This window comes from Paramormyrops kingsleyae, chromosome 24 (assembly GCF_048594095.1).
Source record: "Paramormyrops kingsleyae isolate MSU_618 chromosome 24, PKINGS_0.4, whole genome shotgun sequence".
NCBI lineage: Eukaryota > Metazoa > Chordata > Actinopteri > Osteoglossiformes > Mormyridae > Paramormyrops > Paramormyrops kingsleyae.
Window position 1 is genome coordinate 25,961,092 of NC_132820.1, and position 72,089 is coordinate 26,033,180.

Genomic DNA, 72,089 nt, shown 5'->3' on the forward strand with positions numbered 1-72,089 from the left:
AAGTCCTCGTTGCAAAGTCTGTTTAAAAACTGTTGCAACCAAAGGAACCTGCACGACAAATTTATTCCAGCACCTAAAGCCGAGGCACGCAGCGAAGTGCAGCTCCCAGCGAAATGAAAATACCCGCAGCACCAGCACAACATTCAAAATTAAGCAAGCAACCATCCCTGACACGTTTTCGAACTGTATGCCATATGATAAGAATGGGGCACGGTGGAAGGCGATAACAAACGCTGTCGCGATGTATGTTGCAAAAGACATGGTGCCCATACATACTGTGGAAAAGCCGGGATTCATTAACATGCTAAAAGTTTTTACAAGTTTCTAAAAGTGTTTACAATGGCGTGGTCTGCCATCTCACTTACAAGCATCTTTTTTGGCTTGTCAGATTGCACTTTAACTCTAAAATAATAAATAAATAAAATTAAAACTTTATTTGTCATCTGTAGTTTGATTTTGAGTAGGGGAGGGGAAAATCGAAAATCGGATTTATTGTGGAAATGAAAGGAGATTTTATCTTTAGGCCATATCGCCCAGCTCTATGTGCAGGATAGGTTGATTGATGAGTCTAAATTGGCCCTGTAGTGTTTGCGGTGTCATTCACTAGTGTCGATCATCTGTGCTGGATGTGTTTTTAAGGTTGTGCTGTGGGGTGCACCTGAGCGAACTCTGGGCAACTTGTTCTTTTGTTGGCTGTATTGGGGTGCAGCATATAGGTGTATGCCTTTTGAACAATCCCATGATTTATGTATTTTGATTGCTTAATAAAGTTAAAATATTTTTTATGTTTAACGTGTTATTTGGGGAACTTTCCTTAAGCTCTGACAAAATAAGGGTGGCCGAGTCTAATTGTGGCCTGCTAAAATTAGCTGAATATAACTTGGGCGCAGAAGATAAAAAATATATATATTTTTTAAAATTATGACCGCTTGATCGTAGGGTAACAAAATCTTCAGTTGTTTTTTACAGTACTCGGGGGCATTTTAACATTTTCGACCAATCAGCAAATATTATTTTGACATCATAGCTGGGAAACCAATGAAAAGTGAGACTCAACGTTCTAGATCTTTGGTTACGTAAACATCGGGTTGACGCTCCCTATAAAAGAGCTGGGAACAGTTTCACTGCGTTCAGTTGGTGCTTCCAGCAGACATTATTATAATGTTCTGCTCTTATTCCGTAAATTAAAATCCAAAGAAGAAAAAGAAAGAAAAAGAAAAACATCCAACGGAAAAAGAACACGCAAAGGGAAAAAAAACAATCAAGGAAAAAAAAACATCATCCAAAGGAAAAAAAGGACCTGATATGGGTCTTCAGTAGAACTGAAGGGCAAACAAGGTACGGGGAAATACAAATTTCGTTTGGCCAGAAGCCAAGGTAACTGTTTTACCCGTTATTTTTTTAAAGCGGTTTTCAAAATGCTGCTTTATAATCGTTAGAGATAGTCAGTGTGACAATTAAGTGACCCAGTCAGCACAAGTATGTCGGTGCGTGCTACGTCGCTGATACGTTAATTCTTGAAAGGTCGACATCTACTGTATAGTAGCATTTCAGGCTTTTGCACATTGGCACTGCTTAGCGGCGTTGAACAGCTCCGTGCAGGCGATGCGATCGCGACATTTTCCGTCTCAACAGCGATGAAAACGCTACATCTACTGTAAGTGAAACTCCGCGATGATTCCCCGACCCTCTTATTATCCTACGCGAAAATATCCCGACCCTCTTACTATCCTACGCGATGATTCCCCGACCCTCTTATTATCCTACGCGAAAATATCCCGACCCTCTTACTATCCTACGCGATGATTCCCCGACCCTCTTATTATCCTACGATTGCCAATAATTATTTCTACGTTTGCTTTAGTGTTGAACACGTATTAATACTAATATATTTTATTTATAATATATAAAAAATACAAAGGTGTTCGTTAAGAGTTTTTATTTAAAAAAACAAACAAAATATAAAATGCACACGTTAAAAAAAATACAGAAAAATAAAAATACTGAAAGAAAAGAACTATCGAACAGGCCTTGTCAGCCTGTCACGAGCCACTCTGATGGTTGTTTCAGCTTCAGCCTCATTTGGACTAGACACCATTTATTATACAGTAAAACTGGTCCAAGTCGCCGGCTTGTAACTCGTCTAAGTCGACGCTCAAGCAAAAGTAAATCGGAGCGGCTGTGCGAGGTAATTAAGGGAGCTTCTCCCAGGGTGGCGATCAGGCAGACAGGTCAAGGAACAGCAGGCGATAATCGTGGTCGTGGTCCGTAAGCGAGGGTCGACAGCCGAGAGATCCGTCCGACGAGTGAACACAGGACAGGAGAACAAGCGGGGAGGAGGACAGGAGGAATCGGGCTCAGCAGGACCGGTAGGTCAGGATCGGGAGCTGGACTGAGGGAAGGCACAAAAGGTAAGGATCTTAGACAAGGTAAACTGGCAAGGCACTGGAGAGCAGGGAGACGGAGGACAGAGAAATGCTTGGTAAGGCTTCTTTTCATCAGCGCAATATTTCGCAGTTTGAAGTTTGCAGTTTGAAAATCGAGACTGGCCACTGATCCGTATAGGGCCGCCAGCACCACGTTTAAATCTAACCATGATGCATTGCATCAGGAGCAGAATGCATTGCTTTAAGCCAGCGCTGTAAACCCAAGACACAGTGTGGATGAACACTTTCAAACTGGGCTCTAAAACCATCAAAACTAAAGCGGCATATTGAAACAAAGCACCCAAACTTATCGGAAAGTCTTCACCCTGTAGGATTACAAATTTATAAAATGTTTAATCTAGCTTCCAATGTAATAGTATATAAACTAAAAGAGATAGGTACATTGGGTTTTGCATTTTGAGGTAAAGATGGTGACATTCTAAGAAGATCTAGTCTGGTAGCCCAGGTGTCTGAGACATTAACACCAAGTGATGTTGATTACAGCAGCTGCAGTGTTGTGTCAGGGAAGGAAAAGCTGGACTCATGTGTCACACTGTAAAGTTGTTCCCCCACCGGCAGGGATAGGATAGAACACACGGACCAGTGAGGAGCCCAGGGAAGAACCGATTGCAACAGGCATTGGGGCCCAAACCCTGCGGTGAAGATTCCCACATAGGCCTTCCCCATGTACTAGGCCATCCTTACCTCACTGTTCTTTAGGTGTCACGGGATTTAAGAGATAGGGAAAGAAGGAACAACCGTAGACACAGATCGAACAGAGGATACAACCCTAGTGTTTGCAAGTTTTGTACAACAGATACTGCTCTGTCGTCTTGTTTTCTTCTACCGGCAGGGATAGGATAGGACACACGGACCAGTGAGGAGCCCAGGGAAGAACCGATTGCAACAGGCATTGGGGCCCAAACCCTGCGGTGAAGACTCCCACATAGGCCTTCCCCATGTACTAGGCCATCCTTACCTCACTGTTCTTTAGGTGTCACGGGATTTAAGAGATACTGTAGGGAAAGAAGGAACAACAGTAGACACAGATCGAACAGAGGATACAACCCTAGTGTTTGCAAGTTTTGTACAACAGATCACTAGGACCTAAGGATATAGAGAGACTATCCCAGAGCTTACCCTCAGCACACACAAATTTTTCTGAATTTAGAAGAGCTTTGATCAGCAAAATGCATCAGGAAGGTGTACCATGGGTCAAAGCGCTGCTGGCGGTACTGTGTAGTATGAGAGCATCACCTAACAGATCAGTAGGACTGAGCCCTCATGAGATTATTACTGGACGCCCAATGCCAGGTGTGATTGATCTTAGAAATGCTGAGCTACACCTTGCTTCAGATGCCCTGATCGCTTACTGTGAAAACCTCAAAAAGGCAGTACAAATTGCCAGAGAGAGAGTTGAGTCGTGTGGGCAGACTCCACCAGAAGGTGGACACACAATCATCCCTGGTCAGTGGGTCATGATAAAATCGTTTAGAAACAAGCCATTAGAGCCTAAGTGGCACAGACCACATCAAGTGATGTTGATTACAGCAGCTGCAGTGTTGTGTCAGGGAAGGAAAAGCTGGACTCATGTGTCACACTGTAAAGTTGTTCCCCCACCGGCAGGGATAGGATAGGACACACGGACCAGTGAGGAGCCCAGGGAAGAACCGATTGCAACAGGCATTGGGGCCCAAACCCTGCGGTGAAGACTCCCACATAGGCCTTCCCCATGTACTAGGCCATCCTTACCTCACTGTTCTTTAGGTGTCACGGGATTTAAGAGATACTGTAGGGAAAGAAGGAACAACAGTAGACACAGATCGAACAGAGGATACAACCCTAGTGTTTGCAAGTTTTGTACAACAGATCACTAGGACCTAAGGATATAGAGAGACTATCCCAGAGCTTACCCTCAGCACACACAAATTTTTCTGAATTTAGAAGAGCTTTGATCAGCAAAATGCATCAGGAAGGTGTACCATGGGTCAAAGCGCTGCTGGCGGTACTGTGTAGTATGAGAGCATCACCTAACAGATCAGTAGGACTGAGCCCTCATGAGATTATTACTGGACGCCCAATGCCAGGTGTGATTGATCTTAGAAATGCTGAGCTACACCTTGCTTCAGATGCCCTGATCGCTTACTGTGAAAACCTCAAAAAGGCAGTACAAATTGCCAGAGAGAGAGTTGAGTCGTGTGGGCAGACTCCACCAGAAGGTGGACACACAATCATCCCTGGTCAGTGGGTCATGATAAAATCGTTTAGAAACAAGCCATTAGAGCCTAAGTGGCACAGACCACATCAAGTGATGTTGATTACAGCAGCTGCAGTGTTGTGTCAGGGAAGGAAAAGCTGGACTCATGTGTCACACTGTAAAGTTGTTCCCCCACCGGCAGGGATAGGATAGGACACACGGACCAGTGAGGAGCCCAGGGAAGAACCGATTGCAACAGGCATCGGGGCCCAAACCCTGCGGTGAAGATTCCCACATAGGCCTTCCCCATGTACTAGGCCATCCTTACCTCACTGTTCTTTAGGTGTCACGGGATTTAAGAGATAGGGAAAGAAGGAACAACAGTAGACACAGATTGAACAGAGGATACAACCCTAGTGTTTGCAAGTTTTGTACAACAGATACTGCTCTGTCGTCTTGTTTTCTTTCCCCAGCAGTGGGGAGCTCGTGCCCTGACCACTCCCTCACTTTTAATGCCCCACAGTTTTTAATTGCACGCACTTCAGTTCATACACACACATTCATACACACACACATGTACACACCTTACACATACACATATTGAGCGGTGGTCTGAGGGGGGGCCCCGATTGATCCCCTCCCTATGGGCCAGCGCAGTGTGCCGGGTGTTGCGGGTGGTCCCGGAAGGGTCCGGAGAGTACCCGACACACCCACCGGGACCCTGACCCACATGGCACAACCGTAATGATAGTAAGTTGTAAATTTGTATTGTGCTGGTTGGTGTTGCGGTTTATTGTTATTGTTCTTATCACAGTTGCAGCTGCAGTTATCAGTTTTGTTGTTGCTGTTACTGTTGTTGCCGCTCGTTTGTTTTATTTTAGTTTCATTATTATTATTAATTTTTGTTTTTCTTTATTTGTTTTTCTGTTTTTTTTTTGTAATGGAAATTAAAAATAAAGCAGTCCTCCGCAGAGGGGGGGTGGTGGAGGGAATATATAAAAAAAACTTAAAAATACATCCCAAGCATACCGTCTGTCAGCAGTAGGGTGACATGCCTTGCCTGCTCACCCAGTTTAAATGCACCTGACCATCTATTCCTTTTCTATTCCTCTGACCATACTGACCATCTAGTCTTTTTTTTTTTTTTGGGAATAGGGTGGGGCATGCAGGGTTCCGCCATCTGCCCGCGGTGCCGAGCTCGTGTCCTGACCTGACTCGTGTTTAATTGCACACACTTCAGTTACACACACACACACACATTCATACACACCCACCTGTGTTTTAAAATGATGTGAGGGGGCTATAGGGCTCTCGAAGAAACAAACAGGCACACTTAGGTTCACTCAAAAACCATTGGCATGGATGAGCAGTTAAACGTTTCTGTCTTTCAGAGAGAAGTACAATTGCCATGACTCAACCACCAGATTTGTCAAAGGTTTTGGACCTTGTACACTACTCTTCATACCATGATGCACTTAGTTACTAGTGTTTTTTTTTCCTTTCGAAATGTATTGGAGTGTAATTGTCTTAATGTGCATGGAATACTGGAATTGTACAATGAATTAAAGATGAAGGCAATATAATAAAAATGCTAACCTTGTATTTTTTCTTCTGTTTTAGTAATTGCTGTCTGATGGCTGTGAGGGATGGGTGGGGCGAGGAAGACTCAGGGACTGGAAGTGGGATTAAAACTGAGGATAACATGCTCATTCTTTTTTGTATTGTTTACAAATTTTCCTTCCCTCAGAAAAGAGGAGTTTCCTGCTATATCTATAGAGATTCTGATGCTGCTATTTTTGTTAATAAGTTTGTTGTTCTTTACAAGTTGTATTGTGTTTTTGTTAAGTGTATATTTAAATTTACACAATTCTGTATTCAATAAATGCTAAGTTGAGAAATTTTGTGTATCGTTTGTCATTATTAGTGGGATATTTTAACATGCATATAAAGGGGAAAACGTCCAATTATCGGCCAAAAAAAATCGGCAGCATATATCGGCCATCGCCTGACCCTGACTCCTAAATATCGGCATCAGCTATTGAAAAACCCATATCGGTCGACCTCCATGAGTCATAGTACATTCAGTCCAATTCATCCATCGAGTTAAGTCACACCCCCACACCCACTTGAGGGGGCACTCTGGCAGATGCGAGGATGGGAATGTTCTTTCCCCTATAACACCCCCTCCAGAAGTACATCTCACTCCAGTTCACATTTGCTCCTCTTCACAATGATGAAGCAGGATTTGTTGGCTGGACAAGTGAAGTTGTCCTGCTGCCGGGTCTCGGTGCTATTTTTCCACCTAAGGTTGAAGGTGGAAATGTGTTCCAACTCGGTCCCTGGGACTGCAGCATAGCCGAACATCGCCAGCAGCATCGGCCACACCCACCACCAGAACCATCCTATACACATAAAGAAGAATTTGCATGCACATTAGTTTTCCCATAACTAACATTTATTAACTGGGAGATGTCGGCAATTTTGGCGCCAGGCTCCATAACATCCACGGTGTTATCTTGTCCCATAGCTATAACTTCTGCAGGTTTAGGTGGTTCGTCTTATTGTTGAACCCACATAGAGAGGTTAGTTGGTACAATGGGCGGAGCTTAAAGCTCTCTCCCATCTGTGACGTCATAAGCGGGAGGTGGGCGTATCCTTTGTTCTGATTGGTCGGGGGGGGAGGGTTTTTTTTGGCCAAATGGTATACATGCTTATGCCACGTGTTGCCGATAGGGGGTCGTAGTGTTTGGGGGTTGTTAGACTTTAATAGAATAAAAATACATTACATGTATTTTATTCATTGGGGGGTTGTTAAACTTTAATAGAATAAAAATACATTACATGTATTTTATTCATGTGTTATTTTTAATATCGTTTTTAAGGAAACGTAAAACATATAGCAGGATGAACGTAAGCTAGGGCAAGACTTTAGTGATACATTTAAAAGAAAGAAAAGCAGGCGGAATTTAAACAAGTAGAGACACGGCCGAAACACTGACAAGATAAAACACCGTGTTTTTAAACAAATGACACGCCCCAAACTTTTAACTTTTAAACAAGCCCAAAAGAGCAAATGCAAAACAAGTACAAGCATTTTAAACCCATTACATTTAACCAACGTATTTAAAGAAGAACAAGAAAACCTTTTAGCGATATTTACCAGTGTTAGGTTGAAGAAAACATTTAACCAGCAAACATCTTAGCCCCGCAGCTTGCCCCGTGTGCGGCCGGCCAGTTCAAACTTCCGCGTCAAATGGCCGATCGCTGGGGGAAGGGGAGGGGCGTAAACACACGCTCAAAATGGCCGGCGGCGGCGGAAATTGTAAACGCAAGCCCATGGCCCTTAATTGTGTGAACACGCCACCATACTGACAGAATGCGCATTAACTCTGTTTGATAATCTGACTTATTTGTAAACAGTATAAAATGATCTATTTCTAATTAAAATAAAAGTCGGCCTCTAGCACCACAAGTCCCGACTGTTTAGCAACATTTAGCTAATTTCATCAACGGACGGCTAATCACAAGGCATAAACATCTTAAAAGATGTATTTACATGTATTTTGCTATCAGGGCTTTAGAGTTTAACTTCAGTTCGGTGAAAGTATAGGCCCGCAATGTGTATGCAGACCCAAAGCACGCTAACTTAGGCATACACGCAACTTATCGCGAAAAACAGATAGAAATAGACTTGTAAAATTTAAAGAAAAGATATTAACTGTTTTTGTCAACGTTTAAAGGTATAAAAACTTTTAGACAATAAGTTTTGGGGCTGAATTCATGTGTTTTAACAAAATGTGGCACCGACGACATTGTCGTACTGAAAATAAACACAGTCTACTAATGTTTTAAACTAGAAATAATTCTCTTTAACATAAATGTACTGTTTTAATACACTGTTTGATATAATGTATGTGAACAGCCTAGGCGCTAAGTTTTAGGGAATGAATCTATGCGTTTTTAACATAAATTTAGAAGCATGGGTGTGGTACGGCCTCAGCACACACCGTTAGGTGGGGCTGTCTACTTTTTTTTGTTAAAATGGGTTCACACCAGGGGCAATGAAGCACCTGTTGAAGCCTAGGTCGGAATAGACCGGCTCACAAGACAATTATCCATTTGCTGGCCGCCGTTCCCAGGCTATATATATATATATATATATATATATATATATATATACACATTGGCCATAATGTCATAAACCAGCGCCGATGTTTTTCCCGAACCCGCACATCAAACAAAGAATATTGATTGGTAAACCAGATGACAAGTATACCCCCACCAAGCTGGGGGTTTATTAAGGGGGGCCGAGTGGTTAAGGCGTTGGACTTAAGCTCCAAGTGTCGTACTGAAAATAAACACAGTCTACTAATGTTTAAAACTAGAAATAATTCTCTTTAACATAAATGTACTGTTTTAACACACTGTTTGATATAATGTATGTGAATAGACTAGACAATAAGTTTTAGGGCTTAACTCGTGTTTTAGCAAATGTGACGCCGTAGAGTCAAGCGCTGTCTGGCCTGTTTGCAAATGTCCCAGCATGCACGAGAAACATTGTGTAAAAAACTTTTGCTTCAAGATTCGATGTGGAAGTTAGCCGACAAAATTTTGCAGATTTCATAAAAGAAGACACGGTAAGAATCGCGTTCTATCCGGCGATGTGCCCCTCTGCCTAACCCAACATGGACGCCTCACAAGCGAGACAGCGGAAGCAGCATATACTATGGGTAACCGATCCCCCGCATCTCTAATCTATCAGGGAAAAATGATAAGTTTTTGAACAAACTGCTGACGTTTTTCTAACGCCGATGACATGGGCACAGTGCGAGCTGGAGAGACAGGGCAAGCATTGGACTCGGGGGTAACATTATTATTATGGCAGAGTGTACAGGACTCGCCCCACTGCCTCGGGACGTGGGTGGTCGCCCGGACAAACAAACACTTGTATTTAATTGTTGTATAAGCTAGTGAACGGCATGTATCAGCATACATCAAAAGCATTTTTAAAACTTTGGTAGAATTCTTATTTTAAAATAAGTATAAAATGTGTTATAAAGCATTTGACCAATGATAATTAATAAAGAATTCAAACATATTATCCCACACGCGCGCGGCCTTTAGCAACAGAAGTGTGTTTTGCTTATAGCCCAGGTCACCAATGGCCAATAATTTAGAATATTGTTTTTATTTAAAAGAAGGTGGACATTATAAATGGATAAGGATAACAAAACTTTTGGCAGCGTAATTTTAACCGTGCTTTGGGGCTCGTCAATCTTTTCTAGCTAGAGATGAAAGAGGGTAAAAACAATTTTGTTATTTTAAACAAATGCGATATTTTCTAATGGTAAAAACACTGTCATCATGTTTTAGGGTGAAATTATATGGGCTAGTTTTCTTTTACAACACATTACAGGATACTGATTCACCCAGGCATGCAGAAGTGTGAAGTTTCAGCATGAGCCAAGGATGGGTTGAGGGGGGAGGTACGGGAGCGGTCAAGAATTTAGGATATATTTTTGTTATTTTACCCTTCCTTTGTTAATGGGTTATTTTAAAATAAGTATTAAAACACGCCATGAAACATTTTATTCAAAGTACTTTAAGGGTAGCTTTGCTTTACAGAAGTTTAGTCAAGAGGCGACATGCCACTCTCTCTTTGAAAATGCACAGGGCATAGACACTGATGATCCAAACAAGGAATAAAACAGTTTAGCAGTAACTGTTATTTTGCTATTTAAAGAAGGTGGGCATGGTTATTTAATCTCATCTAATAGCACCTAGTAAGCGACATTTAGAATCAAGCATCAAATACGCATGAAAAACTTTGGTAGAATGATGTCTAGTTGTCCTGATGGAAACGCCCAGCTGGGAGGGGTAACTCACCTCATGCTTTATTAAGTGAGCGAGTGGTGAGCACAAAATACAGATACATCTGAAAGCTTGAAACAGATACAGACATCTTCGCCGATCAACTTTCAACGCAAAGATGGAAATGCTAAACTGGAGGTATGATACACTGTCATTTTAACATTATTTAATATTTGTTATAGGGGCCAATACGGTGAAAACATATTATTGTTATTTTGACCAAAAGTTTTTTTATGTTATCAAGTGAATTAAGGATGCCGAGCAAGGATGTTGAAGAAAACGGCCGACGTGTCGGTAAGTTTTCAGACATAGCAATGTGCAATGGCTTTCACTGTTTAAAATGGGTAAAGACAACATGTGATTATATACACACAGGTTCAGATGAGGGACCCCCGGTCGAAGAATTGACCACAAATATTGAGAAGATTATTAGGGAAGGGCCTATGGAGGACACAGCGGGGGGTGACGACGTGAAGACGGCAATGGCGGGGGGCCCCGTGGCGCGACGAACGATCCATTTTATCATAGGGGCCGTGGCATGGATTATGGATACGGTAATAGATAGTGATTGTGCAGCGTGTGCAGCATACTGCCCCAACTTACGCTGGCACAGGTGTTACAACGGGCCAGAGCCCGTTATATGCTTTATAATTTTGAAAGGGTCGCCAAAAAGCTGTGCACGCCGCGGGTTGCAGATATATTAAGAAACTGTATCATGGCGTTTACACCAACGCCGCCAGCCGCAACAATTGTTCAAGAGGCTATTGATACGGTTGTAAATAAACTGAAATATGTTAGCGATATACGCGCAACGCTGGACTCGGACGTGAGGTGGTCATGTTTCATCTCATTGGGTATCGTCACCTGGACGAGACACACCCACAGACCTTTTCCCCACCCCACGTCTGAATTTACTTTTGGGGCGATACAGCACAACAAGTCTTCTCCTCAACTTAACCCCCAGCGATCCCCATCCATGACCCTCTATACTTTTGGACAGCGAATGGATACAACGCCACCAGAGCTTCCTCAATACACTCCGCGGCTGGCCGCATCATGGTGCCCGTATGGGGTTCTGTTCCAGTCACAACCACCGCTTGCGGACTCTGCCCTAATGGATACATCGCGGGTTACTGCATCGATGTTGGATGATTTCCGCGATCGTTTTGCGGCTCCATCATTATCTGGAGATTCTGGGGGTGGCGACATCACCGAAGCTGCCATGAAGATAATCAAAGGGTCACTTGCCTTTATTCTGGATCGGCTAATCGAAGATGACTTGAAGGAGAACTGTATCGGCTGTTCTGTGAAACACCCTAGCCTGCTTCAGCACACCTGTCGCTATGAACCTGTACCGTTTTATTTCTTTAACAATTTTGAAAAGCTGTTCAAAAAGCTGTATAGGCCACGGCTTAAACATATTATCACAAAGGCGGTGGCCATGTTTCACCCTCATACCGCTCCTGTAAAAATACATGCATCAATCGATGTGTTAGTTTCTGAACTTAAAGGCCAAATTAATGTACGGGCCAAATTGCGCGAGCTGAAACGCATCGCTGAAGACGGTGATTGTGAGTATGCTGTAGATGAGGCATTTAATGATTTCTGCAATTTGTACACATGCGAGCAGCCAATGGCTGGTGTGTAAACGTCTGTCAAAATGTGATTGGCTGCTCATTTTTATATGCTTTCTAAATAAAATGAGTTGAGTCATGAAAACATTGTGTTGTTATTGCTAACAAGCACTTGACCGTGTTTATTTTACGCCATCAAAACCCTGGGTCATTTGGTGGCGTAGATAGATTATACAGGGTGGTACACATGTCGCCTGCTTAAGGGTGACATAATGGGGTAATATCCTGGATGAGAGTGAAGACTACATGGCTAGAAGAAGAATTGTCCAACGTGTCCCTGCATGGCCCCATGTCATCTACAATCCGCAATTTAGCCAATAATTGTAACTTTGCAGGTTTCATGGATGGAGATAGAGTGAAAAGTAAAAAAGAAACTCATTTCACACATTAATTTCATTATTATTATTTTATTTACTTACTTACTTACTTGCTACAAAATAAAATAAAAACAGGACCATAACTCTTAAAAATAACTTTTGAAATGACATTCACGCATGCCGCACCACTCGCCAGTACCCCAGAACTGCAGTATAAACATTGCGCGTGTGCTCAGGGGCTATAATATCGCTCATTATTAAACTGAAACATATTTCAGTTTATTTACAACCGTATCAATAGCCTCTTGAACAATTGTTGCGGCTGGCGGCGTTGGTGTAAACGCCATGATACAGTTTCTTAATATATCTGCAACCCGTGGCGTGCACAGCTTTTTGGCGACCCTTTCAAAATTATAAAGCATATAATATGGCTCTGGCCCGTTGTAACACCTGTGCCAGCGTAAGTTGGGGCAGTATGCTGCACACGCTGCACAATCGCTATCTATTACCGTATCCATAATCCATGCCACGGCCCCTATGATAAAATGGATCGTTCGTCGCGCCACGGGGCCCCCCGCCATTGCCGTCTTCACGTCGTCACCCCCCGCTGTGTCCTCCATAGGCCCTTCCCTAATAATCTTCTCAATATTTGTGGTCAATTCTTCGACCGGGGATCCCTCATCTGAACCTGTGTGTATATAATCACATGTTGTCTTTACCCATTTTAAACAGTGAAAGCCATTGCACGTTGCTATGTCTGAAAACTTACCGACACGTCGGCCGTTTTCTTCAACATCCTTGCTTGGCATCCTTAATTCACTTGATAACATAAAAAAACTTTTGGTCAAAATAACAATAATATGTTTTCACCGTATTGGCCCTTATAACAAATATTAAATAATGTTAAAATGACAGTGTATCATACCTCCAGTTTAGCATTTCCATCTTTGCGTTGAAAGTTGATCGGCGAAGATGTCTGTGTCTGTTTCAAGCTTTCAGAAGTATCTGTATTTTGTGCTCGCCACTCGCTCACTTAATAAAGCATGAGGTGAGTTACCCCTCCCAGCTGGGCGTTTCCATCAGGACAACTAGACATCATTCTACCAAAGTTTTTCATGCGTAGTTGATGCTTGATTCTAAATGTAGCTTACTAGCTACTATTAGATGAGATTAAATAACCATGCCCACCTTCTTTAAATAGCAAAATAACAGTTACTGCTAAACTGTTTTATTCCTTGTTTGAATCATCAGTGGCTATGCCCTGCTCATTGTCAAAGACAGAGTGGCATGTCGCCTCTTGACTAAACTTTTGTAAAACAAAGCTACCCTTAAAGCACTTTGAATAACATGTTTCATAGCATGTTTTATACTTATTTTAATATAACATATTAACAAAAAAAAGGGTAAAATAACAAAAATATATCCTAAATTTTTGACCGTTCCCCGTACCTCCCCTCAACCCATCCTTGGCTCGTGCTAAAACTTCACACTTCTGCATGCCTGGGTGCCTTGTAACGGTTACAGTGTCAATCAGTATCCTGTAATGTGTTGTAAAACAAAACTAGCCCATATAATTTCACTCTAAAACATGATGACAGTGTTTTTACCATTAGAAAATAACGCATTATTTAAAATAGCACGTTGACAAGCACAACTAATGTTTTTTATCCCTTAAATTAAGTCTTATTAAGATAAGTAAGGCATTATTCTACCAAAGTTTTTAAAAATGTTTCGATGTATGTTGATATATTCCGCTCACTAGTTCCTACTGTTACTCAATTCTTGTTGCCTAATTGATTTATATCACACTCATCCTAATTTAAAATTTCGCTATGACAAAACAATCCTTATGCAATTTTAAGAAAAGCGTGGACTATATATGTCTGGTGTTTTTTTATAAGGCGCGTGAAGTTGTGGCTGTTAGCCTGTGTTAGGGGCCCTGTAATACCCATTTTGTTAGGGCGCGCCTACTGTCGGCTAGAGAAAATTGCAACTGTTTCGCAGGCCAACCCTTGAGTGCGCGTGCCCGTGGCTTTGCGGTGCTTGTTGGGGTGTTCGTTTTACTCCTGTAGTTAAGGCTGATTTTTTATACCAATTTAACAAATACAGCTAAAGCTTTTTATACCTTTAAACATTAACAAAAACAGTTAATATCTTAAGTAGCTGAACCCCATTCCCCCACTGTGACCATTAGCTGTCTGGCATATCTAAACAAGTGAAACAATGCTAGACCGTATAATTTCACCCTAAAAACATACTGGCTACGCTTTTACTGACATAAAATAGCGCATTTGCCTAAAATAACAAAACACAGCTATTGTTTTTACCATTTAAAAACGCAATACCCTCTTTCATCTCTAGCTAGAAAAGATTGACGAGCCCAGAGCACGGTTAAAATTACGCTGGTAAAAGTTTTATTATCCTCAAAATGCATTTAAACCAGTACATTAATAAACACCTATAATGTGTTTTATTCTTTTAAAGACTAATGACACCCGTTTTGCTGGCATGTACTGTACCGTACATGCTAAGGCTACTGGCGGACATGCTGCTTCATCACGCGCCCCCCCGCTCACGACATAATAGAGGGCTTGCGGCCATTCGTCGCCTGACATGTCTAAACATATTGGCTGTGCTTTTACTGACACATTTGGTTAAAATGACAGTACATTTATGTTAAAGAGAATTATTTCTATTTTAAAACGTTAGTAGACAGTGACTATTTTCAGTACGACAGTGCGGCATGCTGGGACATATGCAAATAGCCAGACAGCGTTTGGGTCTTCGATGCTACATTTTGTTAAAACACATGAATTCAGCCCTAAAACTTATTGTCTAGGCTGTTCACATACATTGTATGAAGCATTGTATTAAAAATAGCACATTCATGTTAAAGAGAATTATTTCTAGTTTAAAACGTTAGTAGACAATGACTATATTCAGTACGACAGTGCGGCATGCTGGGACATATGCAAATGAACCAGACAGCGCTTGGCTCTTCCACCCTACATTTTGTTGACACATTAATTCAGCCTTAAAAATGATTGTCTAGGCTATTCACATACATTGTATTAAACATTGTATTAGAAACAGTACATTCGTGTTGAAGAGAATTATTTCTAGTTTAAAACATTGGTAGACTGTGGCTATTTTCAGTACGACAGTGCGGCATGCTGGGGCATATGCAAATAGACAACCCGCTTCTGGGTTAATGCATTACGCTCATTTTAACAAGGATTACCTGCGTTATTCCTTGATTCTTGTTGTCGAAATGCTTAGGGCGCTTTACTTTATTATTCACATTGGTAGAAAAGTGCTTCATTACTTTAAAACGTTATGGTTAAGGGGTCTATTTGAAATAACAGGCGCACCGTTAACAATACCTAATTATCAGTGATGGCCAAAATGACACTTCATGAAACATTTGCTATATTTTCTGACCCCACTAGATGGTGGTCTCTGTTCAAAGCATGTCCCAAAGCAAACCAAGACCACTGTCTAGTGGGTTCAGAAGTACCACAAGCTGGTTTACCAGCCGTCCTTTTCGGCATCACTACTAATTAACTTCATTCCATCTGTGTACTGTGTACTAATACTACAAAATAACATCAGTGATGATTTGTGCTGTTTTATAATTAATTAATAATACTGATAACTGGTGCTGTTAACACATACCCATCATGCCCCACTGTGAGTCAGGACACACTTACTTGCATGGCAGCTTTCATTAGCAGCACACATTAGCACAGAGGAACAAAAGTCTTCCACGGCACGTAGCTCCCCCTGTAGGCCTGTCACAGAAATGCAAACATTACAATTACGAATTTAGCAGATCTTTTTTTCCAAAGCAATATACAAGTTACAAAGCAGGGTCAGACAGTCCCTGGAGCAATTGGGAATGAAGGGCCTTGCACAAGGGCCCAACAGTGAGATCACTCTGCCAAGCAAGGGATTTGAACCTGTGACCTTCCAGTCACAGGCACAGTGTCCTCACTGTCCCAATCCTTTTGTCATCATTCACATCATTCATGCCAGGGAATGTCACTTTGCAGGTCAATATGAACACCTCCCTTACTGCCATTGTTAGATGTGGTAATAGTCTCATTTATATTTCATATCATCATGAAACAGGCCTTGGAGATCCCAACAGCTTGCAGGCTCTGGATTAATGTCAAGCACATATAGAGATGATTTCGTACTAGAGATTATCTTGGTGTTCAGCCCCATCTTCACCTCATGTCTACTTTTCTGTTGAGCTGAAGAAATGGTACAATCAAGTGGAGAAAATGAACGATGTGATGTGGAAGAAGAAGGAAGGAGGAAAACACTTTGCTTATAGTCCCAGTCATGGTTACACTCCCACAGTCACGGTCACCGTCCCACAATCATGGTTCCTCTCCCAGCCACAGATACAGTTACAGCCTCATAGTAACAGTCCCTGTCACATTTCCAGTCACTGTTACACTCAGATTGTCACGGTTCCAAGCTCAGGGTCATGAATCCATCCTCAGGTACAGATACAGCCCCTGTCACAGTTCCAGTCCCATGGTCACAGTTCCTGTCCCAGTCATAATCCCAGTCACAGATCCAGTTACAGCCCCATGGTAACACTCCCTGTCACATTTCCAATTCCACAGTCACAGTTCTGACTTAAGTTATAGTACAACAATCTCACAGTCATGATTACAATTTCATGCAAATACACCTCCACGCTCCCTTCCAAGCACATGCTACAATTTTGTATGTCTGTATATCTGTTTTATTTTCTTTATTTCTCGTTGTGTCTTTGTATTTATGTTTTTTGGTTGTATTTCAAATGCATTTTTTTGTATGTGCTTTTTACATTACTCCTGTCTTTGTTAGCCTCTCTGTCCCACTGTTGTCTCCGCCTTTGTTGGTGTTTTTTTTTTCTCTCTCTCTCTCTCTCTCATTTCTCTCCCTACGCCTTTTCTTTACTCATTTTCCTAATCTATCACTCCCTTCCGGGCAGCACGGCAACTGGAATATTTTACATGTATTAAATAAGATACAATAAATATACGAATAAAAAGAAATTGACCAACATGAAGGGCCTATACAGAGTTTATAGAGCCCCTCATGGTAAAGCAAATATGTCTGACACAGCAGTGCATTCAGACCATTATTCTGCTTGCGAAAGCTACCGGACAGAACACATTAAAAAAAAAAAAAAATGATTACAATTTCATGGTCACGGTTCCAGAACCAATTATGATTCTACAGTTCCCCTCACGGTTCCAGTCCCCCAGCTGCCAGTACAACTCAAAAAAGACATCATTGGTCAGTCTGTTGGGAAATGTTTCATTTTAAATATACTTCCTTAAAAAACTGAAAAAAGAAATGCTAAAATACAAAAAGATGGGTGGGAGTATCAGAGACTACTTATTCTGCCAAATAAAGCATTTTTCAATGCTGAGGTACAAAAAATGGATTGAAAATTGGATTAACTCTTCTTCAGCAATGACAAACACCTGCCTTTGAAATTTCATCTTATATACAGTGTAAGAGCATTATGGTAAATAAACAGTGTAAATGCAGATTTTCACCAGCTCTGTAAAGTTCTATTCGAACAAGAACTTACAAAGAAAAATTAGTCCAGTGATACAAGCAATCAGGCAGATGGTCCACAAAGAGAAGAAAACAAGTGATATTTTCTTGTACAAAGATTCTTTCCCAGCAGTCGAACCTAAGAAGAACGAGATGCCTGATTAGAAGAAGGAAATGTATGCATTGGCAATATTAGTATTAAGTAATTAATTTAACTTTAGGGCATGTACAAGGGATTCCAATTTTAGAGTCAATTAATATGAAATATTAAATATCTATAGAGAACCTTCAAGGCTGAACACCCAAACTTCCTGCTTCAAAATGAGCACTGAACAAACATCAATGAGCTGCTATGTTTGGCAAGACTCAGGTTTAAAAATGTTACTGCCTTAATTAGGTACTCTGTACCATGTGACCAGTTCACAGGGCTATGCTTGGCGACGTAGGTTCCAGGTGACACGGAATCCGGAGACTCATAAAAGTTTTCCAGCTGCATTTCTCAAGCAGTTATTGTATTTGTTACTTAAAAGTGACCAAACTTATGTATTACAGTTTTTTCCAATCATTATAACGCGTGTCTCAATTCCATGTCCACTATTATGACGAGAATTACAGAACATTTTAACCATTATAAGGCGAATTTCTGTTTCTTTACCAGTTATATCAGCCCCTGTCAATAACCTTAAAATATTTACATCAGTCTTGTTCACGTGTGGAATAATGTCTGACTTAGCTAAGTAGGCTTATATTTACTGAAGAGTACAATTTGAAAATTCGGTGTTCAAAACATTTGACCACAAATATAAAGTACATAACATTATTTATGTTGTAATGCAAGTTATGCTAATAAATAATTATTAAATAATTTTAATTAGACATACAAAAACAAAGAAGAACTGCATATAACTGAATACCTGTTGAATTTTTTCTGGTAATACCTTCTTGCTTAATTGGCATCACTGTACATGCGTAGAGGTCCTGGAAGCTGTATTAGTGTAGCTGGGGATCATTGAGAAGATTTCTCTGTTTTTTTTTTTTTTATTTGTACATGCATGGAGGTCCTGGAAGCTGTTTAGTGTAGCTGGGGATCATTGAGAAGATTTCTCTGTTTTTTTTTTCCATTTGTACATGCGTGGAGGTCCTGGAAGCTGTATTAGTGTAGCTGGGGATCATTGAGAACATTTCTCTGTTTCTTTTTCATTTGTACATGCATGGAGGTCCTGGAAGCTGTATTAGTGTAGCTGGGGATCATTGAGAAGATTTCTCTGTTTTTTTTTCATTTGTACATGCATGGAAGTCCTGGAAGCTACCTGCTGCGTTGAATTTGCTGTTTCATTATATTGTATCAGGTCGATCTGCTAACTAGAGGGAAGGGGCAGGACGCCATGAGGTGGACACCTATCAGCACACCCAAAAAAGACGCACCATCTCAGGATTGACAACATTAAACAACATTAAAATCACCCCCCAAGTTATGATATTTATAGGTATCAGGTTCCAGTGAGAACAGGCACTTAAAGAAAGTATCCTCATCCCAATTAGGAGCACATACGTTAGCAAAGAGTATATAGGCGTAATGAACAATAAACCAGTAACTATGACAGATCTCCCATTTGGATCGGGAATCCACATCAGATTGAACAAAGGGAATATATTTATGCAATTGATTTATTACACCCCTCGCTCTACAGCAGAAACAATGTAGAATGATAGGTCTGACCTGCCCATCCACACCTCAGTTTAGATTGGTCTGATGGTTTAGAATGAGTTTCTTGTAAGAGCACCATATGAGTCCTTGAGTGATATAGGTATTGCAGTATTTTACCGCGTTTGGTAGAATTATTAAGGCTGTTACAGTTAAAACTAAGCAATTTACAATAGTATCCCCCACACCTCCCTGGTGAGTCCCAGGTTAATCATTGCTAAGGCTGTACTCCTAACTGAAGTCTGCTATGAAAATTCGGGTTGACGACTGTGGCGCAATATGTTAGACTGACTGAAATAAAACAGAGAAAACGTAAAATAAAGAAGTAAGAAAAATAGAGGTTAAAACGCACGGTAATTTCTTGTCATATTGGCGCAAATGCACATAAAATATGTACGCATTCACGCTCTTACAACCGATTGCTGCATGTATCGCTTTTAAAGGTGAATGTGTACTTGCGAACCAGTTATGTCCATCACTGCGTACATAGCTAACAGAAAGTCAAAACGCATTGCTGTGCTCTAGAACTTGTGAAGTAACTTGCGTGCCTGCTAGCGGCATTCCAGTTCATTTCAAAAGGCATGCACAAGCAGTGCCATCTTGTGGTTTGTCATATATGGAAGCCTCCATAAGCCAAAAATCAGCTAAAAATCAGTCTTCCTAAGGACAAAATTAATTGGTATCAGCTAAATGTATGAGTTTTTATAGCCACCGAGCTTGTGTAAACGGGTGAACAGACGGGTGAACTTGACGTTACATATTATATGTCACAGCAGCTGGTCCCGTTTTAATTTTTTGAGTGCACATCTAAAAAACTCTCTTTGAGTTTATGTTCGGTACCTTATTGTAAGACAAAGCGGGAAATTCACGCATCATGATAATTAATTTAAGAAAGCGGTATTGTGCCTCGATCATTGTGCATGTATTTAGACTTCATGGTCAACTGTGGTGGAAGATTATTTCCTTTAAATATTATGCCTCAGCCCCTTTTGCCTGAACAAAATAAAGCTTCCTATGGTCTTGAACACTCGCTATACAATTTGTTTTTATGAAACTTTCTTTAACATTTAAAAGAAACGTGGAACTTTCTGTATTTGAGCTACATGGCACATCTTCGACATTCCCTGGTAAAATGGCCGCTACGCACAAGTTGTGACGTAATACGCACGTAGCGTAATACAACTCACAAGTCAATTTCTATATACGTACCATTACATTATTGTCAAGCGGACAGTTAGAGTAGTTTCCATAGAAACAACGTAAACATTCTTTACTGTTTGAAACTCGACAAACTCTTCGAGTGAAAATGGCGCAGAGGTGAGCAGTTTGTTAGCTCTCCGAAATTTCTTTTTAATCTTCAAATTATGTTATGCTACTTTGATTATTTACTCTTTTATACTATACTAACATAGTACATGTCAATAATACATTAAAATTATTGCACGTTTTAATGTCATTAAAACTTGTGGTCTTTATTTTTATTGAGGATGTTCTTATACTGAAGTGATGGCAGACAGTTACTGTATTTGGTTAGTAAATCCTTCTCAAACAGGTTAGTTTAGTTGGGGTTTCAAATCTTATATATATATTTCCAAAAATGTCCCTGACCGCTAAAACAGCGGTGTAATTTGCCGGGGTTTCCACGATAAAATATGTCGAGTGGTGGGAGATTGGCGATGCGAACGGAAATCCGGCACTAATCAATACGGACAGTTTTCTTTTTAATACGGCGTGAACCCGTAATAAACAGGACGGTAGGCAGCCCCGGATGGGGGCTCGGAACCCTTACGGTAATGGATGGTAAAATGTTTAAGTAATTTGGGGCATTGCTTGCTGAATCAGGTAAATGTTTCAAGCGGACTATTACATTTTTAAAAAACAATGTTGCACAGAACAAAAATAAAATACTCTTAGTTTCATCAGTGTTAACACAGTTCTTGGTAGCATTCATCTGGGTTTTCGCTTGTTGTGGAGCGCTGTTGTTTCCTATTTGATGTTAGTTATAATTTGGTGTCATTTACTATTTATTGTGCATATGGTGTATTGGGTCATTCCATGTCAAATTGTCACACTTTCGAACCTCATTGTCATGGATTTTAATGAAACTTGGCATGCTGATTTGGTCACATGAGTAACTCATGAAACTGAAATTGGGCGAGTCTTGGATCAATATTGTGGGAGATTTAAGTGAACAAACTTTTTTTGGAGGGACTATGAATTTGACTGGCTATATTTACCTTAATATAAGCTGCATAGAAATGGTCCTCATATTGTTTTTAAGCTATTGTCCAGCTCTATCATGTAAGTTAATTGATTTTATGTGTTTTAACTCCTAGACAGATGTAAATGATAAGCTCTATTTTGAAATAATTTATTGTCTTTTTTTAATTTTTTTTTATTAAAAATAGGATCCCTCATGGACCAAGACTTCAAGGGCATTTGTACAATTCACCTGTAACTGGATCTGCAGTCTTTTTCTCCCCACACCCTCTGCTTGTTCCCTTCTTCTCTTTCTGTCTTCACTCCAGGAGAGCTCCTCAGACATCTCCAGCCTGTAATTCCTGGGAAATGCCACCTGCCACTCACCCTTGGAGGCGTAGCCCATTCTCAGGATCTCATACGTCACCATTCATCACAGAGTCACAACGCCTGCAAACATCTGGATAAAAGCAAGAGCCCGTTTTTTGAAACTTACACATTAAATTTTCCTCTCTTTACCATTTTATTCTTTTAAGCTTCATTCTGTTTAGTTACATTTAGTATGGATTAAGGCACAGGCGGCCCGGAGGACATTCCCCCGGAGAACATGGAGTGGGACCCTCAAGTTCTTGCCCTGAGTCCCAGTCCGTGGTGTCAGCCCCGTGACCAGAGTTTCCCCAGCCGAGGAGGTTATCGCCGTGACAACGGCAGGGTCAAAGGAAAACTGGTCGGGGGTTCGGCTCCAGGAGGAAAAATCTGGGGTATGCTACCCAGACTTACCGCCTGATCCCAGCTCGGTCCAAGGGGGTCTTTTCGGGGGACCCCATCCATTGGTTCCCGAAAGGAACCACCTGCGGTTTCCTCCGGCACTGGTACTGGCCTTTGCTTTTGTTCTGCAGGGTCCACGGTGTGGTCCGGTTCCTGTCCTGCCTGCTCCTCGATGCCCTCCGGCTCTGCCGACCCCTCGCCGTCTACCGATGCTGTTCTTCCCTCGGCTGGCGCAGACGAGAGGAGCTCGTCCTTCTACAGACCCAGACAGGACTCCGAAGGCCCCCCTGGCCGCGACCCTTCTGCGGCACCTCGGAGCTTGATCTGTAGTCTTGCTTCCCCGTGGCTCTCCCTGGTTTCACCTCTTAGCCCGATTTCACTCTTCCAGCCCCCACTCCAGTCACTCTTGCTTCCCACTTTAGGTTCCCCCTGGCTCCCTCTCCTGGCCCTATTCTTGTTGCACATTGTTTGTCTGGTTGTGTCCTGCCCTGTCTGTCCTGTGCCACCTTTGGTCCTTTTGGTGCCCAATCCCTCCCTTTGTCTCCTTCTTCTGTTTCCTTTGTTGCCACTTGCCCACTGACACCCGCTGTTTGTCTTTTAGTCCCTAGTCTGCATCCCTGTCGGGTTACCTGGCCTGTCATGAGTTGTGTCCTGGCGGTTTGTCTCCCCTGCTGTCCTTGGTTTTGCCCTGGTCAGTGTGTCCCCTTAATGATGCCTTTGCACCAGGAGGGCACAGGATTGGGGGGTGGGGGGGTGTTACTGTCATGGCCTGCCCGTCCTGTCAACCTTACTCTCCAGTTCTCCTCCCTGACGTGGCCCTAATGAGCCACGCTTGGTCTTTATTAGTCTCACCTCATGTTCCTGTCCTTCTGTCAGTCACTACCAGCTGCCTTGTGTTTTCCCATTCCTTAGTTTGGTAAAGTGCCCAGGCCAATGTTCTCCAGTTCTGGTCCTTGTCTGTTTGCGTCTCTGTGCCCAAGCCTGCCTGCCAGAAAAGCTCCCCGCAAAGGGGGTTCTGCCCTACAGCTTGCATTCGGATCCTACTTCCCACCGGTCATGTGACAGAGGCATACAAGGTTAGTGCCAGGCAGAAATTAATAGCCTATCTTTGATTTTGCATCCATTTGGTAACTTGTTGAAGTTATCTGATAGTTCTCTCGATTCCAAAGACATATGATTCTTGTGTGTGCATTATGCATATCCAAAGTTAACGCATGTTGTGTTTATCTTACGCCGTACATGACTCATTGTCGTTATGGACAGTAAGCACTTTATGTCAGTTATCCATTGCTCCTTTTCGTTATGCTATACAGTCGCTTTATACATGTGGAGACTTATATGCACACACATTTTCCACATTCCACTACTTTCACACATTTTACTGTCATCGTACTTCTCTTCTGATGCCATTTTATTTATTTGTTTGTTTATCTGTAACCTGGTAACTGCACACTGAATCTTCTTATATTTGTACAATGACACCAAATCTTATTTGGGAATCATGAATTACCAAAACCTTAAATACACAAGGATAGACTCAATTATTGGTGAAAAAAATCTACGCAGAGACATAAAAATGTAATATTCTCATCAAAATCACATGCACAGCAAAAAATGTAGGCAGTAACTATATATTGCTCTTCCAAAAAAACAACCTTTAGGTTCAAAACGACATCCATCGAGAAAAGAAATATATCCTCCTTGTATCGACAGGAATACTTTATCTGCATTGTAAAATAGCATAAATAATTTATGACAAAACAAAAAGCTTTTAAATTTACTGTACATGATTGTTAGCAAAATCAGAAATGTCAGTGTGGTAAGATCATGTACTTTATATAGTCAGTCAGTCAGTCAGTCAGATTTTATTTTCCAGATCCAAATACTTTATTAAACAGTTCTGCACAATTATTTACATCGACACAAACACATTAAAACATATAATAGAAACTGCACTTAAAAAATTGGCACTGTCAACAAGGGAATTAAAAACAAAATTTTCCTACTAAAACAATGATATTCAGAAATAGTCATAATATAACAGGCTGAAATTTTCCCATATCATACAAGTGAATGCCAATACAATAAGACATTACTAAAAATATTTTAAAATAGTATTAAACAAACTATCTGCAGAACCATTCACCATAAAATAAGCAAAAAAAAGCAATAAAAGCAACCAATATATTTACACACCATTAAAATCTAAGTAAACACATATGGCCATTTATACAATTAAAATGTCATCTTAAATGCATGCTTTTGATGCAGGATGAGCATCCTGGCTTCTTTTTACGAGCCCAAGTTATTTATGGCAAAATTAGGTTTTACAGGGGATCGTTACATAACATGTTCGTGCAGTCTAGTAACATTCGGGGTGAATCATGGACGATTGATCTGAATTTCAGGACGATCAGTCCACACACGATCAGAATTAATCCACAATTACAACTTCCCAGAATATTATAGTAAAAGGATTAATTCCATGCCACGTGGGTGACGTAATCGTCTGTGAATTCATCCTAATACATGCCCCCATTGTTGTAAGTGGCGTATTCATCCCGCAACCTTCTCACCAGCTGCAGAATGGAGAATTTCTTCTCCATCCTGCGCTGCTTGCTATACTGCATGGAGAAAGTTTGGATCCTGTCCTTCACACTCTCCCACCATTCGGCCACAGAGGGGAAGGTAGGCTTGTCCTTCTGCCACTCGGAGAAGTGATCTAAAAAAAAGGTGTCTAAAATCGCTCTCCTCCAGAATCTGCAGGTTAATTTTCCAATAGCCGCCCCCATATACAGGGGCGTCTATGGAGGCAGTGGCCTCCACTGCCAAGTGGTCAGTGGGCCACTGTGGGGAGAAGGACACCTTTTCAAAAACAATGGGGGGTGAAGCTAAAATGTAGTCGATGTGACTGCTGGCTCCGCGACTATTATGCCAGGTGAAGCCCAGCATGCTGGGGTTGCATGTTTTAAAACCATCCACAAGTTTAAAGGAACGAATAAAATAGCGAAAATGCCCTGAGCTGACATCCTCTCTACCCTCCAACGCGATGTGAAAGTCCCCTCCTAAAATCAAGTGTCGATCTGTGACACACAACAGGGAGAACTCCTCAGAGAGAGTTATACGGGACGAGGCCTCCACTGGAGCGTAGATGCATATGGCCCGGAGACGCTGTCCCCTCCATGTGGCGTCCACTCCCAAAACCCTGCCTTGAAGAACGGTAAATGAACTTACTTCCTCAAAGGCGCGGTCGCCAAAAAGAATCCCGACGCCTGAGGAGTGGACACCACCTACGCTCCAGTAGGATCTACCCCTCTTCCATTGTCGTGAAAAGAGAGCCTCGTCCCGCTGGTCCCGGAGGTGGACTTCCTGCAGAAAACAAATGCTGAAGGGGAAGATGCCAGCTGATTAAAAACCAACGTGCGTTTTAAAACGTTCCTCAAACCCCTGACATTCAAAGTGACAATATTAAAATTGGCCATGAAATATTAAAATGATCAAATACAATTAAAAACAACAAACTAATTAGACAAAATGTAGATATTAAAGGAATTCAAACAGAAAAGATAAGCCTTTATGCAGATGACGTATTACTTTTTCTTAGGAATTCTCCAACCTCTCTTCTGAAGACAATATCACTTATAGATAAGTTCTCATCTATATCAGACTACTCCGTCAACTGGAGCAAATCAACAGTTTTGCCTACTCCTTTAGTCAGGTAACCTTAGATACTTAGGCATAAAATTTTCCATCAGACTCTCAGATCTAGTACAGATGAATCATATTCCTTTGTTAAAAAAGGTGGAAGAGGATCTTGTGCAGTGGAAATCTCTACCTATATCACTCATTGGAAGAGTTGCCACCATTAAAATGATGGTCCTGCCTAAAATCAATTACTTGTTCTCAATGATCAATAATAAACCCTCTATGGCTTGGTTTAAATCACTAGACTCAAGCATCTTGTCATTTTTATTGAAGAACAAACCATCACGAATCAGCTTGAAAACTCTGCAAAAAGCCAAAGGTAATGGTGGTCTAGAACTACCAAGTTTCTATCACTACTTCTTAGCCAACAGACTGCAGTATATAACAAATTGGATCAAATCAAGCCCGGTAGATAGTCCATGGCTGGACTTAGAACAAGCAATCTGCGGAGAAGTAAAATTGTCTGATCTGCCTTTTATAAGTCCTACCATTAAGTGTTATAAGTGTTTTAAGAGCCTTAGTATTAACACCTCATTAACAGCCTGGTGGGACTTTTTAAAAATAAGTAGGTCTCTACTTATCCCCTGCAAACTAACACCCATTTGGAACAATCCAGATATTTGCCGAAAAAAGATAAAATTGAGCTTTCCCTTATGGCATGATAAAGGGATTAGAAATCTTGAACGTGTTATGCAAAACGGGAAATTTATTTCATGCGACGAACTAGTCTCAAAATACGGAATTAGCAACAGTAAATTTCTTGAGTACCAGCAATTCAGGCAAGGTTCAATCTTAATCAGTTTAACTTAGAAATACCTCCATGGGTGCTAGAATTTTTAAATCTTTCTAGCCCCAAATTATTGCAAAAAATGTATAAGTTATTGTCAAAAATGGATGACTCAATTTCCCTCCCAACCTCAAAATGGGAGCAAGATCTATCCATCGATCCAGATCAAAACTTTTGGAAAGAAATATGTTTAAACACCTTCAAAATGACTAAAAACCCCAACTTACAGCTTATACCATACAAAACTCTGCATAGAGCTCATTATACAGGACAAAGGATGTTCCAAATGGGCCTTATACACTCAAACCTATGCACCCACTGCTCAGGTAACTTTGTGGAGAACTACATGCATGCCATATGGTCCTGCACACCGGTGCAGAAGTTCTGGCAAAGGATATGTGAAGATCTATGAATTTGGTTTAATTGCTTGGGCGGGTGCTGCCTGGCAGTCATGGGGCGTGGGGTCTGGGGTACCGGTGGTGACGGGGGCTGGGCCCTGGGATGGGTGGTTGGCCTCTTCGGTGCAGGCTTGGGTGGGGGGTCTGGGGCTCTGGTGCCCGGGGCCTGGCCATTTCCTCGGTGGGTGCCTTCCTGCGCGGGGGTGGCCTGTGCTCCCTCCGGGGCACTGCCGGGGGGGTGGGTCAGTCCATGTCAGGAGGTCCAGCCTGTGCTGTGTGGGGGGTGGCATGTCTCGAGCCCGGGCTGGTCTGCCACTATTTGTCGTCGAATGAGTGGGTGACTGAGTACGGGCTGCCCTTCGGGGTGGGGGGGGAGGAGGGCTAGCTCTTGGCGTCGGCACTGTTCCGGGATGTTGTCGCCGGGGGTCTCGGGTCCGCTCCTTCCCATGTAACGGTGGGGGGCTGGGGTGCCTACTGAGCCAGCTGGCTCTCTTCTGCCGGGGGGTAGTAATCTCCCCCCTGCTATGATGAATCCCAGCCCCTCTCCTCCCTCACTCACACAACATGCCACGCACACATGTAGGATCTCGGGGTGGGAATGTGCCGTGCACGCAGTGAGGGGGCCATTCACATGGCCTTACTCGCTGTGCGGCGCGGCCCTCTGCCTCCCCTTGTTTTAATTGCACTTTAGTCATCACATATCAGTATACACACAGGGCCTTGGGGGGTGGGGGCACTACTCAGAGGTTGGTGGGTGGGGCCGCTGAGGTGCTGCCCGCCCCTCAATTTTACTCACACCATATACATTGAGGGTCTTGGGGGGGTGGGGGGGTGATGGGGAGGAGAGCTGTTCGGAAGCAGCGCTCCTCCGCACTTCCCCCGTCAATTCTAAATCCATCTTAAGTTTCTCAACAGTCATACTCATCCCTTACACCACATACACTCACATGCACCAACACATGCATCCAACACTCCACCTCTCACACAGGTGCGTGTGGGAGGAGAGTGGGCAGGTCTTCCTACACCCCTGCTGCCTGCCCGCGATGGTGGGGGGGCACTCGAGTAGTCGTCCGGCTGGCGGCGCCCTGGGGTTACGGTTGGCGCTGGGGGTGGCGTCCGTTCCCCCGCATGGTGGAGGGCGGTCCGGAGTGGATGGGCTTATGTCTTTTTGTCTCTGTGTATGTGTCTGTGTATGTTGTGTGAGTGGGTGTATGGTCTATGTGTATGGCTGAGGGGTGTGTCTGTGTGGGCGGTGTGGGCCTGGGTCCGGGGCTAGCTGCTCCTTCCTGGGCGCGGCTGCCTCCTTGGCATGGTTGCTGGCCCTCCTCCCCGGGTGGTGGCCTGGGGGGGGCTCGGGCCTCTCCGGCGCAGGTGGGGCTCTCTGCTGGGGGCCGGTCGTCTCCCGGCCGCTTGGGGTCCTGGGGCCCTGGCCCTCGCGGGGTCGGCTGCCTGTTGCCTCTGGTTCTCTGGGGCTCGTGCCCTTTTGGCTGCGGGGGCTGTGCCTGGGACCTGCAGACTGTTTTTTTTGGATTTGATTCCGTTCCGAATTCAGTATTTTTTCGACCAAGGAAGATCGCTTGTTTCACAGAGTCGCCCCCTCTGCGTTGAACTGCACAATGTAACAAGTTTTTTGCAACTGGAGATTTTTTTCTTTCCCAGCGCTTTGTGAAGACATCCTCAAGTGCTGCAACGGGGGTTGCTATAAATGGCAACGCCCCTGCAAATGTCGGGAGTGGCATCCACCTCCCCAGTGGACACGGGGATCACGGGGATCAGTGGGCGGCAGTTTGGGAGAAGATTGCAGCCCTCGAAGACGAGGTAGACCGTCTACGGTCCGAGATCTCCCAGCTTGCTGGTGCCCTGACTGACCCAAATATGCCCCGGAGCAGTTCGGAGACCACTGGGACTCCTCTTATAGTCCCCACTTCAGCTCCAAGCTGTTTCCCGCCCCCTCCTCCTCCACCGCCTCCGCCTGCTAATATCCAGGGCCCGAAGCAGAAGACGAGTCATCGTCAGGGAAGTGGCGCAGGACCCACCAATGGCCCCAACATGGTGGATGTTCTGGCGGAGCTGGCGCACATTAAACTGCGCCCAGTGCTGAGGTCGCCAGGTGGGACGCCAGTGACGAGGAGGGGACTGACGCAGGGGACGCCCATGCCCTCAGAGGACATTGCTGCCATCTTAGCAGAGGCTCTGAAGAAGTTCAAGCAACAGATCCACTCTGATGAGTAGGAGCAGCAGGCCTCTGAGCCCTTAAACTTTTTTTACTTAAATTTTTTATACTTATAACATTTTTATACTCATAACATTTTTAAACTTATAACATTTTTATACTTATATCATTTTTATACTTATATACTTTATATACTTAAACTTTATATACTTATACTTTGTGTACTGATTCTATATACTTATTAATAAATAATATATTTGTATCACTATTATTTTTAAAAGAGTTGCTGATTTTGTAATACTGCTGCAGCATTCTCCACATGCTAATCACTGCCCCACATCGAATTGGCACTTTGATCTGCCACATATCACTTCACTACCCCCTGTTGAATGTTGCATCATATGTTGTTAGATATCTCCTAGTAGTAAGTACTTCATTATTAGGCTGCACAATATTGGAAAAGATGTATTTCTGCAGAGTGTTGCAGTATTTATTTAAATTTAAAATGCTTAAAACAAACCAAATTCTCACAAACACATCTATTCATGAGTGATTTAAACGGCAAAGATGAAAATGATTAGGATTAGCTCTTGCCAAAATAGGGCTTGTAAACTTTTGTGGTAGTCAGAATTAACCCAAACAACTATGACTATACCCCACGGAAATCTTTAGTAAAAACCGAAAGATTTATGCGGGATGAAGAGAGACCCGAGTCGATATGGGGCTGCCGCTTAGCGGGTCGCCGTTAGTCGGGTCTCCGTGACGCCCCCGCTCGGAGTAGAATGCCCAGGGGCGTCGCAGCTGTCGGTGTCGGGGCCACGACTCCTCCCTGTCCTCCTGTCCTCTCAAGAAACAGCAATCATTTAAACAAACATGAGGGAAAATTCAAAAGGCAAAGATGACGTCATGCCTTACCTCAGCACAGCTGTCCACCACACAAACAGCGTGTCACCTTACTTTAAAAAAAAAAAAAGAAAAAGAAAACCGGCAGGAAACGGGGGCCACGCATGGACAGGGCCCCTCCCTCACAGCACATGCGGCTAATTAGCTGGCCATCCAGAGGCACTCAGTCTATTAGTCACCCACTCAGTCAGTTCTGCCTTTCAACAACAGGGGGCAGTAGAGGTGCACCGTTCCTGGAAGCACTGCAATACCGGGTCGATGCGTGGAGCGGACGGGACAAGCCCCACTTCCGGCTCCCTGTTTCAAAAATCTGTTTAATATGTGGTCCCCTCCATGGGGGACGTATCAAAATAACCTTTTCATACCAAAACAAAATGTAAATCAGCTCAAATACATGAATAATAAATATTATGCTTGTACTACTTATATTAACACATAATCACAATCTATGAGGTTGAAACATTCCTACACTATGCAAATCATGCCAACACAGTACAATAAGACTTTCAAAGATAATATTAAACAAACAGAACTACCTGCAGAACTATTACCAATAAAACAGGAAAAGGGCAATAAGACCAGCAAATACAATTATACACCATTTAAACCTAATTACAATTATATGGTCAATAAAACAATTAAAATGTCACCTTATATGCATGCTATTAAAAAGTTAAGACCTCTAACACTCTGGAGTCAACAGCATCGTCGGCAATGCCGCGATCTTTCTTGTGTATTTCAGTTCATGACTCGCTGAAATCTTATTATAGAAACATGAAAAAAAAAATGCTGACTAAATCTGTAATCTGCATTCTTTTCAAAACGTTCATCGTCGGAAGTATTAAACTTTTTAAATCGGCAAAAAAGTAAACCATGTCACCTTACTTTGTTTTACCTGCATCGGGGGTGTGTAGTACCACTGTCACCCGAAGATTGCTATTCACATTCTAAATAGCCACATTAGCGCGTATTCAGATCGCATTCGCATGGTAATTTGATGAACAACGCAACGGTGATAGACTCCAGATACATCCCCTTCAGCGCCATAAAAGGGGGGAGGGACGTGGCCAGGTGATAATGGCTCATTCATTCACATGAAAGTTGCTACATATTCAATGAAAGGAGCCAGAAATAGTGACACGAGTTAGGTTTTTCTTATTTATTTATCCAAATGAATATTGCAACTACACCATTTAGTCATCTTCGTGTAGCCAAGACTTTGGTGATCAGATATCTGGGATCAACACAAACTGCCAGCATTGCTTACAATGTAGTTTTATAATGTTTCTGCAAGTGTTCCAAACTGCATTTTGCCATGTCTATACTTTGAATGTCAAATTACAAACTTCACATAAATCTAACATATTTACAAAGTACACTAAGATTAAGATGAGTTTGTTGCCAAACCAAACATATAAGAAATAATTTATTTGCCAGGAATTAAGTTTTTGATATTGAATGAAATGTGTGAGCATGCCCCAGTTAGTGAAAGTGTGTCCCCTACCCCTAGACTCCAGAGGGTAAAAAAGGAACACATCCGCAGACTTCCAAGCTCTGCACAAGGGTCGGGCTAAAACGGCATCATACACCTTCCCAAAACACATAAAATCAGTAAGCTTGGGAATAAAATAGGTTAATCACACAATAAACAGCACAACAGATCAAAATGTTAATAAATATTAATAATGTTAATATTGATGAATAAGTGCTAACAGTGATCAACCAAAACAGTGCTCAGTAAAATCTTTACATGTCAATAAATAAAATCCATACCAAATAAAACACACGCACAGAAAAACAAAGCACACTTACCTAAAACCCGAAGTGTCCTCTGTGTGCTTCAGGAAAATGCATCATGTTAACCCTGTAGGATGGAGTGTCACCACCTAGACGTACCGGGGCAGCTTTCGCCTAGGATCAAGGCAGTTGGATGGATGTCAACTTACCTCTGGATGTAGGTCGTTTAGGTAGATGGCTGCTTCCTTCTGGGGCCTGGGGGTTTGGGTAGACTGCAGCTTGCCTCTGGGATCAGCATGGTTGGGTGAATGGCTGATTACTGGGAACAATGTGTTTAAGTGGATGGCAGCCTACATCTGGGATCAGGGTGTTTGGGCGGACAGCGGCTTGCCTCTCTGATCAGGGTGCTTGGATGGACAGCAGCTTACCTCTGTGGTTGGGCCGGTTGCGTGTTTGGGAGCTTACCTCTAGGGCCAGGGCGTTTGGTGGACGGCAGCTTACCTCTGGGATCAAGGCGTCTGAGTGGATGAAAGCTTACCTCTATTATCAGGGTGTTTGGGTTTATGTCATCTTAACTCTGGGGTCAAGGCGCTTGGTTGGATGCAGTTGGTTGGACTGGAGCTTTACCTCTGGAATTAGGGCATTTGAGTAGATGACAGCTTAACTCTGTGATCATTCCCAGGTAGCATTCCCACATGGGCCCCATATGGGCTTAATGTGGGCCAAAATATGGGGCCCATGTGGGTTGGCCCATATGGGCCCCATCAAAATCTGCACCCAAGAATCAAATGGGCCCCATGTGGGCCAGCCCAGAAAACCCAAATGGGTTCGGTATGGGTTATTGCTGGGCCCCACATGGGCCAATTACCTGGGCACAATGTGGGCCAGCCCATATGGGCAAAGATGTGGGATTTATCTGTGGCCCATATGGGCAAATGATGTGGGATTTATCTGGGGCCCATATGGGCAAAGATGTGGGATTTATCTGGGGCCCATATGGGCAAAGATGTGGGATTTGTCTGGGGCCCATATGGGCAAAGATGTGGGATTTATCTGGGGCCCATATGGGCAAATGATGTGGGATTTATTTGGGGCCCATATGGGCAAAGATGTGGGATTTATCTGTGGCCCATATGGGCAAAGATGTGGGATTTATCTGGGGCCCATATGGGCAAAGATGTGGGATTTATCTGGGCCCCACATGGGCCACATCACCTGGGCACAATGTGGGCCAGCCCATATGGGCAAATGATGTGGGATTTATCTGGGCCCCACATGGGCCACATCACCTGGGCACAATGTGGGCCAGCCCATATGGGCAAGGATGTGGGATTTGTCTTAAACTGATAAGTTAAACTATGGCTGAACCAAAAGTAAAGAAGCAGATAGGCCTAAAATCAGTTTTATGCAATATTTATTTAAGGAAAATCACACACTGACATCACAATTAAATAAAAAACCAGTTTACATTTATTTTACAAATTAAAAAAACCTCTTAGTCCACCAATTCCACTCTCCCCTGTTTGGAAGGGCCACTCTTCTGCTCTGCCTCTTGTCTGCGTCTCTTTTTGTAGAGGAATGAGGTAATGCTTCCTTTCACCTCATCTTTTGTAGCCTCTTTCGTTTTTGAATTTTTCCACACAGCACCTGGAAAAAAGTGAGGAATAATCTAATTAAATTTGTGCATTCCATTTGGCAGTAAGTGATATTTTATCTGTTTATCTAAAAATAATCAAATTACTATATCAGTCAATCCCAGAGTACAAGTTTAAAATCACCAACCTAACAATTACCAACCTAAAAATACAATAATATCTGCATTTTTATTGTACTGGGAGCAGCAGAGCATAAACAAATTTAAAACTGAAAAAAACTAATGTTAAATATATTACCACTTCTCAATTTATTTAAGACTTTGCCAGACTGCCAATTAATTTACCGCGATGTACGGAAATTTGAACCCTCCTTCCTCTTCCTCAGTCCCCCCCGTAATTTACGCCCATGCTTCTACGCATCTCTATGGTGTTTCTTTGCAAACAGGTTTCGGCTTTTAAAACACCCCTCCCCCAGGCCCATTAAGGTGAAGGACGAGAGACGCTAAAGCAAGACGCTGGGAAAATGCTTGATACATGCAATATGTCCATCATGTGCATTTAAAAAGGACGTTCTGAAATAATTATCAAAAAGGAACTAGATTACATTGGCAAATAACATTTGTTCTCCCGCTGAATTGAGTTATAATTTAATAATCATCATTTTACATGATGTTACGAAAAAATGGTTACAAATGTTTTAAACTGATCTGACTACAATATTGTACTTTATACTTTAACATCTATCACAGTATAGATTAGACGGCGTTTTAATACATATATACACACAAACACACACACACAATGGCGGTCATATACATTAAACAATGTTGTAAATTTAAAATAAAGCGCATACATGCTCAAAAAGCATTTGAGTTGGAAACTGTAGTTAAAAATATAAGAACGTTCAGATGCATGCAAATTGATATAACTCTCTGTTTATAATGTATTTTTCAATCAAACAATCAACTGTAAAATTACTTACCTAAAACGCACCGGGAAAGTTTTCAACTTCTGTGGAGTTTTTCGGGTGGACGTCCGGTGAAATAGCCGTTGGAATGTATCGCGCATGCGCAGTACAGCTCTAGCCCGCCAGGCCTTTTCAAAAGGTGCCTGTTTTCTGACTGATTGTTTGATGACTTGTTTGATGAATCTGTATGTATGTGGTCTTCAAGTATGTTATTTTTAAAATGTATTCACTCCTATTTTATTATGATGTTTATCAAAAAAAATAAAAATATTGATTTAACATTAGATGTAATTATCAGCTAAAACACAGATCTTATCAAAAGCTGTAGCCTATATTAAAATGCGCCCTGGGGGGGGGGCGGGGGATGGGGGATGGGGGAGCAGTCACAATGACGTGTGACTGCACATTCACGGGGGAGCTGGGGGGGCAGAGACAATGACGTGTGAATGTGTCATCTCTGCTTGGCCACAATGAAAAGAGATATGTTTGAAGGGGTTAGGGTGAGGTTGTTTTCCTAACTTAAGAACACTGAACCAACGGTCAAGCATGGTGGTGGTAGTATCATGCTGTTTTGCTGACAGTACTGTACATTGCACAAAGAGGATGGAATAATGAAGCAGCACTAGGTAGATAGACTGGGATTTTTTTTGTCATAGTAGCAGATACAAAAAGAGGACCATAAAAGAAACAGAATAATAAGTATTTACTGTAACCCTCTGGATCAAGTCTGAGGCCTATCACCCACTTTCAAAGTCGTCTGACATGCCTTGACATTTTACAGTTTTCCTGAATTGCTAAAACACATTTCCTAAAATCTCCTCTCTTTTTCTCAAACCACTATAAGCACAAATCCTAAAATTCAAGCTGAACTCACAATACCTTACACTCGTCTTGCAAAATCAAACAATCTTCTGAAAACTATTATCTTTGCTCAAAAGCAAACACTGCTTTCAGATCACACATCAAGCCAGTCGGTTAAATAAACGCTAATGAACATGGTCATTACACACTACAGCAAAAAACACTATACAAGTCAAATATTTGTATATAAGTCAAAACTGTTGCTGGCATGTAAGTTAGAAACTGCAAGACTAGTAAAAAGAGTATGGTCGTCTACCAAAAATATTTGTATACTGTACATTTATGACTGCAAAAACAGAATAACTAATATATAACATTAATTGCTGTATTCAGTACTCCAAAAAAGTTACTGTAAAGGACAAAGCCAAAAAGTAAAGCACAGTACAGAACCATATGTTTATTTTTCATTTTCCACTCTGTCCACCTTTATTCTCCACAATCTTATCAAGACTAGGTACAAATAAATCAATTCCTGGTGTGAACTTTTCAAGATCGCATTCCGGAGCTCAACATTTGGGACGTTAATTCTCGTGTAATTCTGGGGGTTTCAAATTTCCACTCAGAAACTTAATTAAATATTAAGAATCAAGCAATTGTATGCGTGTTCAGAACAATTATAACAGCAGTAATTTTTTAGACAAAATCACGTGTTACCCATATTGCGTTCAGCCACATTTCACCCATATGGGTTTGCCCAGATCCTGCCCATATGGGACCCATATCGTTCAGCCCACATTTAACCCATATGGGGTTGCCCAGATCCTGCCCATATGGGACCCATATCGTTCAGCCCACATTTAACCCATATGGGGTTGCCCAGATCCTGCCCATATGGGACCCATATCGTTCAGCCCACATTTAACCCATATGGGTTTGCCCAGATCCTGCCCATATGGGACCCATATCGTTCAGCCCACATTTAACCCATATGGGTTTGCCCAGATCCTGCCCATATGGGACCCATATCGTTCAGCCCACATTTCACCCATATGGGTTTGCCCAGATCCTGCCCATATGGGGCCCATATCGTTCAGCCCACATTTCACCCATACGGGGTTGCCCAGATCCTGCCCCTATGGGACCCATATCGTTCAGCCCACATTTAACCCATACGGGGTTGCCCAGATCCTGCCCATATGGGACCCATATCGTTCAGCCCACATTTAACCCATATGGGGTTGCCCAGATCCTGCCCATATGGGACCCATATCGTTCAGCCCACATTTAACCCATATGGGTTTGCCCAGATCCTGCCCATATGGGACCCATATCGTTCAGCCCACATTTAACCCATATGGGTTTGCCCAGATCCTGCCCATATGGGACCCATATCGTTCAGCCCACATTTCACCCATATGGGGTTGCCCAGATCCTGCCCATATGGGACCCATATCGTTCAGCCCACATTTAACCCATACGGGGTTGCCCAGATCCTGCCCATATGGGACCCATATCGTTCAGCCCACATTTAACCCATATGGGGTTGCCCAGATCCTGCCCATAAGGGACCCATATCGTTCAGCCCACATTTAACCCATATGGGGTTGCCCAGATCCTGCCCATAAGGGGCCCATATCGTTCAGCCCACATTTCACCCATATGGGTTTGCCCAGATCCTGCCCATATGGGGCCCATATCGTTCAGCCCCATATGGGTTTGCCCAGATTCTGCCCATATGGGCCCCACATGGGTAAAATGTGAGCTGGGCCAGCCCAGATGGCCCATGTCTTTCCCATATGGGCCCCATATGGGAATGCTACCTGGGTTGTGTTTGGGTACATGTCAGCTTACCTCTGGGGTCAGAGCGTTTGTGTGTAGGGCAGCTTATCACAGCTAACTATCGATTAGTTTAACTGAATTTATCCAAAAATTATTATTATTTCTATACCTGACAGACAAAATATTGTGACTTACATATAATGTGACATGTTGTTAATGCAACCAGTAATCAGAAGACAGTGTGACATGTGCTGCACACCAGGGCAATTTCAGAATCACTAATCAGATCTGCAGTTAACACCAAGTTATGGTAAACCAAGTGACGCCTATATAATATACATGTATGGAAATCACACAATCCGAAAAATAGTTTCCCGAAATATTAACATTTAACATAATATTAATATTTCTCACTCACTATAAAACACGATGTAAATTTCCCTGTAGTAATTAATAGATTAACAGACAAAAAACCCAGAGTCACACCAACGAAAACACAACGCAATGCTAGGGCCAACTAGCAAGAACTGGCTAACCAGGTAAAAATTCGCAATTAACTTCTAAATTATCGAAACTCAGTTACATCAATAAGTACATAAGTTACCACGAAACCAGAGATGTATAAAGTACTAGAGACCCAGACTTGAGTAAAAGTACAAGTGCTCTATCAAAAAAGTGACTTGAGTAGAAGTCGAAGTGCTCTTTAAGCACCATACTTAAGTGGTAGTACTAAAGTATTCAACATTTTTTGTACTTAAGTATTGCAAGTAGTTTATTTTAACATTTACTACTCAAATACTGAAAGTAAAAGTACAAGTATTGTGTTATGCAGTTATTAAAGAAAGCAGTCAAAAGACATCATATATATATATCAAAAACACCATTCAGCGTGACAGCCTTTATGATAGCCAGCTAGTTAAGTGAACATCGCAGCATGTTATGAACCGCGCGTACCTAATGTTAGTTAACTTATCTAGCGCTTAGGGATAGCTCAAACTGCTGTGTTTTGTGTGTTATATTATTTTTAACTTACCTTGATATGTTTCTTCAAATTCGACGGTGAATTTCTGAAGGCCATTATTTCGCAATCTTTCGGGAGGCAGAGTAAGCACTTCATTCTATATGAATTGTCTTTCACTCCGACAAATGCTAACATGGACTCTAAATAGGGCCACGGCTGGTCTTTCTCATCGCCACGATCAGTTGAAAGTGAAGGAGTTGAAGGTGGAATTTCTGGGTTTTCCATGTCGAAAACAAACTAAAGTGCTCTCAATGCAGGCAGGCAGCGCTGTCTTCTTTGATCGTCTGATTCGCTCAATGATGAGCCAGCTTATTCAAACCTGTGACAGAGCCATCTACTGCTCTGGCAGTGATAATGTGGGTTTGGAATGGTTCGTAACATTTTTATAATTGTAACGAGTAACGATGCAGCACATAAAAAATCTATCGGAGTAAAAGTATTAAACTCATCGAAAATATGTACTGAAGTAAAAGTGGAAGTAGGAGAAAAAAACAATACTCCAGTAGAGTACAGATACGGCCTTTTAGTACTTAAGTACAGTAGTGAAGTAGTTCTACTTCGTTACTATACATCTCTGCACGAAACATACATGTATTAGTTTAATAAAGTCTAAGCAGAAATTATCAAAATAAATACGGTTTTGGTTTTGTTTGCCGGAGCTCAAACGTCGGACATCTCCCTTAGTAAAAGGGTGTGGACTCTGGCCGTTGACAACCACGTGCCGCTCGCGCCACACGTCGTTGACCGCAGTCTGTCATACTCTCGCGTGTTACGTCTGACTGACGCGCGCCGCAATAGTGAGATTTAGCAGTACTAACGTTAAAAAAAGCTCTTACTGACCTCATTTTACTGTATCATATGCGCAGTAATTTATCTTGCTTTCTTAAAATAACTAATAAATTTTGGTGCTACTGCTCTGTTTGAGTCCATGAATTATGTCCTGCATAGAAATGTGTAGTGGCAGAACATTTAAACAACTGGATCGCATTTTAAAACATAATCTTATGTAGACATCACACCTCTCCCGGAAGACTCCCGCAAATGCACCACAGCTCCCTCACACCCCCGAATAATGTGCAGCATCCTGGAAATATGTCCACACAGATAATAAAAGCAATCAAACGCAGGGAAGTGGCCACGTGCCTACAGATCGTATGTTGGGCGTGGCTACGGATCGTCTGTCGCCGCCCCCCAACTTTCACAGCCAGCACCCCCTCCCTTCCCTAAGGTGGGATAATTCAGACATCCCAACCTGCAAAAACTCAATTCAGGGAGGTGCCCCCAACCCCCCGACAAGGAGGGAGATAACTTCAACAAACTTGATTTCACAGTTTAATTTGTTCATTAATTTCCTCTAGTCAGCGCACTAAATTACGAAGGTCAAAATTATGTATTTTGACAATAATATAAGTAGATTATTTTACCATTTATGCAAATTCCTTAATTTTATTCCATTGCTACTTTACAAAAGTCTTCAAGGAGTCTTTCATGACAGCATTAGCAACTAACCAAGTGTCTAACTAGTGTAGACCTGAATAATACAGCACATGAAATGACACTTGTTAAACTCACCTCAACATGCCTTTTACAATCGTTTAAACCGTCATGGGCAATGCTGAAATAACTGTTGCAAACAGTACAGCCTACTTTAATGTAAAATCAGACAGATTGCTTAACTTGCAGCTGCCCAATTACACGTACATATTTTATTGCTGCAGATAATTAAGGCAGGTAATACAACGCTGAAGGTTAGAGGTATAGTACGATTACATATGTACAACATGTGGTCATTTCAGTCATTCAAACGTTTAAAATGGAAAACCAGCTTTTACCGGCAATTTCCAGAGCACGTCCTAGTCGAAGTACTACACTGCCATCTATTGGACAAGTCAGGTTACTGAATCGTGAAATGTGTCTGTACTGAAATGGATAAAACAAACATAATATCTTCAGTCATGTTTTCTTTTAGGACCACTACAAGAGGATTATAAGTATGAAGGTTTATCAATAAAAATAATTTATTAAAATAAATATTACAGGGCTCTCCCTGAAAATAAGATGCTCTTAGCTTCCAAAGCCAAGGACACATTCTAGTGATTTTCCAGGAGACTGGACCTAACTAACCTGGGGCCTTATGAAAAACAATCAATCAGTTCATGTTGAAGCTCGCAAGGTGTGGAGAACAAGAAACACAAGTAAGGGAGAAAGGCAAGGTGCAAAGCATACACAAGCAGTGTAACGACATATCAGTTACAATGTATGATTAAACATACATCATTTCTCACAGTATGAATAGTGGCCCGTTGCTCCTACTATAGCCTCACGCCTCCAGGGTCATGGGTTCAATCTGCACCCCTGCTGTAATAAACAGTGAAGTTATTACAGTAACATGATGTTTATCAGTAAAATAGTACAATACTGTAGAAAAAATGCTTTCTGGGCAATATTTATGAGAACCTTGCCGATAAAATACTGTAATGTACTGTAATTCTGTACATGAACTTCAAAAAAATAAACTGTAGAATTTACTCAGATTGAATGATGTAACAATTTGCACTCACTTTTTTGGGTTGACTTTAAACCCTTTTTAAGTAAAGTATACCCAATTCTAGGAAACATTTTAAATAAATAAAGCTATAATCTACCTACTGTCACAGTACCATCCTATAAGATTTACTCAAATCAATTAATATTTCAATATTAATATTAATTAATTTGAATATTAACATTAATTAATATTTCAAATCAATATTTGTACTCACTCATTTGGGAAAATTGGGGTATTATTTTTTATGAGCAAAGTAAACCCAAGTTTATCAAATAACATACCTAATGTATTTAAAGGGCCCTTTTCAGCATTCAACGCAAAGTGGTACCAGGTTTGAAACAAGGGTCTTTGCCAGCATGGCCTGATACAGTTTTCTGTCCCTTTGGGAGTAAAGGTCTTTGCTCAAGAGCTCATTAATGTGGCTATTCTGCCAAGACTGGGCTGTTCTGCAGCTGTGGTATATTTCACCCACCGTCATGAAGGAAATACTGACCTTGCAAGATGTTCTCTGTTGAGATAAAAAAAAAAAAATGGAATAACTGTGATTGCTCATGTAATGCTTTTTTGGGGTGATGTATTTGTTAATGTAAGGCCATTTTGATTACCCACACTTGGCCTTGTAGCCTTATATTTGCAGAAAAGAGCCTGAGCTGTATGTATATGTATATTTGCATAGCATGACATGGTACTGCCTTTGATTTAGTAGATTTTTAGTTCACTGTTATGATGTTGAATAGGACAAGCGCATAAAACCTCAAATATATTGGCTACCACAGCTAAAATGGATCTTGGTGGGATGTGTTGGTTCGTACTCTATGGAGTGATCTTGGGTGGGAGGCTAAGATTGGATGTAGATAGAATAAATAATCTCAATGTCTTCTAACATCCCCACCATAAGAACACACATTAAGTGCTGCTCATACTAATTCTGGTATCTAAACCATCAGCTTTTCAGGACTCTTTGGCAATTATATATCTCAAAATACACCAAGCCAACTGATACAGAGCAATCAATTTAAACAACCAAAGGAATCCTGAAATAAAACAAGCAATGATATGTGGTAGAGACTAATATCTGTGGCATTCCATTCTCAACTGCGGTGGGATTCTAAATATTATGTAAACATGGATATCCAAAAATGAAGCCTAATTAAAATCGAAATATTAAATGAGCAAAATTAATAAATTTGTTGTTCTATCCCAAGTTGTGATTAAAAAGCAATGAGGCTGCCACCCATTATATCTGCTCTAGGGAAATGTACGGTGGCCCCTAGAGACAAAACACACACAAAAGAAAAAGCAGAAACAAAATGAAAATGCGCAGCAAATTAAAAAAACACACAAAAGAAAAAGCAGAAACAAAATGAAAATGCGCAGCAAATTAAAAAAACACACGCAAAAGAAAAAGCAGAAACAAAATGAAAATGCGCAGCAAGTTAAAAAAACACACGCAAAAGAAAAAGCAGAAACAAAATGAAAATGCGCTGCAAATGAAAAAACACACACAAAAGAAAAAGCAGAAACAAAATGAAAATGCGCAGCAAGTTAAAAAAACACACGCAAAAGAAAAAGCAGAAACAAAATGAAAATGCGCAGCAAGTTAAAAAAACACACGCAAAAGAAAAAGCAGAAACAAAATGAAAATGCGCTGCAAATGAAAAAACACACACAAAAGAAAAAGCAGAAACAAAATGAAAATGCGCAGCAAATTAAAAAAACACACGCAAAAGAAAAAGCAGAAACAAAATGAAAATGCGCAGCAAGTTAAAAAAACACACGCAAAAGAAAAAGCAGAAACAAAATGAAAATGCGCAGCAAGTTAAAAAAACACACGCAAAAGAAAAAGCAGAAACAAAATGAAAATGCGCAGCAAGTAGACAATCCCAAACCGGAAGTGCTCCACCACGCTAGGGGGCGCGGTGAGCTCATGTGGCACAGTCGCTACACAGTAGTGATGGGAAGTTCGACTGAATTAACTGATTTGATTCTTTCGAGCTGTCCGTTGTAATGAATCGATTCTAAAATCGATTCTGTGATTCACTTTTTTTTCCGTCTTTTTTGCACCTGACCGTATGAGTCAACGAATCATGGGATCGGATAATAAATCAAACGTCTCAAGGTTACGTTATTTGACTGAAAGATGGGGCTGGTGTTCAACAAAAATGTTCAGCTTGACTATTCACAATAAAAAAAACAATATATAAAAAGCAGAAAGGGTGTCGATGCTGAATAAACACGCGTGTATATATAGTTCTTATTTTCTTGACTTTAGCCAAATTCATGTGCATGAGTATCAAGGACTACATCACAGTTAACAACTGCAATATTACCAATACAATCACACACACATACAATGAGCATGAGTAAACTTGCATACGTTGTTGTGTAAACGTCAAAGTTAATAAATATCTTTGGCTTTTGATGAAAGACATATGGTTTTATTATGCAGAAATGCAATAATTTACTGTTGTGAACGCCGCAATGGCTCTTGGGATCGGTTCGCAAACCATCCGTTTGACTTGCCGACGGAGTGTCCGAGAGTCCGTTCGATGAACAAATCGAACTTACGGTTTTCGGACACTCGGTCGGTGACTAAAACGAATGGTTTGCGAACCGATCCCAAGAGCCCTCGCCGCCTCGCGGCATTTGCTGCGGAAATGCAGTTACGCTGTTGAAAGGAATAAAATTAACGCAGCTGTTCACAGGGCTGTCAACTTTGGTCAGCCGGTTGGCCAGAGATTTTCCATTTCAGACAAGTCCGCACACGCATTTACACCTTTGTGACAGTTTTATTCCCTTGTAAATGGTCTGTAGGGTTTGCAAACTACCCCAACGCTTTTGCTGCAGCTAATTTTAGGTTTATAATGTAATAATATAAATTTGCAGTAAGATTTCTTGCACGAGCGTGAGAATCCGAAAGCGTGAGTGTCACGCCAGATGCGTGAGAGTTGGCAGCCCTGTGTTCATTTATCACAACAGTAAATTATTGCATTTCTGCATAATAAAACCATATGTCTTTCATCAAAAACCAAATATATTTATTAACTTTGACGTTTACACAACAACGTATGCAAGTTTTCTCATGCTCATTGTATGTGTATGTGTGATTGTATTGGTAATATTTCAATTGTTGTTAACTGTGATGTAGTCCTTGATACTCATGCACATGAATTTGGCTAAAGTCAAGAAAATAAGAACTATATATACACGCGTGTTTATTCAGCATCGACACCCTTTCTGCTTTTTATATATTGTTTTTTTTATTGTGAATAGTCAAGCTGAACATTTTTGTTGAACACCAGCCCCATCTTTCAGTCAAATAACGTAACCTTGATACACCGTTTGATTTATTATCCGATCCCATGATTCGTTGACTCATACGGTCAGGCGCAAAAAAGACGGAAAAAAAAGTGAATCACAGAATCGATTTTAGAATCGATTCATTACAACGGACAGCTCGAAAGAATCAAATCAGTTAATTCAGTCGAACTTCCCATCACTACTGTGTAGCGACTGTGCCACATGAGCTCACCGCGCCCCCTAGGGTGGTGGAGCACTTCCGGTTTGGGATTGTCTACTTGCTGCGCATTTTCATTTTGTTTCTGCTTTTTCTTTTGCGTGTGTTTTTTTAACTTGCTGCGCATTTTCATTTTGTTTCTGCTTTTTCTTTTGCGTGTGTTTTTTTAACTTGCTGCGCATTTTCATTTTGTTTCTGCTTTTTCTTTTGTGTGTGTTTTTTCATTTGCAGCGCATTTTCATTTTGTTTCTGCTTTTTCTTTTGCGTGTGTTTTTTTAACTTGCTGCGCATTTTCATTTTGTTTCTGCTTTTTCTTTTGTGTGTGTTTTTTCATTTGCAGCGCATTTTCATTTTGTTTCTGCTTTTTCTTTTGCGTGTGTTTTTTTAACTTGCTGCGCATTTTCATTTTGTTTCTGCTTTTTCTTTTGCGTGTGTTTTTTTTAATTTGCTGCGCATTTTCATTTTGTTTCTGCTTTTTCTTTTGTGTGTGTTTTTTCATTTGCAGCGCATTTTCATTTTGTTTCTGCTTTTTCTTTTGCGTGTGTTTTTTTAACTTGCTGCGCATTTTCATTTTGTTTCTGCTTTTTCTTTTGCGTGTGTTTTTTTAATTTGCTGCGCATTTTCATTTTGTTTCTGCTTTTTCTTTTGTGTGTTTTTTTAATTTGCTGCGCATTTTCATTTTGTTTCTGCTTTTTCTTTTGTGTGTGTTTTGTCTCTAGGGGCCACCGTATGAAATCACTGTTGCTAACAGTACAGCACGCAACACTGTCATTATTTTCATCCTTATTAAACATGGATACACTTTCTGAAGTGAGATGCGTTTTATATTTCCGTTTTTTGGAGCACTCTCCCTCTGTCATGATGCTCCACTGAACCGATAACTTCGGTCCTCGAGAAGTTAAATAGAAGCCCGCCCACATTGAAATCTGATTGGCTTATTTTGCTAAGTAAACCAATCAGGATGCTGTCTGTCTAGCACGGGCTACAGGCACACACGCAGGGATCCACACATATATGCACGTTCTCTCTTTCTCTCGCTCATTCCGTCGTACGCGCGCGTCTCTGGAGTGCGTGATGCGCACACTACTGTCTCGCATGCATGCTCTTGTTTACTTCCTCTTTTTTCCGGGATATTTTATTCAATTTGCGGGTATCAGGGAGTCGCTGTCAATATGTGGGAGACTCCCGGAACTTCCGGGAGAGTCGGGATGTCTGGATAACTGCTTATTTGTACTATAATGATAGCTGTTAATTTTCAGGGAGCTGTGATGATATTCGAAATTGTGCAGGGTTATATAAGTACTGTGAAGCTGTCGTTATCCAGTTAAATGTTTAAAAATATGTATTATTTTATCATATTTTATGTATACTTTAAGCTTATTCACAAGTCTCTCCTGCATTCATTTTACCATCCGTCCATGCCTACTTTAATGTAAAATCAGACAGATTGCTTAACTAGTGAACTAGTTAGTGAACATATTTTATTGCTGCAGATAATTAAGGTAGGTAATACAACGCTGAAGGTTAGATGTATAGTACGATTACATATGTACAACATGTGGTCATTTCAGTCAGACAAACGTTTAAAATGGAAAACCAGCTTTCCGTTTTTACCGGCAATTTCCATAGCACGTCTTAGTCGAAGTACTATACTGCCATCTATTGGACAAGTCAGGTTACTGAATCGTGAATTATGAAAAACAATCAATCAATTCATGTTGAAGCTCACAAGGTGTGGAGAACAAGAAACACAAGTAAGGGAGAAAGGCAAGGTGCAAAGCATACACAAGCAGTGTAACGACATATCAGTTACAATGTATGATTAAAAATACATCATTTCTCACAGTATGAATAGTGGCCCGTTGCTCCTACTATAGCCTCACGCCTTCAGGGTCATGGGTTCAATCTGCACCCCTGCTGTAATAAACAGTGACATTATTACAGTAACATACTGTTTAAAATAGTACAATACTGTAGAAAAAATGCTTTCTGGGCAATATTTATGAGAACCTTGTCGATAAAATACTGTAATGTACTGTAATTCTGTACATGAACTGGAAAAAAATAAACTGTAGAATTTACTCAGATTGAATGACGTAACAATTTGCACTCACTTTTTTGGGTTGACTTTATACACAATTCTAAGAAACATTTTAAATAAATAAAGCTATAGTCTACCCACTGTCACAGTACCATCGTATAAGATTTACTCAAATCAATATTTCAATATTAATATTAATTAATTTCAATATTAACATGAATTAATATTTCAAATCAATATTTGTGCTCACTCGTTTGGGTAAATTGGGATATTATTTTTTATGAGTAAAGTAAACCCAAGTTTAGCAAATAACATACCTAATGTATTTAAAGGGCCCTTTTCAGCATTCAACGCAAAGTGGTACCAGGTTTGAAACAAGGGTCTTTGCCAGCATGGCCTGATACAGTTTTCTGTCCCTTTGGGAGTAAAGGTCTTTGCTCAAGAGCTCATTAATGTGGCTATTCTGCCAAGACTGGGCTGTTCTGCAGCTGTGGTATATTTCACCCACCGTCATGAAGGAAACTCTCCCAAATACTGACCTTGCAAGATGTTCTCTGTTGAGATAAAAAAAAAATGGAATAGCTGTGATTGCTCATGTAATGCTTTTTTGGGGTGATGTATTTGTTAATGTAAGGCCATTTTGATTACCCACACTTGGCCTTGTAGCCTTATATTTGCAGAAAAGAGCCTGAGCTGTATGTATATGTATATTTGCATAGCATGACATGGTACTGCCTTTGATTTAGTAGATTTTGAATTCACTGTTATGATGTTGAATAGGACAAGTGCATAAATCCCCAAATATATTGGCTACCACAGCTAAAACGGACCTTGGTGGGGTGTGTTGGTTCGTGCTCCATGGAGTGATCTTGGGTGGGAGGCTAAGATTGGATGTACATAGAATAAAAAACCTCAATGTCTTCTAACATCCCCACCATAAGAAAACACATTAAGTCCTGCTCATACTAATTCTGGTATCTAAACCATCAGCTTTTCAGGACTCTTTGGCAATTATACATCTCAAAACACACAAAGCCAACTGATACAGAGCAATCAGTTTAAACAACCAAAGGAATCCTGAAGTAAAACAAGCAATGATATGTGGTGGAGACTAATATCTGCGGCATTCCATTCTCAACTGCAGTGGGATTCTAAATATTATGTAAACATGGATATCCAAAAATTAAACCTAATTAAAATCGAAATATTAAATGAGCAGAATGATTAAATTTGTTGTTCTATCCCAAGTTGTGATTAAAAATCAATGAGGCTGCCACCCATTATATCTGCTCTAGGGAAATGCACTTCTGCGGCCACTAGGGGAGCTCTCACCTTCTCTCAGCCCTGCTAAATAATGTTGCGTAGTCTAACAAGCTTTATAATCTGTGTCAATGAGCAGTGCCTTACCGGAAATGCTTTCCCTGGGAATTATTGTAAACATGTATTACGTATTATAGGAGAAATACTTGTAAATGAATTAGATTTATTAACTGGCTCCTGAAATTAGGAATTATAAATTAACTGACCTTAATGAGTATTAATTAAATTAATTCAGAGACATTGCAGTTCATTCCACATGAAAAGTTACAACTTAAGCTAAATCCGCTTAAATCATTTAGAGTATAGTCATAGTGATCAATGAAACACCTATACACACACACACACACACACATATCCTTATGGGGACCGCTCATTCATTTCTATGGGAAAAATGCTAATGCTAACCTAACCCCTACTCAGCCCTAACCATAAGCATAAGTAGGCAACCAAAATACAAGAGTTTTTGCATTTTTAGTTTTTCATTGCAGTCACGGATTTTTATAAAATAGAGTTTTTCCCTTATAGGGACCAGGACCAGCTACACCTGTACTATTACACAGGCTACATGTGAGGAATGTGAGACAAAAAAGAAGAGCATTTAGACAGCCAGAGAATGTTAACTGCCAGTTTAATTATATTTATTACAGAGCTTATTGAATTGTTCAGTGAAATAAATCCATCCATCCATCCATCATCCATCCATCGATCCATCTAGCAAACGGGCTGGTAGCCTCTCCTCAGCAGCATATGGCACAAGGTTGGTGCTCACCCTGGACGGGAGGCCAACTCAAATGTAATAGTGAATACTGAAAATAGGACAGTGGTGCAAACAGGAGAGATGATTATTTATTAATTTGTCTGTAATTTAATTAATTAATCACTTAATTCACATTCCACAGCCACTTGTCCCATGTAGGGTTACAGGTCTCTGGAATATATACCTGAAAATAATGGGCGCAATGCAAGGAGGAACCCAGGAGGGGGTGGCAAACCCATCGCATGGCAGGGAATAACCCAGATGGGGACACCAGCCCTTTAGGAGTGCAGGGAATAAGCAGAGGGCGGTGCCAACCCATCACAGGGCAGGGAATAAGCAGAGGGCGGTGCCAACCCATCACAGGGCAGGGAAAAAGCCAGGAGGGGGGTGCCAACCTATCACAGGGCAGGGAAAAAGCCAGGAGGGGGGTGCCAACCCATCACAGGGCAGGGAAAAAGCCAGGAGGGGGGTGCCAACCTATCACAGGGCAGGGAAAAAGCCAGGAGGGGGGTGCCAACCTATCACAGGGCAGAGAATCTCCCAGGAGGGGGGTGCCAACCTATCACAGGGCAGAGAATCTCCCAGGAGGGGCGGCAGTCCATCACAAGGCATGGCAGTTCATTAGATCACAAAAACCTGCTTTGTCAGTTAGACTGAAAAAGGCATTCCTAAAACTCATTTAAAAATAATGAAAAATACTAGAGTAGCTGGTTGGATACAGAACAACAAATTAGGGTTATGAGCATCTCTCAGGGATCCACCCATCTATCTTCTAACCTCTCATCCTGGTGAGGGCTGTGGGGCCTGGAGCCTATCCCAAACAGGACAGGGCACGGGGATGGAGTACATCCTGGACAGGATGCCAGTCATACAGAGGACACATAGACACTAATACAGCCAACTGGACCCCATCTACCTCTTCTAAAACATCCATATAGTTTCCTGTCTCTTTCTGACAGCTTTCACCATTTTTCTTTTGCTCCAGTTCTTTGTACTTTTTGAGGTCACAGGTTTTAGTATCAGTACCTTTGCAATCTAGAGGAATGTTACCCTCCAACTATCAATTATTGTTTGTGGTCAAAAAGACCCCATTTGTGTTGATTTGCACAAATTATAGTATAAATCGATATATTCCAGATCAATTTTTAAAGTGATTTCAATAAAGGCCTGAAATATCATTATCGACCACCATGTGACCCCAAAAGCCGTTGGAAAGCCAGTAAGAGGCCCATATGATGCTTAGAGCTGAAAATAGGACAATATGCTGTTTTTGTTAAAAATATCACAGTGCAGTTGTTTTAAAAATAAATCAATGGCTTTGCACATAATTATTTATGTGTTTTGTCTAATAAAAACCTGAAGTATCTGAACTTGAACCAATACTGAGCAAAATATCACCACTTACTTTTATGAATGTACGCATTATCTGTGATGTAGAATAAAACACTATGGCTCAAGAAAACAGTCCATTTCTGTATTTTAACAAGATAAATGTTAAAGTAAGAAAAGATGACAAAATATTTCAAACTACATTTTAGAACAGCAAAATCAAATATACTGTATACTGATAAAATTGCAAAAATATAAACATCAGTATATCAAACAAATAACACCAAAATCCAAAGATGAATGAACACTGAACAATAACTAATCACAAACACTGCAAATGCTCTGCACAAGTGTGACAGAATGCAAGAAATGTAGATGTATGTGGTTTTCTAACATAACATACAAGTAGCACAAAGTGTGGTCGTCTTGCATCTGGTGATCCTGTGCGGGGACGTCATTCACAGAAAGCATACAAAAATGGATGCTGATTTGTAAGTTGGGGCTTTTCTCCTCTATATGTGAGGAACCCCTGTTCAAACAGATGCAATTAACAGGAAACTTCTTCTAACTTAAGGTGTGAACTGCTTCATCTGAGAAAACTAGACTTAGGAAACAGGGAGCATCAGCGACAAGTCAATGACTGACATCTCATACAGCCATATTGCAAACAAATACACACATAATGAGGATAGAACATGAAACGGTCTGGGGGAGGGGGAAACATTTCCACATGTAGGGGGATAGAGGCATTTAATCATTTACAGAAAATTCCGTGTAGCCAGTGTAGGAACCTGAGGTCAGTTTAACACAGATCACTGTCCGTGGTGCTGAAATCTCTACTTGATCGGCTGGTGCTGAATGAATAGGACGGCTGGCCAACATATCTCACTGTGTGATTCCACTGACTGGTACCTTCTAATGCATGGGATTTTTAACAATGAGGAAAATAATTAAAAAAAAAGTTATTACAGGAAACAATATTTACATGCCTGTAGCTTTCATCTCTCACGACAGGAAACCCAAAAACTATTACTTTGTCAGGGATCCGGGGCGCGAGAACGAGGCATGGTGCACAGAAAGGGTGGACGATCCACTGGCGGCTCAAAGAACAAAAAGGGGTGTATTAAATAAATCAGAAAACACTACAAACACAGCAAAACCCAAAAGGACCACGAGGGGTCAAACACTAAAGGGGATAAATAAAGACTAAATAACAAAAACCTAATACACGTTGAACACTGAAAATCTCAAAACCATCAAACAACGACAATCAACAACACACAATCACAATCAATGAACCACTGGGGAACTGAACAGAAGCAGGAACTAAAATACTAAGGGGTAACGAGACTAACACAGGACAGGTGAGGCTAATTAACAAAGACCAGGGAAACAGGGCACAGGTGAAACTAATAAACTCAAAAGGAACTGATAACAGGGAAACTAAGAACTAACCAAGGAAACAGAAACTAACACTGGGGAATTACAGAAAAGGTAAAGACACAAGCAGGGGCACAAGGAACAAAACCAAATACAACGTCACCAGATACAGGAACTAGAAAAACTCAAATGAAACACTAGGGAGCAAAATACAAAGACAGAGGAGGTGGGACTCAAACACAGGACAGAAGGGTACACACAACTGGATGCTCAACACATTGAGCCATATGACAAGACAAGTAAGAGGGGAGAACAAAGACTAACATAAAGAACAGGATGACCAGCGACACCTGCTGGTCAAACGGGGAAGGGACAGAGTGGGACAACAGGAGGGGCTGACCCTGACAGAAATACAGTAAAACCGGTCTAAGTCGACACTCGCGGGACCAGCTTAAAAGAATTGACGAGATACACCTAAGTCGACACTTTGGCGACTTATGTCTATCTCGCCGTTTTGCCGACTAGTAAATATAACACCATACCTCTACTACACCGCACTATACACGCGAGACTTAAGCCCAGGGAGCGACTAGTGCGATAGGTGGGGATTCCCCGTTTCTACATTGCCGTGGTGACAAGCAGGCGGCGGGAATGCAGCGATTGGGGTGTCGACTTACAGGCAGGAAAATCCATTCATTTGTGTTGTTCGGGATTTAGGTGACGACTAAGGGAATTTGACGACTTACAAGCGGCGATTTACAAAAGGAATTTTAAAGGAAACATCATTAGGAAAAATCGGGACTTTTGCTTGAGCGTCGACTTGTGCACATTGACGAGTTACAAGACGGCGACTTAGACCAGTTTTACTGTACATTCATGTTATATCAAGTATATCACATACTCATTTAAAATCAAAAAACACATCTGATTTAATCTCTATATTTTAATTATTTCAATAGTATTGCTTAATTACAGCAGTTAAACATTATCTGTATTACAATGGTACAGAAAAGTTGGGCTTTGGCTTTCCTGAGAGAAGTATGGCCTTGCCAGGATAGATGTCCTGTATGATTTGCGTTCTCTTTCATGCAATTATAGACACGTTTGTATTCATCTTACTGGAGACCATCCATTCATTTCTGTGGTCAAAACACTTTTTTTAGATTTTTGATTGCAGTCACAGATTTTTTTAAAATTGAGTTTCCCTTTGGGGGACTGAAAAAGCTGGTCTCCACATCATCAAAATTTCAGGTTTTATTGCATTGTGGGGACATTTGGTCCCCAAAATTTAATATATACATAATGCGCACACACACACACACACACACACACACACAAGTTGGTCTTCTTTTCTAAATGGGGACCGTCCATTCATTTATATGGGAAAAACCCTAATCCCAGTCACGACACCCTTAATCCCTACCCACCCCTAACCTTAACCATAAGTAACCAACCCAGATACAAGACTTTTGCCATTTTTACTTTTTTGATTGCATTCACAGATTTTTATAAAACTGACGTTATCCAAATGGGGACCTCAAAAGATGTCCCCAAAAGTAGGGAAATTTCAGGTTTTACTACACTTTGGGGACAGTTTCATAGGGCCTTGGAGGGCGGGGGGAGCTGGGCAGGTCCTGGGTCGGCTGCTTCTGCAGCCCGCAGCTGGACTGCGCAGCTCCCTTCCCCTCTATTTTAACTCCACTTTAGACACTTAGGGCTTGGGGGGGGCGGTGGGTGTCTTTTCCCCATATGCTCCCCCATATCTCAACGACACCTTAGCTCACACACATGTACACCATCAATGATCAAGGTGGGTGGGGGGCGGTTGGGGGGCGGACGGGGTGAGGGGTCCTGGGTGTGGCGGGGGCGGCGGGCGCCGGCGGGTGGGCTTGGGGGTGGGGCGGCTGCATCTGTGGGGTGCTGCCGGTCTCCGGCGGGGTGCCCGCTCGCCTGCGATCTGGGGGGGTGGGGAACATCCTCTGGGCCGTCCACTGGGCAAGTCCAGGGCATCTGCTGCCGGACATCAAAGACGAGCAGGTGTGACTGGGAGTGTGTGTCTGAGTGTGTGTATGAGTGCATACATGGATCGGTGTGTCTGCATGTTTGTCCTGGTACGGGGAGCACGTGGATGATGGGGCGGTGTGGGGGCGGCAGTGAGGGGACTTGGGGGAGGGAGGGTACGGGGGCTGGGGAGGGAGGGTTGGGATCTGGGCTTGGGGGAGGGGGGGTCGGGGTAGCCAGGGGCGGGTGTGCTTGGTGGCTCTCGGGGCGTCCCCCTGGTCCCCCGGGTGGGGGTTCTTGGGGGGGGGCGGGTCTCCCCGGGGCTGGCGGGGCCCCCACGGGGTGTGCGGGTGCTCCGGGCTCCGGGCTCTATCCGTGCCTGCGTGGCCGGCCCCCAGGGGGCGCGCTGCCGCCTGTGGCCGTGGGGTTCCTGCCTCGTGCTCGCCGGTGGGGGGCGCCCGGTGCCTCCCCCCCTGCCTTCCTTGGGTGGACGCGCAGCCTTCCGGTAGCGGGGGGCCCGGGTACCTGGCCGCTGTGGGGCGGCTGGGTCCATGACCCGTCGGGGCTTTCCCGGCCGTCTGGGGGCTCCGGGGCGGCGTTGTTGTGGCCTCGCACACTCACTGGGAATCATTCCATGTTAACCTGCACACTCATACATACACTCACAACACACAAACATACACAGATGCGTACACAAACACATACACGTATGCGTACACACACACACATACACGTACATATGCACACGCACACATACACACACTTTCATATCAACACACATACACTTAGAACGCACACACACATAGACATGCACGCACACATACACACAGGAGAGCCTAGGGCTCTCATCCCCTATTTTACCCCTGTTTCTCCTTGTATGGGTGTGTGTGTGAGAGTGTGTGTGAAAGTTGGTGTGTGGCTTCCACTCCCTCCTCTCAGATGCAGATACGGGTACGACGATATTTAGACAGTGTTCCTGGTGGTCTGCTTATGCATATATATTTATTTTCTTTCGTTGGTATTAACGTATTTAATTCCAGGAGCAGATACTGACACAAGCACATTCCCATGTCATAATAGTACCACTGGTTTCTTTGTGTGTATACTGTTTGTGTGTGTCCCTGGATCTTATCTTTCAGATACAGCAGCTGGTGTGATGATACGGTGTAAAGCAGCAAGATGCAGAAGCTGTCCTCTTATTACTCTTTCTTTTTTGTTCTACTGTTTATGTATTATTTCTCTTTCCCTGTCTCTCTCTCTGACCTCCCTCCTTATTTTATTTTTATTTTTATTATGCATTTATTTATTTTTCTACTTCCTCTGTCTCTCACCCCTTTCTCTCCTTTCTCACTTTCTCTCTCTATCTCTTTCCCACTAACCCCCCCTGTCAGCTCCGGCTTTGTGGCGCAATGACATACAACCGATTAATAAAGAGTATACCTCAAGTAACAAGAGGAGCTTAAATCCGAAGCTCCACTTGGCAAAATAAAAGTGTTGGCACAATAAAGCAGCCAGACTAACATCCTGCTTGCTAAACTGCCGGACACGACAGGGGAAGAAAAAAAAAAAAAAAAAAGATCTAGCAAGATGTCATCAATGGTAGGGAGAGGAAAATGGTTCCTCTTCAGTGCTTTATTCAGTGGTTTAGGGTCTGTACACACGCTGAGCTCACCGTTTGGCTTCTTTGTGAGGACTAGGCTGCTGATCCACTCCATGCTTTTGTCCACAGGTGTTACTATTCCCCTCCTCTTTAGGTGAAGCAGCTCTTCCTTTAAAGCAGACATGATGGAAAGCAGAACCTGTCTCTCTGATAGCTTGACTGGTGTTGCCCTCCTGTCTACTTCTATCTCATATTCTCCATCCAAGCAGCCATCGCCTTTGAAAACATCAGGATATGTAGCTTTAATGTGCTCCACTGTCCATGGCCCTTCTGTGGAATCTTCTGTCACAGCACTGTCTAGTGCCAGTATATTCTCTTACTGCACCTTCAACAGATTCATAGTCCATGAAGACTACATGATACCTTTTCATATTTCTAGGTTCTTCAGTACGTGTTTACATCAGACGAAGGGCTACAGTGTACTTTTGTTATACATTGCTAGTAACTGATTTGTCTTTTCAGTCAGAATGTCAGGAATTACTATGTGTACAGAAACAATATTGCAACTGGCCCCACAGTCTACACTAGTGGCCAAAACTGTGGAAACACGTAACATTTTTGGAATTCCGCTCTAAAATAGCTGTTAATTACTACAGGAATTTTGGTGGTAATGTCTATTAAAGAATGTTTACAAATATCATACATTGGATTAAATTAGTAACTGGAGCAGTTGAATAGTTCTGCAATCTAAGCAGGATGATCCCCAGACTCTGTGACACCCCTTGTGCTGGGATTCGTGTCCTTTGCTCCTGCAGGTGACCCAGTGGTGATGGGGTCAGAGCCCCAGTCCTTGGTATCTGTTTTGGCCCCAGCACCCAGCCTCCTGCCTTGGCCCAAGCCACTGGCCTGCACACCTCAGTGGATCGTCAACAGTCCACTAATTGATCTATGGAGCGATAGCGACTGGAGGAGCCCAAGGAAGAGGAAGACCTTCACCCCCCAACTTTTTATGCACCACAGTTTTTAGTTTGCACACACTTCAGTTCACACACTCATTCACACACACCAACATGTACACACCTTGTACACACACTGAGCGGGGGGACGATGGGGGCCTGTTGGGGGGGGCGCGGGTGTCCTTCCAGACCTTCTTGGTTCTGGGCCCGGCTCGCGACAGGGCTGGGGGTTGTGGGCTGGGCCGGTGGCTCCCCGTCCGGTGTCCTCTGGTGGGGCCCCTCATGCGGGGGGGGGGGGGGGGGGGGGGGGGGCAGTTTTCCTGGTGGGATTGAAATACTGCCCATCTCTTTACAAAAGCAGTTTCAATCTCTGATGCTAGAACTACTAAGCCTGCGCAGATTTGTTCAGGCCTTCAGCTCCATTGTCCTCCTGCTTTTGTTGTGCAAACACACTAATTACCTGTGAATCCTGGAACATTTGCATTTATTTACTCAGACTCCTAGTTCAAATCCATGGCAGCCCAAACCTATGTGTGTAACATGGAAACCTTCACAAAAGCCTGCCATATCTATACAAAATATCTCACACACTGACTGACCTGCAAATATGAAAGACACACATTCACAAAATATATGGAATGACAAGTCTATTTTATTTATAAAAAATAGAGTGAAAATAGAATGAAAAGTTGCTAATAGAATGAAATGAAAAGAATGAAAACATGCTACGACATCAGTCTCCAATGTATGTTTGTACACAAATGTCATAAGCTGAGTGAAGTCATGGTCCATGGTTGATAACAAGCTCATACACATACAGAAAGAAGTAATGTCATTTCATTTTGATTGGCTGTCACTGAATTATAAAACCAAAAGTGAATTTTGTTTTTGTGTGATCTCTCCAGCTTTGCATGTTCTCTCCTCTGGCTGTTCATGTAAAAAAAAAGTAAAAAAAAAAAAAATTATCAGTCCCTCAGTTCCAGGTTAATCTCTGTCTGTTTCAAAGTCTGTGTTTGCAGCGTTTGCAGACCCAGTGACTATCTTCCCTGCATTTGGCGCAGGTGAATTTGTGACACTTTACGCAGGCAAACCAGCTGCGATTTCTGCTGCAGCTCTCTTGTACCTGGCACTGAGTTGTCCGTACAGGTCCTCGCACAGCAGCAGCAAACACTGCAGCAGCGTTCCTCTCTGTCTCCATTGCCTTTTGCTGCATGAATCGGCAACGGAGTTCCTTGGCTAGAAGACTCAGAAACAATCTTCTTTTGCCTTTCCACCCTGTGCATGCCTTGTACAGAACGTAGGCATTCACCGCCGCCAGGTCCAGCATGTTGTAAAATACAGCTACTGGCCACCTGCGTGTTGCTGCTCGTACTGAATACATGCGCACCGATGGAGGAAGTTCACGGCGAACTTTATTCACCGTGTCCAGTAGAGTCGTGTTGCGCTGAAGCAGTCTGTGTGACAGAGACAGTGAGGTGAAGAAATTGTCCGTTATGACATTTCTCCCGTCGTCCAGAAATGGCTCCATCAGACTCATGACCACGTTCTCTGCCAGCCTGTCCCCCTTCTGACGACCGGGGTCCTTTCCCAAGTAAGGGGACACGTTGCAGACGTATTTGGTTTCCAAATCCGTCGCCATCCAGAACTTGATCCCACATTTCTCCGGCTTTGATGCGATATACTGTGTGAATGGACAACGAACCTTGGTCGGGAACAGCTGTTCATCTATGGTCATGTGTTCTCCTGGAGTGAATCTCTCAGCACAGTTCTTAGTGAAGCGTGTCCAGATGTCAGATATCGCAGCAAATCTGTCTGTTTTCACCCGTTCTGCCCGCGTGTCCTTGTCATCAAATCGAAGGTGCTGCATAATTGAAAGGAATCTATCTCGGGACATTGTGTCTTTGATTACTGGCACTAGAAAGTTTTCCGACCAGCAATCCACAATGGCGCCAACGGGACACATGATTGCTCTCACAAACAGAATAGAAATGAATGCCATCAGTTCATTAATTGTCAGCTTCCAGTCCGGCTCTGTTCTGCGGGCGTGACGGACCGTACACTCTGTGATGGTCTGCAGCATTCCCACGTCTAACAGGCAGAGGAAGCTTTGGAGCACACTTGTAATTTTACGCTGTCGGAAGATAAACAAATAGAGACTGGTAAATTTACATGAACCTCACTCTAAATGGGTTTATATAAATAATACATGGGTTTATATAAATATCACATGTGCTTTGGCGATGACAAACCTTAGCAGACTCTGTGGGTCCAGTGTGCGCAGTGAAGCGCGAGCGATGTGCTGATGCACTGGGCGTTCCGCTTCCAATGTCCTCCTCTACCCACACAGTGCCGCCTTTTGCCGTCTGGCTCGGACTGGGCTTCCCGGTACCACGGCGCATCTTCCGTGGAGGCATGTCGGGTTCTTGTTCCATCTCCGTTTCGGACTCTTCCGATGAGTCATCTGTGAGCTTCCAGGCAAACGAAACTTGGCCTCCGTCAGAGTCTGCTGCGTCCATTTCCTGCAGCAGGGCCAAAGCCTGAGGCGCTGAGAGGCTCTTCCTGCGTGGCAGTGATGCGGAGGCCATCCTGATGTGCGTCTTCAGAAATGCGAAGGAGAAATGATTCTCCCGCCTCGGTCGCTCTGCTTTTATGCACAGCACTGTGCTGTAGTTATGCAAACAGCAATGCCACTCCCTCACATACACAGTCATAATGAACAGCGTCACACCTTTTGGCCACTCCTACAGCATTTATATGTTGTGAAAAGCCGGCCTAATTGCATACAGTCTGCCATACTGCCATCATTGCCATGTCAATGGAATGCTGGCAAAAGTGCCAATTGCCCTCACATTGAAATGGATGTGCTAATTGGCTGGCTTTCAGCTGTCCATACCACTGAAAAGCCAAAAAAAGCCCCTTGATTACAGTATCGGTCTGTCATCACTTGCCATGTCCAATGGAACGCTGCAAAAGTGCCAATTGCCTTCTGATTGCACTTCTAGCCTAGGAACTCCGTTGCAGATTCATGCAGCAAAAGGCAATGGAGACAGAGAGGAACGCTGCTGCAGCGTTTGCTGCTGCTGTGCCAGGACCTGTACAGACAACTCAATGCCAGGTACAAGAGAGCTGCAACAGAAATCGCAGCTGGTTTGCCTGCGTAAAGTGTCACAAATTCACCTGCACCAAATGCAGGGAAGATAGTCACTGGGTCTGCAAATGCTGCAAACACAGACTTTGAAACAGACAGACAGACAGACAGACTGTGTGGGAGAGTAACCACTGAGACAAAAGGCAGGAAGATGATGAAGAGATGAACCTGGAACTGAGGCACTGATAACATTTTTTTTTTTTTTACAATTTTTGCTATTTTTACATGAACAGCCAGAGGAGAGAACATGCAAAGCTGGAGAGATCACACAAAAACAAAATTCACTTTTGGTTTTATAATTCAGTGATGGCCAATTAAAATGAAATGACATAATTTCATTCTGTATGTGTACGAGCTTGTTATCAACCATGGACCATGACTTCACTCAGCTTATGACATTTGTGTACAAACATACATTGGAGACTGATGTCTTAGCATGTTTTCATTCTATTCATTTCATTCTATTAGCAACTTTTCATTCTATTTTCACTCTATTTTTTTATAAATAAAACAGACTTGTCTCTCCATATATTTTGTGAATGTGTGTCTTTCATATTTGCAGGTCAGTCAGTGTGTGGGATATTTTGTATAGATATGGCAGGCTTTTGTGAAGGTTTCCATATTACACACATAGGTTTGGGCTCCCTTGTATTTGAACTAGGAGTCTGAGTAAATAAATGTAAATGTGTCAGGGTTCACAGGTAATTAGTGTGTTTGCACAACAAAAGCAGGAGGACAATGGAGCTGAAGGCCTGAACAAATCTGCGCAGGCTTAGTAGTTCTAGGGAATTTACGCAGATTTGCGCAGGCTTAGTAGTTCTAGCATCAGAGATTGAAACTGCTTTTGTAAAGATGTGGGCAGTATTTCAATTCCATTTATTTCAGCACCAGGACAACAGCCCCCCCCCCCCCCCCCCCCACCAGAGGACACCGGACAGGGAGCCACCGGCCCAGCCCACCAGAAAGTAAAAAGCTCATTAATCATTCATTGCAATGTGTTTGAGTGCAGACAAGAGCACGGACAGCATTAGGAGAGCCGGGCATTGTTGCAAATTGCACTGTAATGTTGGCCCATACATCCACACTAGAGAAACTTAAAACACTGTCTTGACAGTCAACCAGCCACAGCCTAAGGATTAATGGAGCTCAGAATGAGCTGGGATATCCCTGATCTGTCTGCCGGTTCCTGCTGGTATGTTCCAGGGCCAATTCATCACTCAATCCCATCAGAATCACTCTTGGCTCTGAAACAGCTGATAAGCCACAAATCATCACTGGGAAAATAATCATCGTGATCTATAAATACTCCCTCTTCATATTTGGCCACACACAACGTCCTCAAACAAAGCTAAATACTGTACGCCGTAATGATGCCGCGTGTGACATATTTAGACAGGGGTCTAGTTATACCTATTATATGTGGGGCACACATGTCACAGCCTACATTGACTTGTCCGTACGCACACCTCTAACCTTGTACAGAATAAATATTTTGGCATATATAATGTCATTCATTTAAAATGATAAAACAAATGCTGACTGTTAGTTGTACATTGTGGAGTTTTCAGTTACAGCTGTCTGTATTTCCCGTAATCCTATGTCATTGTTCCTATTTGAACAATCTCTGCCTCTTGCACAACCAGGCCCAGCACACAGCTCAGGTAAACCTGTGCAATCATCTCACGCTGCCATCTTTGTGCATTTTCAGTCTCGGTGCATTGCCAGTTTTTTTTTAACTGTACAGTGTATAGTACATTATAATACTTACAGAGGATGAAGGTTAAAGAACTGTGTAATTTCAGAGCCAAATGTCGTGTGTACACAAATATTTGAATTACTATTGTTTATTATTATAAATGCCGAACACATTCCTGGAGCCTTCGATTTAGCATACACAGTGCCCTCTACAGGATCCTGTCGAAACAGCATCTCCTTCAAGCTCGTTTATTTTTACAAAACACCTGTTTTTGAGTTCACTGGGTCTGTATGATAATTTTAGGCAATGGACAAATTTTTCCTATAATTATAAGGTGGTCTGGGTTCCCCAGGGATATGTGCGTTTTTTTCACAAAACGTTTTCTTTATAAATCCCAAAATCTTCCTATAAATGTGTTTATGAATGCTTCTCATATTTTTCAGTCACATTTATAAATGAGCTCCCTGATTAATCTGTTTACATGAAAACATCTTAATTGCATTAAAGCATGTAAACGTAGCCACCTAACAAAAGGTAACTTGGTGACTTTGCAAACTGCATGTCCTCATCTCTTCTGTATGGACCATAGAGCTGTGCATCGGAGAGTCTGGCAACACGCTACGTTTCAAGATACAGGCATTACAATTCAATGCGCTGCTCTATTTCGCCTTTTAAAAAAATATCTGCTTTTAGGAAAACTTGGCATAGTATAAAGAGCACACCACCAAATTCATGAAATCTGAGCAAAAACGTTTGATTTTAACGCAATCAGAACAGCATTTGCATTTAACACAGTCCCTGTAACAATCCAGCCTTGTAGCACTACAACTATTTCGGATTCAGCCAACTGGCAGTCTCGTGCAAGTTACTGAAAATGACTAGTTACCAATTACTGCATATAAAAGTAATTATATTAAGGGTGAGACTGGATCGAGCGTGTCTAGATCTCTGCCTGGGGGGTCGCCGGCCGGGATCGCGAGCAGTTCCGACGTGTGGTGGGTGCTGCACCGGGCTGCATCAGCGCCTGCTCCCCCGGCCTGAGCTGCCCTGTATAATAACCTAATAAAGGAAAATAACAGCGGGCTAAAGGCTGCATAGTGATCACATTAACATCGCATCACTGTTGAAATACATGGCGCAGACATCGGGGGAATATGCAATCTAATGTACCGCGGTTAAGTTAGCCTCATATTCGATATTCAGTTTTCTAGCTTCAATAACTTTTCACGGAAGTAAGGTGGGGCGTTATTAATCACAGAATCGTGTTGTCCAGTACGCAGGCTAAGATGCACACCGATTATTTTTGCGCTTCAAACCATTTCGTGATTTGTGCAAAATCGTGTTAATAGCTAATAAATTAGGTGCTGTCAGCTGTAATGACATGGTGCTTTAGCATTTTGGGCTCATGGCGACTGATGCACACCCCTTTGTTTCCCAGATTGCTTTACGTACGATTTTTAATTAATTTTTGAATGTTCGAATGTATCCGTGTAATGCGAAATGGGACAATGCATGAATGGGTTAATAACTTTAAAACTAGACAAGACAGGCACTTCTAGTGAAGTGTGCATGGATCAGGGGACTCTGGGGGACAATGCACACCCCTTGGATTTTCAGAATAACTTTCTCTCTAACAGTTATTAATTAATACATTGTATGCATATTACATGGCATAGGGGCACTGCAATAAAGGGTTAATAGCTCTGGAACAAAATGGGACAGCCATGTCCCATGAAGTGTGCATGGATCAGTGGACTCTGGCGGACAATGCACACCCCTTAGATTTTCAGAATAACTTTCACTCTAACAGTTATTAATTAATACATTGTATGCATATTACATGGCATAGGGGCAATGCAATAAAGGGTTAATAGCTCTGGAACAAGATGGGACAGCCATGTCCCATGAAGTGTGCATGGATCAGAGGCCTCTGGGGGACAATGCACACCCCTTGGATTTTCAGAATAACTTTCTCTCTAACAGCTATTAATTAATACATTGCATGCATATTACTTGGCATAGGGGCAATGCACTAAAGGGTTAATAGCTCTGGAACAAAATGGGACAGCCGTGTCCCATGAAGTGTGCATGGATCAGAGGACTCTGGGGGACAATGCACACCCCTTGGATTTTCAGAATAACTTTCTCTCTAACAGCTATTAATTAATACATTGTATGCATATTACATGGCATAGGGGCAGTGCAATAAAGGGTTAATAGCCTTGGAACAAGATGGGACAGCCATGTCCCATGAAGTGTGCCTTGATCAGGGGACTCTGGGGCACAATGCACACCCCTTAGATTTTCAGAATAACTTTCACTCTAACAGTTATTAATTAATACATTGTATGCATATTACATGGCATAGGGGCAATGCACTAAAGGGTTAATAGCTTTGGAACAAAATGGGACAGCCATGTCCCATGAAGTGTGCCTTGATCAGAGGACTCTGGGGGACAATGCACACCCCTTAGATTTTCAGAATAACTTTCACTCTAACAGTTATTAATTAATACATTGTATGCATATTACATGGCATAGGGGCAATGCACTAAAGGGTTAATAGCCCTGGAACAAGATGGGACAGCCATGTCCCATGAAGTGTGCCTTGATGAGGGGACTCTGGGGGACAATGCACACCCCTTAGCTTTTCAGAATAACTTTCACTCTAACAGCTATTAATTAATACATTGTATGCATATTACATGGCATAGGGGCAGTGCAATAAAGGGTTAATAGCTCTGGAACCAATTGAGACAGCCATGTCCTGTGAAGTGTGCATTGATCAGGGGAACTTGGGGGACAATGCACACCCCTCACTTTTTCAGATTAGTTTTGTCTGTAATAGTTATTTTTTAATATATTGCATCCACTTAAAGTGCAATGGGGCAACACACTAAAGGGGTAATATCTCTGAAACAAAATGGGACAGCCATGTCCAATTGAGTGTGCTTTCATCAGTGGAGTCTGGGGGACAATGCACACCTCTTGGATTTTCAAGATCACTTTCTGTCTAGCAGTTATTAATTATTACATTGCATCCATTTTACATGCCATTGCTCCATTTCGTACATATTGACAGTTAATTGATAACACAAATTTATCCATAAGTAAGTTGTAAAGTGTGAATTAGGCAGTGCACCGTGGGACAAAGCAAATGTATCGCAGCTGAATTGCTTGATTACGTGTTTCGTCACAATTAATACATTAGCATTAAGCATTTATCCATTGAACAAAAAAGAAAACAATAATTAAGGAGGGTTGTTTTTTTACTGAATGCTCTTCATCTGAAACTGAAGAAATGGAACGGACTTCATACTCAATCGTAGCATCCTGAGACGACCCCCAAAACAGGAATGGTTTAACAGGTGGGGGCCACTAACATTTTTCCCTCCTCATCTTTTCTGACTGTTTTTTCACTAGTTTTGCATTTGGCTACGGTCAGAGTCACTACTGGAAGCATGAGGCAATACCTGGACCCTACAGAGGTTGCACAGTTAGGCCAACTCCTCCAGGATGGTACATCAATACATGCCATTGCCAGAAGGTTTGCTGTGTCCCCCAGCACAGTCTCAAGGGCATGGAGGAGATTCCAGGAGACAGGCAGTTACTCTAGGAGCGCTAGACAGGGCTGTAGAAGGTCCTTAACCTATCAGCAGGACCAGTATCTGTTCCTTTGTTCAAGGAGGAATAGGATGAGCACTGGCAGAGCCCTACAAAATGAACTCCAGCACGCCACTGGTGTGAATGTCTCTGGCCAAACAATCAGAAACAGATTTCATGAGGGTGGCCTGAGGGCCCGACGTTCTCTGGTGGGTCCTGTGCTCACTGCCCGGCACTGTGGAGCTCGATTGGCATTTGCCATAGAATACCAGAATTGGCAGGTCCAATACTGGCACCCGGTGCTTTTCACAGATGAGAGCAGATTCACTCTGAGCACATGTGACAGAAGTGAAAGGGTCTGGAGAAGCCATGGAGTACGTTATGCTGCCTGTGACATTGTTCAGCATGACCGGTTTGGTGGGGGGTCAGTGATGGTCTGGGGAGGCATATCCATAGAGGGACACACAGACCTCTACAGGCTAGTGGCACCTTGACTGCCATTAGGTATCGGGATGAAATCCTTGAACCCATCGTCAGACCCTATGCTGGTGCAGTGGGTCCTGGGTTCAACCTGGTGCACGACGATGCCCAGCCTAATGTGGCGAGAGTATGCAGGCAGTTCCTGGAGCATGAAGGAATGGATACCACTGACTGGCCCCCATGCTCACCTGACCTAAATCCAATAGAACACCTCTGGGACATAATGTTTCGGTCCATCCGATGCCACCAGGTTGCATCTCAGACTGTCCAGGAGCTCAGTGATGCCCTGCTCCAGATCTGGGAGGAGATCCCCCAGGACACCTATACTTATTATTGTTATTATTATAACAATTAAAAGGGATAAATACTTTTACTTATCCAATATTTGTTACTCATAGTCCAGGCTATATTCCTATTGATATTTCCAATGTTGCAAATGAACTCGGACGACAAAGTGGCAACATTATGCATCAGGATTCTGGTGTATTTATTATTCCACATTTAATCTTTTGTTAATAACATTTATTGTGACATCTTTTCAAGATGTTGGCATCCTGTCAGGTGTGCTGCAATCTTGCAGTAGTTTAAGAAGACCTAAAAAAATTGTGTTAAAAAGAAAAGAGTACTATCAAGGAGAAATTGGAACACTAAATTTAGTTAAAAAATCTGACTATGTGACCAAATGCCCCTCTCAACTGATCAGCAGGGGAGATTAATAGAATGTTATTGTCAACTCTTTTGTGTAAAAAAAAAGTTTTAATTTTTAAATTTGATGTGTTCATTATTCCAAGTTAATTTTTATAAGGAGAGTAATTGTCTTTGTATATAAGAAGCCAGGATTCAAATGGTGCCTTAATTATTGTTTTCTTTTTTGTTCAATGGATAAATGCTTAATGCTAATGTATTAATTGTGACGAAACACGTAATCAAGCAATTCAGCTGCGATACATTTGCTTTGTCCCACGGTGCACTGCCTAATTCACACTTTACAACTTACTTATGGATAAATTTGTGTTATCAATTAACTGTCAATATGTACGAAATGGAGCAATGGCATGTAAAATGGATGCAATGTAATAATTAATAACTGCTAGACAGAAAGTGATCTTGAAAATCCAAGAGGTGTGCATTGTCCCCCAGACTCCACTGATGAAAGCACACTCAATTGGACATGGCTGTCCCATTTTGTTTCAGAGATATTACCCCTTTAGTGTGTTGCCCCATTGCACTTTAAGTGGATGCAATATATTAAAAAATAACTATTACAGACAAAACTAATCTGAAAAAGTGAGGGGTGTGCATTGTCCCCCAAGTTCCCCTGATCAATGCACACTTCACAGGACATGGCTGTCTCAATTGGTTCCAGAGCTATTAACCCTTTATTGCACTGCCCCTATGCCATGTAATATGCATACAATGTATTAATTAATAGCTGTTAGAGTGAAAGTTATTCTGAAAAGCTAAGGGGTGTGCATTGTCCCCCAGAGTCCCCTCATCAAGGCACACTTCATGGGACATGGCTGTCCCATCTTGTTCCAGGGCTATTAACCCTTTAGTGCATTGCCCCTATGCCATGTAATATGCATACAATGTATTAATTAATAACTGTTAGAGTGAAAGTTATTCTGAAAATCTAAGGGGTGTGCATTGTCCCCCAGAGTCCTCTGATCAAGGCACACTTCATGGGACATGGCTGTCCCATTTTGTTCCAAAGCTATTAACCCTTTAGTGCATTGCCCCTATGCCATGTAATATGCATACAATGTATTAATTAATAACTGTTAGAGTGAAAGTTATTCTGAAAATCTAAGGGGTGTGCATTGTGCCCCAGAGTCCCCTGATCAAGGCACACTTCATGGGACATGGCTGTCCCATCTTGTTCCAAGGCTATTAACCCTTTATTGCACTGCCCCTATGCCATGTAATATGCATACAATGTATTAATTAATAGCTGTTAGAGAGAAAGTTATTCTGAAAATCCAAGGGGTGTGCATTGTCCCCCAGAGTCCTCTGATCCATGCACACTTCATGGGACACGGCTGTCCCATTTTGTTCCAGAGCTATTAACCCTTTAGTGCATTGCCCCTATGCCAAGTAATATGCATGCAATGTATTAATTAATAGCTGTTAGAGAGAAAGTTATTCTGAAAATCCAAGGGGTGTGCATTGTCCCCCAGAGGCCTCTGATCCATGCACACTTCATGGGACATGGCTGTCCCATCTTGTTCCAGAGCTATTAACCCTTTATTGCATTGCCCCTATGCCATGTAATATGCATACAATGTATTAATTAATAACTGTTAGAGTGAAAGTTATTCTGAAAATCTAAGGGGTGTGCATTGTCCGCCAGAGTCCACTGATCCATGCACACTTCATGGGACATGGCTGTCCCATTTTGTTCCAGAGCTATTAACCCTTTATTGCAGTGCCCCTATGCCATGTAATATGCATACAATGTATTAATTAATAACTGTTAGAGAGAAAGTTATTCTGAAAATCCAAGGGGTGTGCATTGTCCCCCAGAGTCCCCTGATCCATGCACACTTCACTAGAAGTGCCTGTCTTGTCTAGTTTTAAAGTTATTAACCCATTCATGCATTGTCCCATTTCGCATTACACGGATACATTCGAACATTCAAAAATTAATTAAAAATCGTACGTAAAGCAATCTGGGAAACAAAGGGGTGTGCATCAGTCGCCATGAGCCCAAAATGCTAAAGCACCATGTCATTACAGCTGACAGCACCTAATTTATTAGCTATTAACACGATTTTGCACAAATCACGAAATGGTTTGAAGCGCAAAAATAATCGGTGTGCATCTTAGCCTGCGTACTGGACAACACGATTCTGTGATTAATAACGCCCCACCTTACTTCCGTGAAAAGTTATTGAAGCTAGAAAACTGAATATCGAATATGAGGCTAACTTAACCGCGGTATCAAACGTTCGGTAGCAGTGTTTCTACATCACAGAGATGTTTGCCGATGGATTTTCAAGCATCGCGGAGACATAGTGCCAATGCATGTGCATGTGCTCTCTGGGTAGTTATATTATTTTAGTGTTGCAGCTATGACAGCGCCAGACAATATAACTGTCTAATTGTATCTATCACCGTACCTATAATATCAGCCATTCATTGCGCCATGGTAAGGTCGGATGGCGTTCCATCAGAAACAGGAAATTAGGGGAACATGCTGTCTTTGTCCGTTAATATTTTCATGCAAGACAAAGGTAAAGAGTCCTTTTAAATTTAACTACTTTGCGTAAATGGTAATTAGTTACATTATTCCTTACAGACAAAAGTAGTGGAATTATACTAACGCTTTACTACCAACACTGCTAGGCAGCTAGGTTTGCTAATGCTAACGTTAGCAGCGCAGCCTTATGCTACTTCCTCTCGCAAGATAAGACAGCGTTACTGTCACTGTGCGAATACAATGAGATGTCTTTGGAGAAAGCCTGTCGACGCCATGTTAAGGATAAAATCACAAGTAAATATAATATAAAATACAAAAAATATACACCAAAAGTAAAGAAGAACAAAGATGAATAAAATAATTGTGCTGGATGAAAAGAATCCAGTAAAACATAGTAAGAGGGACGTTGGGGAGCTCGGAGCAACTTCACGTTCAGAGTCAATTGGCAGTCCGGGGTTAAACAGCACAAAATAAAGCGCTGCAGGAACCTGCACTTAAGCTATTAATTAAAATCGATACCTGTACGACAAAACAGAACATCTCAATAGGTGTATCGATATATACCTAGATTTTCTGGGAGAATAGCGATGCGCTAAATTTTCAAAGTGTGCTATATATTCCGTTTTAAAATTAAAACCACATAAGAGATAAGAATAACTCTTCGCCATTCCCCACTAATTGAATGGGTCGCTTAATTATCGCTATGAATTCTGGGAGTTTAACATGAATTTCTGGGATTTTAACAAACGACCCAATGATATATGTGTAAACATTAATTATACAGACACAAACTGTATGGTGTCATTCTATATCTTGTTTTGATAATATATCGATATTCCGTAAACATTCGATATACAGCCCAGCCATAATTGGTCCGTCTTGTTTCTTTGTCACCCGGAAACTTCACAACTGTGTTGTGAGCGGTTTTGCAGCGCTTATCTGAGCGCTTATCTGTTTTAAAACGTGTCTTATAAATTTGTGGTGTTTCTAAGTTTCAGCACCTTTGTAAATGTAGATTGTGTGTTTTGTCATTTGATTAAAGTGTTTGAAGACTTTGCAGCGCGCTGACACCAATCGGCCACCGTACCTTAATTAGCAACAGAATCATAACAATTGTAATTCCATTTAGAGTTTTGATTTGAACATTCAAAGCAGACCAGACTTGCAGTTTCCCAGCAAGATAGAAGACGCGAAAGATGTCCCTCATCCTAACTACCGTGTGCCTCCAAAGAATTGACTGGCTCCTGCCAAATGGAGCAGTCAGTGTCCGGCTTTGGGTGAGGGTAAAATGCGGACCGTTTACAAACAGCGGATTCCGTGTTTATAAACAGACGTGTCGCAAAAGACGCACGCCGCGTAGACAGATCACGTGGCATAGAAAGAAACCCATACGACGTTACCTAATCACGGGGTGCGTTCGAGGTGTGTCTGCAGCTGACGCCACGTGGAGCGTGATCTGCCGTCGGCAGCAGGGGTGGAGTATACGCTGGATGTAAACATAGGGGTGTTCGAGGAGCTCAGCAAGGCGCAGCAGCTGCGCGTTCAGCCAGTGTAATTTTGTCATCCATATTACAGAGTACAATACGATTGTCCGAAATCCTTATTGTTGTTAATGTTTAACAATTATTTAATTGTTGGTTTTGTTGAAAAAAAAAAAAAATTGAAAATATATAATTTGTTGAGCATTCTCTAGTCGTGTATAATTTGCATTTGGACGTCCAGCTACCATGAACGTCACAGTTTGTGGGTGCCTGTTCTGGATGAGTAAAATAAATCGTAATAAATCAATAAATAAAAATGTTTCTTTCACCAATAAAGTGTATTCTTAAGTATTTTTGTAGATCTCATATCGAAACACTATCGAACTATATCTGGTTGTCTGGTTTCATTTTCTCATATAAGTAAGGCTACTGTACACCTTGCAAACACTCATGTGAAATATCTACACTGTATAAGTCATTATATCAGAATTAATACAAGAAAGAAAAAGAAAATTGCAAAGCAGATCTGTTACATTTAAACATGGAAGTAGCATGTAGAAAATAAGTCCCCCAGGCTTGGCATATACAGTAGTAGTGGAAAAGGCTAAATTTGTATTTTACGAAAACATTTAAAAGAGTTTGGGGCAGCATTTGTAATTATCCATTTTGTCCTATACACTGTAACAATAGGGAAGCTGCCCTACATAATCTAAAAGTCCACAGAAGTGGCATGTAGAAATGAGGCCCCAGAACATGTGATATATTGCCAGGAAGGTCAGAATTTGTACTTTACAAAAATTTAAGATTGAAGATTCAAAAGGTTTATTCGTCATGTACACAGTTGTACACACACAACATGTAGTGGAATATAACCCTGGTCACTCTGAGCAGCTGTGCATGATAAGAGAGTAACAAAATATAGAAAAAAATAAGAAAAATAATATGATAAAAAATATATGAAATGTTCAGCTGTACATAATCTATACATAAGTGATAGGTAAGAGGTATTTTGCTGTGCAATGTGCAAGAGGCCTGAGGTATGTGCCAATGATTTGGACAGGGTGAAGCAGCACCTAGAGGCATTGAGTATTGCCCTGATTTAGGAGCATTACAGTATGACCTGGGGAAAAAAGCTCCTCTTTAACCTTTCCGTTCTGGGATGCATTTCCAAAGACCATAGTGGAGCAACACTGTTGTAAAGTTGCGTAGTTTGAACTACAGTTCTTGAGCTGTAGTTAGAAGCTTAGTCCCAGGTAAATACATCAGCGATGGTGGAAAATGCAGTCTAATAAGGGTATAGTCACCGTGTAAGTAAGAAATTTAATAATCTTTCATAACTAATAAGGAATAATTTAGCTCTACAATCACATATAATGTGAAGTTGTCTGAAAAAGTAGTTTGAAACGTAATTGTTGTGTGGGTCTCTGGTCATAAGTACGGTAACTGTCGGTAGTGAGCAATAGGGACACCTTGCTGGGTGATGCGGGAAGAATCCTCTGTGTGACCCGTCTGTACGTTGACGTCGAAATTCAACTCACCAGTGGCACTTGCACTCTCATCTAGCACATATTGTATGTTCTAGTCACTCTTTGGCTTCTTCTCATGTTTAGAAACATGTGTGAACAGTTTTGAGTCATTGTGTTTAAATGATGACTACTGTATGGTGGCTGTGCTGAACTTCTGCAGCCTGTGTTTTCTATTTTGCATCAAAGTTCACCACAGTGCAAAATGTGTTTTGATGAATGGGAATGTGTCTAGAGTTTTGCTCAAATCTGCAAATTGTGTTTAAAGTTTCACCAGAAGAGTGATTGATTCAATAAATGAGTTTTGGCAATTGGAAATTTTGTTCCAAGAATGAGGTTTAGTCTTTTAGCAATTCAGAAAAACTGTAACAGAAACATAAGGCAAGGTAAACTTTAACTTACCAAAGCCCCTTGGGGTGGTCAAACCAGATGTGTCCAGTTTATACAGATACTGCACAGTTAGGGGTAAAATGCTGTTATGGGCAGGGTTAATCAATTGTACAGTTGTGCTTAAAATGGGGTATAAAATCCTTCAAATACTACAAAAGTTATGTAAGAGAACTTTTGTTTTTTGTCTTGTAAACAGGTACACCTACTCTTACAGTTTTAGACTTAACAGGTTTTAAAGAATTTTATATTATATTATATTATATTATATTATATTAACATGACTATAGCGAATGTCTGTCAGCCCCTTTTGACAGAATGGCCTTATAGCTATGTTTTCACAGAATCTGAGCCGGAAAAGTCAGATTGCTATGCCAAGAGTACAACTAATTTGAGATAATGCAAAAAACAGTGCGTGTGAAGTCATTTGAAGACTGAATTGTGTTACAGTGGAAAAAAAAAACCACAACAGCACAATAAAGTGCAAGTCATTCAGGCAAAGTCAGTCAGAAGGGTGTGTGAACATGCTTGGCAAACTGGGTGATAAGTATACTGATGAATGCCTGCTCTCCAGT

At 41.9% G+C, this 72,089-nt stretch overlaps 4 long non-coding RNA genes, 1 other non-coding gene and 1 pseudogene across 5 annotated transcripts; 1 reads left to right on the top strand and 5 right to left on the bottom strand.

Moving 5' to 3' along the window:
• The first annotated feature begins 10,578 nt into the window (after positions 1–10,578).
• On the top strand, positions 10,579–11,026 carry LOC140582218 (uncharacterized). The gene is made up of 3 exons (XR_011985162.1): positions 10,579–10,632; positions 10,739–10,788; positions 10,870–11,026. It is a non-coding gene; the product is annotated as an uncharacterized lncRNA (long non-coding RNA).
• A 2,001-nt stretch (positions 11,027–13,027) lies between these two features.
• LOC140582283 (uncharacterized) lies at positions 13,028–13,492 on the bottom strand. The gene is made up of 3 exons (XR_011985212.1): positions 13,371–13,492; positions 13,215–13,264; positions 13,028–13,133 (listed from the first exon to the last, which is right to left on the bottom strand). It is a non-coding gene; the product is annotated as an uncharacterized lncRNA (long non-coding RNA).
• A 16,712-nt stretch (positions 13,493–30,204) lies between these two features.
• On the bottom strand, positions 30,205–39,455 carry LOC140582318 (uncharacterized). Its single transcript, XR_011985252.1, has 2 exons — positions 38,561–39,455; positions 30,205–33,014 (listed from the first exon to the last, which is right to left on the bottom strand). It is a non-coding gene; the product is annotated as an uncharacterized lncRNA (long non-coding RNA).
• LOC140582615 (U5 spliceosomal RNA) lies at positions 30,331–30,461 on the bottom strand (annotated as a pseudogene).
• Positions 30,866–31,057, bottom strand: LOC140582550 (U2 spliceosomal RNA). The gene has a single exon (XR_011985455.1). It is a non-coding gene; the product is annotated as a U2 spliceosomal RNA (small nuclear RNA).
• LOC140582317 (uncharacterized) lies at positions 33,783–35,282 on the bottom strand. The gene is made up of 2 exons (XR_011985251.1): positions 34,963–35,282; positions 33,783–34,032 (listed from the first exon to the last, which is right to left on the bottom strand). It is a non-coding gene; the product is annotated as an uncharacterized lncRNA (long non-coding RNA).
• Positions 39,456–72,089: the final 32,634 nt, after the last annotated feature.